Source organism: Dendrobates tinctorius, unplaced genomic scaffold (assembly GCF_039654945.1).
Source record: "Dendrobates tinctorius isolate UK_male_01 unplaced genomic scaffold, ASM3965494v1 ptg000035l, whole genome shotgun sequence".
NCBI classification, from domain to species: Eukaryota; Metazoa; Chordata; class Amphibia; order Anura; family Dendrobatidae; genus Dendrobates; species Dendrobates tinctorius.
This window is the reverse complement of record NW_027361703.1, coordinates 10,058,277-10,130,365: the sequence shown is the minus strand read 5'-3', so window position 1 is coordinate 10,130,365 and position 72,089 is coordinate 10,058,277.

The window sequence follows — 72,089 nt, the reverse complement described above, 5'->3', positions numbered from 1 at the left end:
GGCATACACAACATTACACTATTACACACAATACACTATTATATACACTCAAAAATACACAATACAATATCGCATACATACACAAGACACATGCAATTAATTTCATATACACTCAAACACACAAAACATTGTACATAGACACAAAGACAATACACACACAAAACACTATTATATACACACAGTACACTTACATACCTCATACATGCACACATTATAACAGGGGTTGACAATTTTCTCAAGGGGCCACATGAGCAACTGTTATGGTTGTGGACAGCCAAACCTACTGGCTGAACTTAATTTTGCTCATTACTGGGTTACATTAATTTTACTGCTAATACATGTTGTGATATGACTTATTGTAACAAGTATTCTTATTTGTAACAGCTAATCAAAACCATATAATTTATTGCTTTGTATAAAGTTTATTAAAAATAGTAAATCATACTACCTCGTTATTCAGCAAGTGTACCTTGATCAACATCTCCCAACACAATATGATTCCCCAACAACCCCTTAAACAGTATGATTTCTACTTAAACATTATGCCACCACAGAGCCTCCCCATGCAGTATGATGTCCTCACACAACCCCCTAGCACATGATAACCCCACACAGCTCTCCTACACAGTATGTCAAGACAAAGCTCCGCTATACAGTATAATTATCCCACAAAGCCCATTACAAAACATGATGTCCCCTGACACAGTATGACATCAACAGAGCTGAGATGCATTATATCGTCCCCACACAGCCCCTTTACAATCCACAAAGCCCCCTGCACAGTATAATTTTCCATAAAGCCTTATTACGTAGGATGATCTCCTTGCAAGTTCCCCTACACATTACTATGTCCTTACACAGCCCCCTACACAGTATGATGTTCCAAACAGACCTCCATGCAGTATGATGTCCCTACATAGCCCCCTGACATATTATTAAATCCTAATATAGCCCCTCCACACAGAATGATGTCCCCACACAGCCTTCTTGCACAGTATTATTTGCACACATATCGTGCTTTCACAGTATTACAGTGTTATATAAAAGTTTGGGCACCCCTGGTCAAAATTACTGTTATTGTGAACAGTTAAGGCTGGTTTCATATTTGCGTATGGAGGAGCTGCGGAGGGATGCAGACTTCCTCCTTGAAGCTCCGCCCCTGCCATGCCTCCTCCATGAAGCTCCGCCTCTGTCGGCTTGCGGCCTGTGTAACCTATCTTTAGCATTGGGTACGCAGGCCGTGCCATTGTATGCAGATGCCTCCGCATCCGTTGTTTTGACGGTGCGGCGACCACACCAAAATGCAACATGCTGCGTTTGGCGCAGGTCACTGCACCGTCAAAACTTTGCATGTGGAGGCATCCGCATACATCGGCAGGCCTGCGTACCTAATACTAAAGATAGGGTACACAGGCCGCATGCCAATGGAGGCGGAGCTTCACGGAGGAGGGGCGGCTGGGGGCAGAGCTTCACGGAGGAAGTCCGCAGCCCTCCACAGCTCCTCCATACGCAAATGTGAAATCAGCCTAAGCAAGTTGAAGATGAAATAATCTCTAAAAGGCCTAAAGTTAAAGATGACACATTTCCTCTGTATTTTAGACAAAAAAATAAATATATTATCATTTTTTACATTTTTAGATTTTTGCTGTGTTAAGGATCTATACTTAGGACTGGAGACTATTATAGTAAAAATCAATCCCTGTCACTGTGTACGTATATTTACTTATATGTGAGTTGTAATATATTTATATGGCTGGCCAATATACTAATAATTAGTCATATATGCAAATTGACCAAGCTATTATATTTATGCATGGCCTTTAAATATCTATATGGAACATTTGCCCTAGAGTGCACATTTTTTTTGTTTTTGCATCTTTGATGTTTATTATCTTCTATGTACTGATTTTAATGACAATAGCTGTTCCTATAGTGCTTACGTACTGATTAATTTTTATATGAATACATTTTAATAATTTTTTGACATTGTGGATCGTATTGCTCCTTTTTAGTCTCTGTAGGCTAATAATATTCATATTCATGTCTAAAATTCATGCTAATTAGACAGCTACATAACGGATCAGATTTTTGATCCTTTGACACTGGTTGCTGAATTGTACATCTATTCATTAATCTACATATCAGATAGGAGGAGGGCAAAAATAAGGAGACTGGATTGTGGGGTGAATGGGAACACCAAATGTGGCAGCTTCTGCAGGAAGAGGCTTTAAAGGGAATCTGTTGGCAGGTTTTTGCCACCTCATCTGAGAGCATCCTGATGTAGGCAAAGAGAAGCTGAATTCAAAGATCTATGACTTACGCTATGCTCACACCTTGTATCTTTTGCTGCATTTTTTGTTGCGCTTTTTATTGCTGCGTTTTTGCTGTCTCTTGTGCGTATTCATATACTTAAGTGGCCCATACAAAGCATGATTTAACTTCTTTAGGTTTTTGCACCAAAAACGCAGCAAAAACTGATACCTGCGTTTTTTGCTGCATTTTTACTGCGCTTTTTGCACTTACCTATTGCTTCCTATGGGTGAAAAAGCACTAAATAAACGCTGATAAAAGTGACATGCTGCAGTTTTAAAAAACGCAGCAGTTTTCCAAGTCAGTCAGGGAAATAAAACCAATATGTGTGCATGAGATTTCTGAAATCTCGTAGACTTTGCTGGTACTGTAAAATGCAGCTTAAAATTTGTATAAAAAAACAAAGCAAAAAATGCTGCAAAAATGCAACGTGCGCAAATAGTCTTAGCTTTCTGGGTGCAGCTGTTCTGACACAATCAAAGTTTTTAGATTTAGCAATGCAGCAGAGCTGAGAAACCAGACTCTCTGTGTACATATTCTATAGAGGGTGAGGTGGTTATCACAGAAGGGACAGAGTCGGATTGGCAAGGCTCACCAGCTAGTCACAGCAATGATAATCACAAGGTGATTAAAGCTTCAGTGTAAGTAAACAACACCACACAGCCAGACATGTGACATATCATTGAGATCAGTGTTTTAACCCCTACCTCATGTTGCCCTTAGATTCCCTTTAAAGGGGAAGTTGGCAGCTGGTTTTTGCTATGTAATCTGAAGACGGCAAGAGATAGAAGCCCAAACACAGAATTCAGGGATGTGTCACTTGTCAGAGTACTAAGAGATTAACATAACCAGACTAATCCAGCAACTAAGCATCTCAATGTCTATGGACATTGTACATACAGAGCCTGATGTGGGGGCGGGGTTAGGTTTCTCAGCTCTGCTTCATTCTAAATCTAAACCCTGATTGTTTGAGAACTGCTGCATCCAGTAAGATAAGTGATATGGCATTGGATTCAGCTTCTCTGTACCTACTGCTCTCAGATGAGGGAGCAGAAACTTGCTGACAGATTCCCTTTCAAAATGTCCTATCCTTTATCCTGACTATAACTGTTGGGGTAAAGTCAAGAAGTCTCAGCAAAACGGTAACTAGAACTCTCAGACAATTGGACTGATCCTATATGTTTTACTTTCCTGACTACTCAACTAGTTCCCCACTTATCCCAATTTTGAATCAGAAGATCCAACCCATAAGTAAACAGGAACATTGTGATCAGGCAGACAATCAGGCTTACACAAATCAGGTGTCAAATATGCTCTTTTTGATGTATTAAAAATGAGAAATGTCAGTAACATTAAATCCCAAGTGTATCTGCACAAAACGCTCTTTATTAACCTCTTCTGTTATCGTGCACACAGGTTAATCTGCAGTACGCATAAGTCATTTATTTTGATGGAATGATGAGCGGTGACGCTTGGAAACTAGTAAGTAGCGCACCTGTTTTTCTTTAAGTATCTATGTGAACAGCATTATCAGATGAAATTATTTTTTTTTTCATTAATAATTTTGTTTACTTAATAGCTAACTTGAAAAGATTGGTATTTAGTCATGTTTTGATAACACTAAATTAGGCTTAACTCTTTAATTACACTGAGGGTAAAATCACCTTTTTAAATACATTCAATCACATGGAACCAGCTGTTAAAATATAATTAAAAATTCACGTGGATCATTTAGGATCTTGGAGTGTTTCCATTTAATAACAAATCATTGGCACACATTTTTTTCATATGTGTTGGAAAAAATTAGGCAAGTGTGGATATCGTTCTCCAAACACTTTTCCATTAAGAGCTGCATGACAGAATGGACATTAGAAAAATGGATTAAAGGGCATTTAGTATGTTTCTGTATGTGGTACTACCATTATATTTCAACATCACAGACCTCAGGGCTTAGTCATAATAGGTTCTTTTTTTCACTCACATGAGATAAGATGCCTTCCAACATTATTCTCCACAGATTATTCATCAGAATGTCTAGAGTAGCTTTCTTCTAGATTAATATGCCTTGGTAAGCAGAAATAAATCTCTGAGGTTTAAGCTGGAAAGAGTATCTCAATCATAAAAAGACAGCTATTATGTCATATAGGTTCTTAGACGAACGGTACAGTCAGGTATCTTCAGTGTCATTGATTTAAATTTACTTTCATTTAATTATTAGATTATTTTATTTGGAAGGAAAGCCAACCTTTGTGAATACAAATACTGTATTAACAACAGGTGGTTTATATTGAATTGTACAAAATTAGAAATAAACACATTTGTATGCAAATAAGGCAATTATGTGTTGCATATTTATAATATATGGAAAACTTACATTCCCTCTGTCTTGTTGATAAAAAATATTGGCAGACATACAAATCTAATTGTTAGGAACCCTGAAGGTGAACCCACTGGACCACGGCAACGAGCCTCCCCTGGGTGAACGGACCAGGTGGACCACCCCCTATACAGGGAGTGTTAGGGACAGGCCCAGGGGAAACTATTACCGCAGCAGCTGGTACCTAGGCAGAAGCACAGAAGACTGGACCGGGGTAGAATGGCAGGAACACAAGAGACTGGACCGGGGTAGAACGGCAGGAACACAGGAAACTGGACCAGGGTAGAGCGGCAGGAACACAGGATACTGGACCAGGGTAGAACGGCAGGAACCCAGGAGACTGGACCAGGGTAGAGTGGCAGGAACACAGGAGACTGGACCAGGGTAGAGCAGCAGGAACACAGGAGATTGGACCAGGGTAGAGCGGCAGGAACACAGGAGACTGGACCAGGGTAGAGCAGCAGGAACACAGGAGACTGGACCAGGGTAGAGCGGCAGGAACAAATGTGAGAGAGCAAGCCAGGGGACGAGGTAGCGGCGGCGAACGCCAGCAAGAGGGGCCAGAATCACAAGGGAAGGCAAGTGACGATATGGGAGCATGGGGAGGAGCTCCCGGGTCAGGGTCCTCCTGACCATAGAGAGGACCAGGAAGAATGACGGGCTCAGAGAGGAGGAAGTGCTCGTGCATGGAGAGAGCTGCGAGGGCGTGCGCCCGGGAGGAAGCAAGCGCTGTCGTCAGAGCAGGGGATGCGCCGGGAGGCTGCAATCTGGTGAGTCTGACGGGGCACAGGGAGCGGTGGCACGGCAGAAGGAAGCGGTGATGTGACACTAATTGTGTGCATACTTATTACAAAAGTAGTTTCAACTCGAGACTTGTCAAGGTCAGTAGAGATGAGCTAACCATTTTTAGGCAATATAGCTTGAATTTCAGAAAAAAATTGTGATTCACTGGAATCACACAAAAATATACTCATCTCACCCCTCACCTCTCACCTATCCTGGTGCTGCAGCTCATAGATCAGTCCTCGACTGGCTTACTACTTTTATCTGGCTCTGATCTTCTCTTGTCTTCACACTACATTATCTTTAGCCCAGGCTAGGTCTCAGTTGACATTGCATAGTAACATATGTCATGGCAATGCTTGAAGCCTACTGAGCGCCAGAGGCTCTGAAGACGGAGGGAAAAAAAGTGCGCAATCTCCCAGGGCCTCTATCACCATAAGGACCCCCAGCATTTTAAGCCAAAATTACACTAATTACGGGCATCACAGTGGCTCAATGGTGAGCACTGCAGCCTTGCAGCGCTGCGGTCCTGAGTTCAAATCCCACCAAAGACAACATTTGCAAGGAGTTTGTATGTTCTCCCTGTGTTCGCCTGTTTTTCCAGTTTCCGCCCAACTACAGATGATAGAATCTAGATTGTGAGCTCCAATGGGGACAGTGCAAATAGTGTATGTAAAGTGCTGAGGAATTAATGGTGCTATATAATTGAGTAAATTAAATAAATAAAATAAATAATAAAAGTTCTGTAGCAGGATATTTCTTGACATCATGGTCATATCACCTTGCGGAACTGTAGTGTAGAGGTGGAGACAGGCTTGTCAGTACTCTGTAGCATGTGTGCTTGTGTGTGTATATACACTACCGTTCAAAAGCATAGGGTCACTTAGAAATTTCCTTATTTTTGAAAGAAAAGCACAATTTTTTCCAATTAAGCTAACATTAAATGATTCAGAAATACACTCACAATCCAAGTTTGAGGTGTTTGGATCACACAGAAGAACATTTGTGAGACGCAGAACAACTGAAAAGATGCTGGAAGAGTGCCTGACGCCATCTGTCAAGTATAGTGGAGGTAATGTGATGGTCTGGGGTTGCTTTGGTGCTGGCAAAGTGGGAGATTTGTACAAGGTAAAAGGGATTTTGAATAAGGAAGGCTATCACTCCATTTTGCAATGCCATGCCATACCCTGTGGACAGTGCTTGATTTGAGCCAATTTCACCCTATAACTGGACAATGACCCAAAGCAGACCTCCAAATTATGCCAGAATTATTTAGGGAAGATGCAGGCTGCTGGTATTCTAGCTGTAATGGAGTGGCCAGCGCAGTCACCAGATCTCAACCCCATTGAGCTGTTGTGGGAGCAGCTTGACCGTATGGTACGCAAAAAGTGCACAGCAAACCAATCCAACTTGTGGGAGGGCCTTCTGGAAGCATGGGGTGAAATTTCTCCAGAATACCTCAGCAAATTAACTGCTAGAATGCCAAAGGTCTGCAATGTTGGAATTGCTGCAAAGGGAGCATTCTTTCATGAAAGCAAAGTTTGAAGGAGAAAATTATTATTTCAAATAAAAAAAAAATTTCTAAACGTTGTCAATGTCTGGACTAGATTTTAAATTCATTTGGCATCCCATTTGATTAACAAAAGTATGAGTTTTCATGAAAAACACAAAGTTGTCTGGGTGACCCCAAACTTTTGAACGGTAGTGTACATGTGTATGTGCTGGGTGTACATACAGTATGTATGTGTGTGCTGTGTGTTTATGTACATGTGCTGTATATATATGTATGTTCTTTGTATATATACATGAAGTGGGTAAAATAAGTATTTGATACAGTGTTGATTTTGCAAGTTTTCCCACTTACAAAGAATGGAGGTCTGTAATTTTTATCGTAGGCACACTTCAACCGTGAGAGACAGAATCATAAAAAAATTCAGAAAATCACAATATATGATTTTTACATAATTATTTTACATTTTATTGCATGAAATAAGTATTTGATATAATAGAAAAGCAGAACTTAATGTTTGGTGCAGAAATATTTGTTTGCAATTACAGAGGTTAGATGTTTCCTGTAGTTCTTGACCAAGTTTGCACCCACTGCAGCAGGGATTTTGCTCCACTCCTCCATACAGATCTTCTCCAGATCTTTCAGGTTTCGGCTCTGTCACCGGACACCACTGAATTTCAGCTCCCTCCAAACATTTTTTATTGGGATCAACTCTGGAGACTGACTAGGTCACTCTAGGACCTTGAAATGCTTCTAACTTGCCCTGGCTGTATTTTTCAGGTTGTGGTCATGCTTGAAGACCCAGCCACGACCCATCTTCAATGCTATTACTAAGGGAAGGAGGTTGTTGGGCAAAATCTTGCAATTCATGACCCCATCCATCCTCCCTTCAATATGATGCAGTCACCCTCTCCCTTTTGCAGAAAAGCACCCCAAAGTTTGATATTTCCCCCAACATGCTTCACAGTTGGGATAGTGTTCTTATGGTTTCACTCTTCTTTCTTCGTCCTCCAAATACAGCAAGTGCAGTTGATACCAAAAAGTTCTATTTTGGTCTCATCTAAACACAAGACCTTCTCCCATGCCTCCTCTGGATCATCCATATGGGAACTGGTGAATTTCAAATAGGTCTGAATATGTGCTGGCATGAGCATGGGGATCTTGTGTGAACTGCAAGATTTTAATCCATGATGGCGTATTGCGTTACTAATAGTAATGTTTGAGACTGTGGCCCCAGCTCTCTTCAAGTCCTTGACCAGGTCTTCTTGTGTAGTTCTGGGCTGATTCCTGACATTTCTCAGAATCATCCTTACCTCACGAGGCAAGATCTTGCATCGAGCCCCAAATAGAGGAAGACTGAGAGTCATAAGTTTCTTCTATTTTCTAATAATTGTGCCAACAGTTGTTGCCTTCTCACCAAGCTGCTTAGTCTGTTATCCTGCAACCCATCCCTGCCTTGTGCAGGTCTACAATATTGTCCCTGGTGTCCTTAAACACCTCTTTGGTCTTGGCCATGATGGAGGGGTTGGAGTGTGATTGATTGAGTGTATGAACAGGTTCAGCATTATTTGTAGACCTGTTTAAAGAGGTAGGTACGCAAGCACCACATGACTTTAATGTAGATGCCTCATTCACAGGTCTGAAATAGGCTTGTGTAAATTCACCCCAAGGCTATGAGTAACATTTCTGTACCATTACTGTATTTCTTGGTGTAATGCTAGTTGCAACCCACAGCCAGGCCATGAGTCAGCAAAGTCAGACGTTCTGGGGTTAATAACAAAAGAGCATGTAGTAAACCAAGGGAAAATACGAAGTTGTAACTCTGGTCACATGCCAGAGTCAGAATACCAGAGTAATAGCGGATAAGCAAAGGGGAAATAACAAATAGATTGTCAGAACACGGTCCAAAGGCCATCAGCAGAATATCAGATGCAAAGTTGCAGTAACAAACAGGTAGTCAGAACACGGTCCAAAGGTCACAGCAGAATATCCGATGCAAAGGGGCAATAATGAATGAGTAGTCATAACACGGTCCAAAGGTCAGCAGCAGACGATCAGAACTTACAGCACAGGGAACAGGCAAACACACACCAGAGAGCACAAGCTTAGAACAAGCTTTAGACTGGGAGTGATATGGGCCAGACAGCTCACCTAATTAGAAGGGCAATTACCAAGAACCGGAGAACCTGTGGATATCGCTGCACCTCCCAGTCAGGTATAGTTGTGCTCAAAAATTTACATACCCTGGCAGAATTTTTGCTTTCTTGGCCTTTTTGCAGAGAATATGAATGATAACTCCACTCATGGTTAGTGGTTTGATGAAGCCATTTACTGTCAAACTACTGTTTTCTCTTTTTAAATCATAATGACAACCCAAAACATCCAAATGACTCTGACCAAAAGTTCACGTACCCCAATTCTTAATACCATGTATTTCCCCCTCTAACATTAATGACAGCTTGAAGTCTTTTGTGGTAGTTGTGGGTGAGGTTCTTTGTTTTCTCAGATGGTAAAGCTGCCCACTCTTCTTGGCAAAAAAACTCCAGTTCCTGTAAATTCCTGGGCTGTCTGGCATGGACTGTGCACTTGAGATCTCCCCAGAGTGGCTCAATGATATTAAGGTCAGAAGACTGAGATGGCCATTCCAGAACCTTCAATGTGTTATTGACTGATTTGAGTGAAGTCAATGGTGAAAAATGCAGGGCAAAAATGAACGGAGAATTGACATGATGTAGATTAATTTCTGGACCAAATCTGCAAGTAAAAAATACTCAACGTGTGCATGACACTTCAGGGTTCTCATTCATTTTGCTGGCATTAGGTTTTGCTAACAAATCTGCGCAGAGGAAACGCACCAAAAACTAGGCAAAACACAACGTGTGAACACAACCTAAGTGTTTCCGTGTGATGGTGCAATTTGTTAGCATTTGGGGCCTCAATTTTACAGGTTGAAAATTATTTATCCCCCATACATGGATTACGGCGTGAGACGGAACGACGGAGAGGTGAGGGATATTGCTGTTTTGTAATTTAGTTTTATTACAGGAGAACGAGGGCTTTCATGGTTAGGTTAGTATAACTTTGTTTATTATTTTTAAATAATAATGGAAAACTATGTTTTGTTTTATTTTTATTGAAAGACTTTATTCTTGCTGCGTCTTTATTTACCATGTAACTATAGGATTAGTAATGGATACGTGTCTTGTAGATGCCTCTCCATCATTAAGCCGTGGGCTTGATGTCACCCGATAATACAAAGGTGACATCAACCCCACAAATATGAACCCCACTTGCCACCACTATAGGACAATTTGGAAGAGCCTAGGCAAAGCTCCAGAATTGCTGCATCTAATAGATGTGCCTTTTTTGAGCAGCTGCGGGCTACTATTTTTAGGCTGGGGGGGCCATTTTCAATGGCCCCTTACCAGCCTGAGAATACCAACCCCCGGTGGTGACCCTTCTATTCTTGATAACTAGCCTTGCTGAAGCTGACAGCTGAGGGTTGCAGCCCCCAGCTGTCAGTTTTGCCTAGCTGGTTATAGAAAATAGAGGGAAACCCATGCCAGGTTTTTCTTTCATTTATTTATTCATAGCACAAGTGGTGGCTGATGAATACTTCCATCAGCCACTCCTGCTGTCACTGTTATTGGCAACAGCAGGTGTAGGCTTATAGGAGTAATAGTCCCATCATCCACCATCAGCTGTCATTATTAGCTCTTGAATACAACTCTCATCATTCTCCCCTGGTCAAGCTGATCTCCGGCAGAGCAGGAGAGAATGATGAGAGCATCTTCAGCACCGGGGAACAGAGCTTACTGTAGCTCTTCTTCCCTGGTGCCAATGCATGTCACACGGATGACTTCCATGTGTTCCTTGTGTGAATGTGTGCAGAATGTTTTGCAGCCCGTGCTGAAGGTAAATAAAGGATATGTCAGCGTGTTTTGCCCACGGACACACGGTCCGCAAAAACACACAGACATTTGCACAGACCCATTCACTTGAATGGGTCTCCGTGTGTCAGTGTCTCTAGTATGTGTGAAAACTGTCACCACATGTACCGGAGACACGAACGTGTGAAAGAGCCCTTAGAAGTAGAAGAAGAGCTAGCCATAAAACAATTTAAAGACGTCTCATGTTTCATGAGCTCTCCAAACTCTCTTCTTTCGACTTACCAGGAGGAAAGTGTACTCTTTACTGACTGATAATTTGAATTATAAATCTTAAATTACACTAGACATGACAGAGTACAGCTTTTTTTGTATGTTGCATATGGAGGTGGTTGCTCCTAGTATGCACCTGTTCACATTAGCATTGAAAGTGCCAGTCAGTCTTTTGTTATTTGTATGTTAGCTCTCTGACCGAGCACTCCGCCCTTCAACATGTGGTGGTTTTAATTACAGCAGCATCCTACCTACCCATAAATACAGGCTTTTGAGAGAGGTATCCACTAGAGTTGAGCGACTTTTGGTTTTTTAGGGTCGCGTTTCGTGAAACCCGACTTTTCCAAAAGTCGGGTCGAGCAAGATCGTCCGATTATAGGGAAAAGTCGGGGTCGTCCCGAAACACGAAACCCAATGTAAGTCAATGGGGAATAAAAGTCGGCAGTGAGAGGAGGACAGGAAACACACCTACAGTGCCCATTTGAATGCCAAAAGCATCAATTCTTCTTACTTAAGCTTGTCAACCTTAATTAACTTCATAATACAAGTTACGCACTGAAAAATGGGGGTTATTTGGCTAAAGTTGTGGGGGGGGAGGGCTGGCTGCAGGTTTTCATGTGCCCTGGGCGAAAGAGCGCCCCTTTAACACATACCACAACTCATCATGCTCCGATACGGCAGAGAAATAGCGGTATAGTACAATGAAAAATACCTCACTTTTTACATCTCATGACGAGGCCCATCTATTTCTCCATACAAAATCATTGGTCCCATATAATGTTTGAAACAGTATATGATGAGCTCCACATAATGCTACAGTATATGCTGGTCCCCATGGATGAAGCTCCACTGTCTTATGGGCCCAAATAATGCTCCAAACATAATGGGCCCCATTTCTAATGCTCTAGTGTATAATGGGCCCTGTAAATGCTGCTCCAGTGTCTGATGTCCACCTTTGGAATGTTCCAGTGTATGGTGGGCCCCATCTATCATTCTCCAGAGTATAGTGCTCCCCAAAAATTGCTGTCCCAACATAGAAAACAATCAAATAAGTCTCCTCGCTAGGGAATCCCTGTACTTGTCTGGACAGGTGCTGTAGCTTGCTTAACAGCTCGCCAGCCGTTCTCACGCCCAGTATGGATTGCACGTGATTGCACAAAGGTTAGAAAGGGTACCGTATCCCTGGATAACATGTATGGATAGCGTACACATTCAAAATATATGTCTATACAGCATGAGGCAGGCTCAGACGGTGTTAGGCCCAGTATGGATTGCACGTCATTGCACAAAGGTTAGAAGGGGTACCGTATCCCCGGATAACATGTATAGATAGAGTACACATTCAAAATATATGTCTATACAGCATGAGGCAGGCTCAGACGTGTTAGGCCCAGTATGGATTGCACGTCATTGCACAAAGGTTAGAAAGGGTACCGTATCCCCGGATAACATGTATGGATAGCGTACACATTCAAAATATATGTCTATACAGCATGAGGCAGGCTCAGACAGTGTTAGGCCCAGTATGGATTGCACGTCATTGCACAAAGGTTAGAAGGGGTACCGTATCCCCGGATAACATGTATGGATAGCGTACACATTCAAAATATATGTCTATACAGCATGAGGCAGGCTCAGACGGTGTTAGGCCCAGTATGGATTGCACGTCATTGCACAAAGGTTAGAAGGGGTACCGTATCCCCGGATAACATGTATGGATAGCGTACACATTCAAAATATATGTCTATACAGCATGAGGCAGGCTCAGACGGTGTTAGGCCCAGTATGGATTGCACGTCATTGCACAAAGGTTAGAAAGGGTACCGTATCCCTGGATAACATGTATGGATAGCGTACACATTCAAAATATATGTCTATACAGCATGAGGCAGGCTCAGACGGTGTTAGGCCCAGTATGGATTGCACATCATTGCACAAAGGTTAGAAGGGGTACCGTATCCCTGGATAACATGTATGGATAGCGTACACATTCAAAATATATGTCTATACAGCATGAGGCAGGCTCAGATGGTGTTAGGCCCAGTATGGATTGCACGTCATTGCACAAAGGTTAGAAAGGGTACCGTATCCCCGGATAACATGTGTGGATAGCGTACACATTCAAAATATATGTCTATACAGCATGAGGCAGGCTCAGACGGTGTTAGGCCCAGTATGGATTGCACGTCATTGCACAAAGGTTAGAAGGGGTACCGTATCCCCGGATAACATGTATGGATAGCGTACACATTCAAAATATATGTCTACACAGCATGAGGCAGGCTCAGACGGTGTTAGGCCCAGTATGGATTGCACGTCATTGCACAAAGGTTAGAAGGGGTACCGTATCCCCGGATAACATGTATGGATAGCGTACACATTCAAAATATATGTCTATACAGCATGAGGCAGGCTCAGACGGTGTTAGGCCCAGTATGGATTGCACGTCATTGCACAAAGGTTAGAAGGGGTACCGTATCCCCGGAGAACATGTATGGATAGCGTACACATTCAAAATATATGTCTATACAGCATGAGGCAGGCTCAGACGGTGTTAGGCCCAGTATGGATTGCACGTCATTGCACAAAGGTTAGAAGGGGTACCGTATCCCCGGATAACATGTATGGATAGCGTACACATTCAAAATATATGTCTATACAGCATGAGGCAGGCTCAGACGGTGTTAGGCCCAGTATGGATTGCACGTCATTGCACAAAGGTTAGAAGGGGTACCGTATCCCCGGATAACATGTATGGATAGCGTACACATTCAAAATATATGTCTATACAGCATGAGGCAGGCTCAGACGGTGTTAGGCCCAGTATGGATTGCACGTCATTGCACAAAGGTTAGAAGGGGTACCGTATCCCCGGATAACATGTATGGATAGCGTACACATTCAAAATATATGTCTCAGGAGGCAGGCTTAGACGGTGTCAGGCACAGTATGGATTTGACGGCCCAGATTACACAGCGGAGGAGCAGGGAGAGGTAAAGATTGCAAATGCTGAGGCCCTGGCCAAGCAAGGGGGGCCCACTCGTGGGCGTCGGTACTGGCACTGGGCCCCTCATAGTACAGCGGTGTGTCTGACGGCGGGTGTGCACCACCACCGTCAGAGACACTTGATTGCACTATGAGGGACCCTGTGCCAGTGCCCGCGCCCAAGAGTCGGCCTACCCACCTGTCCAGGGCAACGGCACTCGCACGGTGTCGTGCGGTAGGTGGTGACCCCGGCCATGGGGGGGAGGCAGCACAGTTAGGGAGTTTTAGAAAGTGGCATATGTTGATGTTGGACATTCAGCTGATGCAAAAGGCGAAATAGGTGAAGTACCAGGAAGAGGTGGACCAAAGCAAGCCATTTTTCTGTCACCCTATGTGTCATCAGGGGAAGGTGGGACAAAATCCTTGGAAACCCATGCGTGGTTCATTTTAATGAAGGTTAGATCATCCACATTTTGGGTTGACAGACGGGTCCTTTTTTCTGTCAGGATTGATCCAGCTGCACTGAAGACTCTTTCCGATAGCACACTTGCAGCTGGGCAAGCGAGCTCCTGTAAGGCATATTGTGCCAATTCAGGCCAGGTGTCCAGTTTAGCGGCCCAATAGTCAAAGGGGAATGACCTGTGTGGGAGAACATCGATATGGGAGGAAAAGTAGTTTGTAACCATAGTTGACAACTGCTGTCTCCTGTCACTTTCCATCGATGCAGTATTACCAGTTGTGTGAGCGGTATTTGAAAAATCAGTCCACAACATTGTCATGAAACCCCTGTCTCCAACGCCACTTCTGCTGTGTGCACCACGAACACCTCTGCCAAGCTGCCCCCGGCCCGTACGGCTCGTGTGAGAACCATCACCGCTGCTGTGTGCTGGGAATGCCTCAAGCAACCAATTTACCAGAGTTGCTTGTTTATTAGCCAATATTAGGTCATGGTTCTCCTGTGGCATGATGTTTTGTAATTTGCCTTTATAGCGTGGATCCAGGATGCTGGCCAACCAGTAGTCGTCATCGTTCATCTTTTTGGCAATGCGGGGGTCCCTTTTTAGGATCCGCAAGGCATAATCTGACATGTGGGCCAATGTTCCCGGTGTCATTGATGCACTGCGAGTGCTGGGTGGAGGAGCACTTTCTGGCAAATCCACATCCCTCCAGTCACGCACAAACCCTGTACCAGACCTTGCCACGCCAACATTTTCACTTGCCCCACGAGATGCATCCTCCTCCCCTAAGTAATCATCCCCATCATCCTCCTCCTCCTCCTCCTCCTCCTCCTCTTCTTCCTCCACCTCGTCCAGGAGAGGTCCCTGAGCAGACAATGGCTGAATGTCATCAAGGATTCCCTCCTCCTCTTCCTCCTCATCAACATTGGCTGCAGACGCCTGCTCCTTAAGGTGCGTCAAAGTTTGCATGAGCAGACGCATAAGTGGGATGCTCATGCTTAGGATGGCGTCGTCTGCGCTTACCAGCCGTGTGCATTCCTCAAAACACTGAAGGACTTTACAAAGGTCTTTCAGCTTCGACCACTGCACGCCTGTCAACTCCATGTCTGCTCTCAAAGTGCCTGGCCGTGTATCCTCCCACAAATGCATTATGGCCTGCCTCTGCTCGCACAGCCGCTCCACCATGTGCAGGGTGGAGTTCCACCTTGTTGCAATGTCGATAATGAGGCGGTGGTTGGGAAGGTGGAGCAATCGCTGCAGCTTCTGCATACGAACGGAGTGTACAGGCGACCGGCGGATGTGCGCGCACAATCTTCGCACCTTCTGGAGCAGGGCTGTTAACTCCGGATAATTTTTGAGGAAGCACTGCACCACCAGGTTCAAGGTGTGAGCCAAGCAAGGTATGTGGCTGAGTTTTGAAAGGGCTATGGCTGCCACAAAATTACGGCCGTTATCACTAACTACCTTGCCTGCCTCAAGATGTACACTGCCCAGCCATGACTCAGTTTGTCGCTTCAAGTACTCGGCCAGCACGTCGGCGGTGTGTCTGTCGCCCAAACACATCATCTGCAACACAGCCTGCTGACGCTTTCCACTAGCTGCTCGATAGGGGGACACATCGTGTGCAACAGTGGCAGCTGCAGATGGAGTGCTCGTACGACTGCGCTCTGTGGACGAGCTGTCGCTTCTGGAGGAGGAGGAGGAGGAGGGTCGAACGCCTACAGCCAACTGTTTCCTATACCGTGGGCTAGGCAGCACTGTCCCACCACCGCTGTCCCCTGTGGACCCTGCATCCACCACATTAACCCAGTGCGCAGTGATGGACACGTAACGGCCCTGGCCATGCCAACTGGACCATGCATCAGTTGTGAGGTGCACCTTTCCGCTCACTGACTGCTTGAGTGCATGGACAATGCGGTCTTTCACATGATGGTGGAGGGCTGGGATGGCTTTGCGAGAGAAGAAGTGGCGACTGGGTAGGTCATAGCGTGGTACTGCATAGGCCATGAGTTCGCGGAAAGCTGTGCTTTCCACCAACCGAAAGGGCATCATCTCAAACGAGATTAGTTTGGCAATGTGGGCGTTCAAACCCAGTGTACGCGGATGAGAGACTGAGTACTTTCTTGACCTACTCATAGTGTCTGGGAGGGTGAGCTGGACTTGAGAGCTGCATATGGTGGAAGTAGCGGTGGACAGGGCGGACTGAGAGAGGGTTGATGATGGTGATGGAGTTGGTGTTCTTTCTGATGGCCTAGAATCAGTCTTTCGTTGATATAACAGTGGGATTCCCTGACTGCTGTGGTCTTGCAACGACACCTCAACATTTGCTGCTGTGCTAACCGGTGGGCTTACAGTGGGGGAAACAATGTAGCATTGCTGACTACCTTCGTTGTGATCAGTTGCACATGTGGCACTTGAGGTTTGGTGTTGTGTCCACGCTTGCAAGTGCATGCTGGTTAAATGTCTAAGCATGCAACTGGTATTCAAATTTTTCAGATTTTTCCCTCGGCTAAAGGTCTTTGCGCACTTCTTACAGATAACCTTGGCCTGATCATGAGGATTTTGTTAAAAAAACTGCCACACTGCACTCTTCCTACTTTGGCAGACATTTTGCGGCCTAGCACGCTGTGATCTTTTGACCCTCTGGACAAGCTCTCCAGCAACTCTTTTGATGTTTGGAACCTGTCTTTGGAGTGCTCCGGGCCTGCCAGATAACAGCTGTTGCGATGTCGATGTCTGCTGTGGATGCTCCTCATCTGAGCTATTGGAAGCAGCACCCTCTTCCCCCAATGGATGCCAATCTGGGTCAACAACTGGGTCATCCATCACCTCCTCTTCTATGTCATGTGCACCTTTCTCTGTGTCACCGTGTATGGTGGTATAGTGTGCGGGAAGGGGCACCTGAGTCTCATCAGGGTCAAAATCTGGCTCTGTACACTGCGAGGACAATGTAGTGCTCTGAATGAATGTACCAGCAGAATCATCCATCAGCGGCTGTGCATCAGTGCACTCCATGTCAGATTCATCTTGGCCTGGGTAATTCACCATTTGACTTGATAATCCAGGCATGGTATGTGAAAACAGCTCCATGGAGTAATCAGTAGTATGGCCTGCGTCATCCTTCAATCTTGGTTGGGGTGAAGGACACAAGGAAAGGTGTGGTTCATGAACATGAGCCTCCAATGACGACTCAGTGCTTTTACTTTTTACAACTGAAGAAGAGGAGGCGATAGAGCTGGAGGCTGAGTCAGCAATGTAAGACAAAACTTTTTCCTGATGCTCTGCCTTTAAAAGCGGTTTGCCAACTCCTAGAAAACTAAGCGTTCGAGTCCTTATGTAGCCAGACGATGATGCAGGGTCAGCACCTCCTGCATTCGGTCCTATTTTGCTCTTGCCACTACCATCAGATCCACCACCAACACCATCATTACCAGCTGCCAACCCCCGCCCAATTCCACGGCCTCTTCCACCAGCCTTCCTCATTTTTGGTAGAAATGTAGACAAAATCCAACAAACTATATAGTAATGTAAAACAAGGTACAAGGTGTCTATAGGACAGGGGAGTTTTAGAATTTCTGCACACACTTGTGGACAGTGGACACTTGTGGATTGTGTGCGGCCCACTGATATCTGAGCGCTATGTGACACGCTCGATGGCACAGCTGCCTGTGACCAAAGTGACGAGAGGATAATGGAGATTTTGAATCTCTGCGTACACTTGTGGACAGTGGACACTTGTGGATTGTGTGCGGCCCACTGATATCTGAGCGCTATGTGACACGCTCGATGGCACAGCTGCCTGTGACCAAAGTGACGAGAGGATAATGGAGATTTTGAATCTCTGCGTACACTTTTGGACACTGGACACTTGTGGATTGTGTGCGGCCCACTGATATCTGAGCGCTATGTGACACGCTCGATGGCACAGCTGCCTGTGACCAAAGTGACGAGAGGATAATGGAGATTTTGAATCCCTGCGTACACTTTTGGACACTGGACACTTGTGGATTGTGTGCGGCCCACTGATATCTGAGCGCTATGTGACACGCTCGATGGCACAGCTGCCTGTGACCAAAGTGACGAGAGGATAATGGAGATTTTGAATCTCTGCGTACACTTTTGGACACTGGACACTTGTGGATTGTGTGCGGCCCACTGATATCTGAGCGCTATGTGACACGCTCGATGGCACAGCTGCCTGTGACCAAAGTGACGAGAGGATAATGGAGATTTTGAATCTCTGCGTACACTTGTGGACAGTGGACACTTGTGGATTGTGTGCGGCCCACTGATATCTGAGCGCTATGTGACACGCTCGATGGCACAGCTGCCTGTGACCAAAGTGACGAGAGGATAATGGAGATTTTGAATCTCTGCGTACACTTGTGGACACTGGACACTTGTGGATTGTGTGCGGCCCACTGATATCTGAGCGCTATGTGACACGCTCGATGGCACAGCTGCCTGTGACCAAAGTGACGAGAGGATAATGGAGATTTTGAATCTCTGCGTACACTTGTGGACAGTGGACACTTGTGGATTGTGTGCGGCCCACTGATATCTGAGCGCTATGTGACACGCTCGATGGCACAGCTGCCTGTGACCAAAGTGACGAGAGGATAATGGAGATTTTGAATCTCTGCGTACACTTTTGGACACTGGACACTTGTGGATTGTGTGCGGCCCACTGATATCTGAGCGCTATGTGACACGCTCGATGGCACAGCTGCCTGTGACCAAAGTGACGAGAGGATAATGGAGATTTTGAATCTCTGCGTACACTTTTGGACACTGGACACTTGTGGATTGTGTGCGGCCCACTGATATCTGAGTGCTATGTGACACGCTCGATGGCACAGCTGCCTGTGACCAAAGTGACGAGAGGATAATGGAGATTTTGAATCTCTGCGTACACTTGTGGACAGTGGACACTTGTGGATTGTGTGCGACCCACTGATATCTGAGCGCTATGTGACACGCTCGATGGCACAGCTGCCTGTGACCAAAGTGACGAGAGGATAATGGAGATTTTGAATCTCTGCGTACACTTGTGGACAGTGGACACTTGTGGATTGTGTGCGGCCCACTGATATCTGAGCGCTATGTGACACGCTCGATGGCACAGCTGCCTGTGACCAAAGTGACGAGAGGATAATGGAGATTTTGAATCTCTGCGTACACTTGTGGACAGTGGACACTTGTGGATTGTGTGCGGCCCACTGATATCTGAGCGCTATGTGACACGCTCGATGGCACAGCTGCCTGTGACCAAAGTGACGAGAGGATAATGGAGATTTTGAATCTCTGCGTACACTTGTGGACACTGGACACTTGTGGATTGTGTGCGGCCCACTGATATCTGAGCGCTATGTGACACGCTCGATGGCACAGCTGCCTGTGACCAAAGTGACGAGAGGATAATGGAGATTTTGAATCTCTGCGTACACTTGTGGACAGTGGACACTTGTGGATTGTGTGCGGCCCACTGATATCTGAGCGCTATGTGACACGCTCGATGGCACAGCTGCCTGTGACCAAAGTGACGAGAGGATAATGGAGATTTTGAATCTCTGCGTACACTTTTGGACACTGGACACTTGTGGATTGTGTGCGGCCCACTGATATCTGAGCGCTATGTGACACGCTCGATGGCACAGCTGCCTGTGACCAAAGTGACGAGAGGATAATGGAGATTTTGAATCTCTGCGTACACTTTTGGACACTGGACACTTGTGGATTGTGTGCGGCCCACTGATATCTGAGCGCTATGTGACACGCTCGATGGCACAGCTGCCTGTGACCAAAGTGACGAGAGGATAATGGAGATTTTGAATCTCTGCGTACACTTGTGGACAGTGGACACTTGTGGATTGTGTGCGGCCCACTGATATCTGAGCGCTATGTGACACGCTCGATGGCACAGCTGCCTGTGACCAAAGTGACGAGAGGATAATGGAGATTTTGAATCTCTGCGTACACTTGTGGACACTGGACACTTGTGGATTGTGTGCGGCCCACTGATATCTGAGCGCTATGTGACACGCTCGATGGCACAGCTGCCTGTGACCAAAGTGACGAGAGGATAATGGAGATTTTGAATCTCTGCGTACACTTGTGGACAGTGGACACTTGTGGATTGTGTGCGGCCCACTGATATCTGAGCGCTATGTGACACGCTCGATGGCACAGCTGCCTGTGACCAAAGTGACGAGAGGATAATGGAGATTTTGAATCTCTGCGTACACTTTTGGACACTGGACACTTGTGGATTGTGTGCGGCCCACTGATATCTGAGCGCTATGTGACACGCTCGATGGCACAGCTGCCTGTGACCAAAGTGACGAGAGGATAATGGAGATTTTGAATCTCTGCGTACACTTTTGGACACTGGACACTTGTGGATTGTGTGCGGCCCACTGATATCTGAGCGCTATGTGACACGCTCGATGGCACAGCTGCCTGTGACCAAAGTGACGAGAGGATAATGGAGATTTTGAATCTCTGCGTACACTTGTGGACAGTGGACACTTGTGGATTGTGTGCGGCCCACTGATATCTGAGCGCTATGTGACACGCTCGATGGCACAGCTGCCTGTGACCAAAGTGACGAGAGGATAATGGAGATTTTGAATCTCTGCGTACACTTTTGGACACTGGACACTTGTGGATTGTGTGCGGCCCACTGATATCTGAGCGCTATGTGACACGCTCGATGGCACAGCTGCCTGTGACCAAAGTGACGAGAGGATAATGGAGATTTTGAATCTCTGCGTACACTTGTGGACAGTGGACACTTGTGGATTGTGTGCGGCCCACTGATATCTGAGCGCTATGTGACACGCTCGATGGCACAGCTGCCTGTGACCAAAGTGACGAGAGGATAATGGAGATTTTGAATCTCTGCGTACACTTTTGGACAGTGGACACTTGTGGATTGTGTGCGGCCCACTGATATCTGAGCGCTATGTGACACGCTCGATGGCACAGCTGCCTGTGACCAAAGTGACGAGAGGATAATGGAGATTTTGAATCTCTGCGTACACTTGTGGACAGTGGACACTTGTGGATTGTGTGCGGCCCACTGATATCTGAGCGCTATGTGACACGCTCGATGGCACAGCTGCCTGTGACCAAAGTGACGAGAGGATAATGGAGATTTTGAATCTCTGCGTACCCTTTTGGACACTGGACACTTGTGGATTGTGTGCGGCCCACTGATATCTGAGCGCTATGTGACACGCTCGATGGCACAGCTGCCTGTGACCAAAGTGACGAGAGGATAATGGAGATTTTGAATCTCTGCGTACACTTTTGGACACTGGACACTTGTGGATTGTGTGCGGCCCACTGATATCTGAGCGCTATGTGACACGCTCGATGGCACAGCTGCCTGTGACCAAAGTGACGAGAGGATAATGGAGATTTTGAATCTCTGCGTACACTTTTGGACACTGGACACTTGTGGATTGTGTGCGGCCCACTGATATCTGAGCGCTATGTGACACGCTCGATGGCACAGCTGCCTGTGACCAAAGTGACGAGAGGATAAGGGAGATTGGATTGCTTTTAAAAAAGCAGTTTGCGGAGCAGTGGGTAAACAGCAATGCCAGCGTGTCAGGAAGCCTTAAAAGGCAGCCCAACAACCAACACCACTGATACACCACAATATAGCCTCCCCTTGCACTGCACACACAGTGACTTGTGTGTTGTGCAGGCCAAATCGCTAGCAGCAGAAGCAGTTTTTTTGTCTTCTTCCCTGCCTAACGCTCTCCCTACAGAATCAGCAGCAACCTCTCCCTATACTAAGATCGGCAGAAGTAAGATGGCGGTCGGCGTGCACGCCCTTTTATACCCCCTGTGACGCCCACCAAAGCAAGCCAATCACTTGCATGCCCTTCTGAAAGATGGTGGTGACCCGTGCCTATGTCATCACGTTGCCCACAGTGTCCGTGGATCCTGATTGGCTGAAAAAGAGCGCAAAACAAACTTTTGAAACGCGACTTTGGCGCGTAAGTCGCCGACCTCGTGGCCGACCTCATCCTAGGGTCGGGTTTCGTTTCATGAAACCCGACTTTGCCAAAAGTCGGCGACTTTTGAATTTTTTCGACCCGTTTCGCTCAACTCTAGTATCCACATTTACCCAGGAATTCAGAGTTCAGCCTAAGAGAGGTATTCACACTAGACATGTAGGGTCCCAGCAGCATGAGACCACCTTGTCATTGGCTGCTGGGCATGCATGAATTGGACAAATTATGTGCTAAGCATCTCAAATCTTCTTATTATCTAGTGAATTATTGCGATTCATATTTCATATATTCCATGTCTACATGCTTTAGCATGACAGAATGCATCTTTTTTGTATATATGACAATTTAAATTAGTAATATTGTCGCCCTACAGGACCGAACAGCGCTTTCAAACTCTTTTGGAAAATGCTTGTAAGCATTGTACAGTACTCCTTGCATTGGCAAAATTATATAGCCATCTGTTTTTCAGAACAAAATTGCAAGAACAATGACATTTTACCTACTAAAGACCTTGTCATGATCCAAGGTGGATCTGATAAGTAAATGGACAAAGCAAACTTTTTTCCTTTGGCTTGGTGCCAAAGTGGGTTGATTGCCCCTGGTGGCCACTAGAATTATTACACGTGGTTTCGTTTGTTCTAAGTTGCCCCGGTGGTGGTGAGTGGTATTACACTTTAGTTTTAATGTGCACGTATTACAAATCAGGTGTGAGGCTCTATAAAAGAGTTTCAGGTGTGTTTGATGATCGTTGGTGATATTGATAGTTCGTCATTTCGGAAGCAAGCCTGGTTGATGAAGGAGCTGAATGAGAGTCCTGGGCAGCCCAGCCAGAGGGGTTGAGTCAGCTATGGAGTCTGCAAGGATTGCTGGCATGGATTGGTGGAGTTCAACGTTGGTGTCTGCAAGAAGGGCTGGCATGGCGTGTTGGAGTCGCAGTTTATGTTGTCAGCAGGAAGTGCTTGCATGGCTTGGTGGAGTGGCAACTATAGTGAGAGTTGCACTCAGCATGCTGGACTTGGTTGCTGAAAGCTGGACTCAAGCATGCTTGATTTCTTGGCAGAAAAGTTGGACTCGAGCATGCTGGACTTTTTGGCAGAAGCTGAACTCATCTTTGGGACTCTTTTTTTACTGGGCAGCTGCAACTGGTGGTGGACTCTGCTCCAAGGCTGCACTAGGGTGATGGATCCAGTTATTGTGATGGGTCCGGTTGGAGGAGAAGATGCACGCAGGTGGTGGGCTCTGTTGCTAGGAGCGTACGCAACAGAGCAAAGCTAAGTGGTGTTCTCCCTGTATTGTCATTTTCCCTTATGTGTGTTTAGTGCAGTGGTGTGATTACTTTCCACACCGACCAATTCCCTAGTGATGGTTTAGGTGCAGGGCGAGTCAGGGTTTGAGGTACGCGTGCGTCGCCCGGTACGGAACCGGCATAGGGAACGTTAGGAGTGCAGGGACACTGGCTCAGGGGAGTACAGGAGGTCTCCACGTCCCTATTCCCTATCGCAGGGCCCACCATTGTTATTGTTACCCAGGTTTCCCCTTTATTATTTAAATTCGCCTTACTGGAGATGGGGTTTCCAGACTACTGTATATATAACGTGTATTACCTAAATTCGCCAGTTGGAGGCAGTGTATCCAGCTGCACGTTTTATTATTTAAATGCGCCCTACTGGAGGCGGTGTATCCAGGGTCACGCGTGTCATGGGTTCGCCTTGTGGTACTCGCTGAGCCAGACACACATGACCGTGACATTATCACCAACCCAACTTTTTTTTTCTGGTTAGCCTTGGCCATGTGGAGACCGCTGATTAATTGCTGCCGGGCCTCACTGAGGTGAGTGAGGAGCGGCATGGTGTGTTATAGCAGTTCCAGCAGCAGTATTCAGGGTCTGGGGCCTTTCCTTGGGCTCAACCAGAAAATCAAATGGCGGCTGTGGTCTGGCAAAAAGCCCCTAGAGTCGCTGCTGGGGAGCGGGACTTGCTCATGCATGCGGAGGTACCCAGGCAGGTGGGAAGAGTTGGTGCCCCACGGAGCTGCCTGGTATTCCCCGAGGTGAAGGGGTACATCCCTGTGGTGAGCAGACTGGTGTATAGTCCGCGGGGCTCATGCCAAATCTTCCATACCATTGAAGAAGCCGCCCCCTCCTGGTCATGTGGAGGCAACCAGAGAGTGTATTTTTCCTCCATATTCCTGCAGCTCTGGCAAAGTGCCCCCTAGAGTCACTGCTGGGGAGCGGGACTTGTTCACACAGGCGGACGTACCTAGACAGGTGGGTGGAGTTGGTGATCCCCATGGTGCTGTCTGGGGTTCCCCGAGGTGAAGGGGTACGTCCCTGAAGTGAGCAGACTGGTGTTATAGTCCACGGGGCTGACGCCAAATCTTCTATACCACCGAAGAGGCCGCCCCCTCCTGGTCGTTTGGAGGAAGGCAACCAGCGAGTATATATTTCCTCCATATTCCTGTCCCCTTCTCCTCCAGGTGTGAGCGGCAGGTGGCTGCGGGGGAGTAGGGACAAATCTCACCCCTCGCCATTAACCAACCCTGGGAGGCGCAGACCTCATGGTGAAAGGGTTGGAGGGTGGTATCCCTTGGTGAATAGCAGGTGTGTGAGTGTGGTGACACAGGGGGATGCCTCTGTTGTTGAGTCCAGAATGAGTTCACCAAAATATGACAAACGAATGTGTGGCAATAAACGTTCAGGTCCGGACCTGTGTGTGAATGAGCATGTATGGGTGGCCACCAAAAAACATCTTGTGGAAGTGTGTTGTGGAGTCTGATCAGCTCATAGCAAACATGCACATACAAAAACTCATTCCCCAGGTCGGCGCTGTGGAGATGAGTGGTGCCTCAGAACATGTATTGCCAATACCAGCGATGCGCTTGTCATAAACCTGAAGTTTCAGGTGGTGGTGGGGTGAACCCAGCATCTGGGCGTCCCCACTGTAGGTGTTTCCCTTATGAGGAGTGGTCTTGAGGGTCCAGAGGCCCTTCATTAAGGAGGGGGTACTGTCATGATCCAAGGTGGATCTGACAAGTAAATGGACAAAGTGAACTTTTTTCTTTGGCTTGATGCCAAAGTGGGTTGATTGCCCCCGGTGGCCATTAGAATTATTACACGTGGTGTCGTTTGTTCTAAGTTGCCCCGGTGGTGGTGAGTGGTATTACACTTTAGTTTTAATGTGCACGTATTACAAATCAGGTGTGAGGCTCTATAAAAGAGTTTCAGGTGTGTTTGATGATCGTTGGTGACATTGATAGTTTGTCATTTGGGAAGCAAGCCTGGTTGATGAAGGAGCTGAATGAGAGTCCTGGGCAGCCCAGCCAGAGGGGTTGAGTCAGCTATGGAGTCTGCAAGGAGTGCTGGCATGGATTGGTGGAGTTCAACGTTGGTGTCTGCAAGAAGTGCTGGCATGGCGTGGTGGAGTCGCAGTTTATAGTGTAAGCAGGAAGTGCTTGCATGGCTTTGTGGAGTGGCGACTATAGTGAGAGTTGCACTCAGCATGCTGGACTTGGTTGCTGAAAGCTGGACTCAAGCATGCTTGACTTCTTGGCAGAAAAGTTGGACTCGAGCATGCTGGACTTTTTGGCAGAACCTGGACTCATCTTTGGGATTCTGTTTACTGGGCAGCTGCAACTGGTGGTGGACTCTGCTCCAAGGCTGCACTAGGGTGATGGATCCGGTTATGGTGATGGATCCGGTTGGAGGAGAAGATGCAGGCAGGTGGTGGGCTCTGTTGCTAGGAGCGTACTCAAAAGAGCAAAGCTAAGTGGTGTTCCCCCTGTATTGTAATTTTCCCTTATGTGTGTTTAGTGCAGTGGTGGGATTAGTTTCTGCACCGACCAATTCCCTAGTGAGGGTTTAGGTGCAGGGCGAGTCAGGGTTTGAGGTACGCGTGTGTCGCCCGGTGCGGAACCGGCATAGGGAACGTTAGGAGTGCAGGGACACTGGCTCAGGGGAGTACAGGAGGTCTCCACGTCCCTATTCCCTATTACAGTGCCCACCATTGTTATTGTTACCCAGGTTTCCCCTTTATTATTTAAATTCGCCTTACTGGAGGCAGGGTTTCCATACTACTGTATATATAAAGTGTATTACCTCAATTCGCCAGTTGGAGGCGGTGTATCCCACTGCACGTTTTATTATTTAAATTCGCCCTACTGGAGGCGGTGTATCCAGGGTCACGCGTGTCATGGGTTCGCCTTGCGGTACTCGCTGCGTCCAGACACACGTGACCGAGACAAACCTGGAGAAAAACCTTTTAAAGAAGAAGAGTAAAATAATAAATTTAGAGACGTGTTGTATTGGATTTTCAGGAGAAACTAGAGAAACTCAAGGTGTTTCAGATCATTTCATTGTCACTACATAAATCAGATCTTCTCAAAATTGAAAGTGGACACCAGCGAGGTGGGGATGACCGTTATAGTTGAGGAGGACTTCTGGTTAGGTAGATTAGACAGAAATAATCATATACTGATCCCTCCTGGCATATGTACAGTACCTCTTTCTGATAAGTGCCATCCCTATTTAAGCAATAAAATATACTTCTGTAACTTTTAATTGATATCATATGGTATTCAGAATACAAATGATAAATTGATAAAAATCTATAATTTTTTAATGAATTTCAACTTGTGATTAAGGCCAGACATAAAAATAACGATAAGGCTTCAGAAAAAGAAGTTCTGAGATGGATGAATCTTTAATACATAAACCTGAAAGGTAAACTCAAACCAAACCTACAAATTAATCAGTAATAGAGCAAACTACAGTAAGCCTACAATTCTTTATAGAATTATTTTGTAGAAACCTAGCACAAACATTGACTTATTGCCTTGTACTCAATTCCACTCAAGTTAGTGACCAAGAAAGCTGTGACGCTAAAAGATGCTTTGTATGTCAGGTCTCAAACAGAAAAAGCAGAGGTTCATATTGTAGTAAGCGGTTTTCTTACTAGGGATGCATCTGATTTATGCCCTAGAAAAAGAGGGTAAATTTAATACGTTACTCCTATGACACATAATTATAACAGCGATTACCGGTAGACAACACATTAGGATTATTAAACTCTATTAAGTTTAATCTCTAGTCTTCAGACTTAATAGAAGTTGAGGAGTTGACTATTTAAAGTTTATGATTATCTTTAACCCCTTCTCAACATCCACCGTTTATAAATGACGCATGTCGAATGCGGGTGTACGGAGTGGGCTGTCGTAGCGAGCCTTCCCCAAACCCAGCAGGCGATGGCTATGTATTACAGAAAGGACCTGCTGCTAATAATCGTGGGTGGGAATCTGTGGCAGCGCCAATTGACTTGTGCTGAGGTGTGCATTTGTCAGCTGATGCCCACTATGCTTGTCATTACGGCGCTCTTTTGAAACCCTACCTGTGGCAAAGTTTCAAAGGAGACTGTGATTTATGCTATATGCATATAGCACAAGCGATCGGACGATCACATCATCAAGGCCCATAAGGAGGCTAACAAAAGCAGTAAAAAATTAAGTTTAATAAAATATGAAAAAATAAATATAAAAGTTCAAATCACCCCACTTTCCCCCCATTGAAAGCAAAGATATTAATTAAAAAAAACACATATGTGGTACCACCGCATTGAGAGAAGCCTGATCTTTCAAAATGAAAACCAATAAACCAGATCAGTAAACACCATAAACGGAAAAAATTAAAGAACGCGAAAATTGTTTTTTTTGTCTACACAATTCCACAAAACATGCTGTAACAAGCGATCAAAAAAATCACATCTGTCCCAAAATGGTACTAATAAAAATGTCATCTTGCCAGTCAAAAATAAGCCATCATGCAGCTCCACTGGATGAAAAATAAAAATGTTATGGGTTTCGGAAAATGGCGACAACTCAAAAAAATTTTCTTTTGCAAACTTCAGATTTTTTATCACGACTAAAATAGTAAACAAACTGGACATGTTTGGTATCGACGTAATCGCAATGATGAGGAAAATCATATTGTATGGTAATTTCTGCCTCAAAATGTACAACGTAAAAACAATTCCTAAAAAACAGTGTCAGAATTGTGGGGGTTGTTTCACAATTTCACCAGTATTTTTCCTGTTTTCGAGTACACTATGTGGGAAAATGAATGGAGTCGTTCAAAAGTACAACTCGTCCCACAAAAACACAAGCCCTCATATGTCTATGTGGACAGAAAAATAAAAGAGTTATGGCTCTGGGAAGAAAGCGAGGAAAACAAGGGTTAAACATCGCCTTTGCTGTCAGTGAGACATATCTAACAATTGTGTCAATGCGGGTCCGTAAAACTCTACAAGTTCTTACAGTGAAGAGAAAGGTCTAAAAAGGTGCCAGAGAATTATAGTCATGGTGATATATGTTGAAGTCTCTGAACACATTGATTAGTTGTACACAGATGTATTAAGAGACACGAAGAAGCTGCTCATTGGAAGTTGCTAACTGGCTACTGATTTGTGTTAAGGGGTCTTAAAGGGGTTGTCCCAAACAAGCAAGTTATCATCTATTCTATTCAGACAACCCCTTTATGCTATATATACATCACAGCTGTACTAATACAAGTAATATAAAGCACACAAAGCCTGATGGTGCCTGTATGGCAGTGCAGGGAGGCTCAATAACTCAGTATGTAAGGCTCTGTACACTGCAACACAAGCCTGTTGTGAATTCTCTCTCTGGCTTCCCTCTGGTGATTACTGAAGGTAGTGGAGCTGGTCAGATTGACAGAGGGGTTGCGAGTTCTCTTTCTGGCCTCCCTCTGGTGGTTACTGGAGGTAGTGGAGCTGATCTGATTGACGGAGGCGACAGCTGACTCCCTCTATCCCTGCTGGTGATTTTCTTTCTGTGCCTTCTAGGTCTGATGTCTCCTGCTCTTTCCCTGCATGGTTCAGCTAAGTGGTTCATTTGTTATTCTGTTTGCATTTGATCTGGTTTTGTTTATCTCTGCTTTGTGCGGGTCAGCCAGCTTTGGCTGGGGCTGTGCTGAATCACCGCCCGTATGTTACTGCATGTGCCAGTTTGTTTTGTCCCCTGTTATATTGGTCTCTTTTTGCTTTGCTCTCAGAATATACCAGAGTGCTGATATAGTGGGGGCGAAGTTGTGCAACTTCAGTGTTTTTTGTGCATCAGACGTGTTCGACTTTTTGCAGGGTTTTTTGCGTGATTGCAGACATTGTCTTTCCTTTCCTGTCCTGTCTAGTCAGTGTGGGCTCCATCATTTGCTCAGTCTATTTTTCTGCCTGCGTTTGTGTTTTTCATCTTGTCTCACTGACAATGTATGTTTGGGGGCTATCTATTCCTTTGGGGTCTTCTCCGGGGCAGTTTAGATTTCCCCTTTCTTGCTTTAGGCTTAGTTAGCTCTCCGGCTGTGCCGAGGCGTCTAGGATCATCGTAGGCACGCTCCACGGCTACTGCTAGTTGTGTGGACAGGATCAGGGGTCTGCATCCGCTTAGTTACCAACCTCTTTGGTTTTCTGTGGCTTAGCTTGGCCTGCTATCCTCCTCGGTGCCCATTCATAACACAATCCACATCACAGGGCTCTGTTATTTGTTTTTTTCTTTGCTTTGTCGCTTGTCATTTAAATTATATTTTTCAAAACTGCAATGTTTTCACAGCAATTTTGTTAAAATTGTGGCACAGAAAGTGTTGAAACTGGCATGTGTAAATGCAGAAAAAACATATGACAACCAACCACGTAGTAGAAGTATATTGCTTATAAACTCATCCAGGGCAACTTTTATTTGGCGGGCGCAGGGTAAACATCAAGCCTGATTTTGAATGATTAACAGACAAACACTTCAGCATCCAAAACATTTTTTATTGAAACCACTTTCATAAAGTCATCAAGTTGTGCTTCTGGAAAAAATGAAGAAAATCTCTGATACTTTTTGGATCAAGTACAATTCTTCTTCATAGCTAGCTAGATCTAAGTAGCTTTGCAAGGAAAACATGCTTAGTAAAAGAATGGCACTAAGTAAGCGAAGCATTGGAACAATCTTGTGTGTACTGACCGTGTAAAGCATCAAATAGAGTCTCTAGGCATTTATATTATGGGCACTCTGTGGGCTGCTCCTGGGTCTGGCCCCTCTGTAATTCAGGACATAGAGAGGTACAATATGGGCCCTTAAAGGGAATCTTTCACCCCATTTTTGGCCTATAAGCTGTGGCCACAGCCATCAGGGTTTATGTACAGCATTCTGTAATGCTATAGATAAGCTCCCGATGTAACCAGAAAGATAAGAAAAAAGACTTAGATTATATCCACTGGGGGATCCGGTCCAGTCCGATGGGTGTCACAGTCCGGTTCGGCATCTCCCATCTTCATACGATGATGTCCTCCTCCTTGCTTCTCCCTCGGCTCCTGCGCAGGAGTACTTTTTCTGAAAGTTGAGGGCAGAGTAAATTACTGCACAGCGCAGGCGCGGGATCTCTCTGACCTTTCCCGGTGCCTGTGCACTGCAGTACTTTACTCTGCCCTCAACAGGTCAGATAAAGTATGCCTGCGCAGGAGCTGAGGGAGAAGCAAGGAGGAGGACATCATCGTATGAAGATGATAGGCGCCAAACTGGACCGCGACACCCACCGCCCCCGCCCCCGGTGAGTATAATCTAACGTGTTTTTCTTATCTTTCAGGGTTCATCGGGGGCTTATCTACAGCATTACAGAATGCTGTAGATAAGCACGTGATGGCGGTGGCCGCAGCTTTTAGGGCTAAACTGGGGTGATAGATTCCCTTTAAATTTATAAGATTTATAAATTATTAGATAAGATAAATTGTAATCATGCATGGAGCCCCAGATCAAGGGAGATTATCAGTGGTCTTATAAGTCTTATTATTGCTCCCACAGTAGATTTCATCACACCAAGCGGCTTGCCTATTACAGATTCAGTCTTCCCAGCTCTTTGGTCTTCACCATAGTGGAGTTTGGAGTGTGACTGTTTGAGGTTGTGGACAGGTGTCTTTGATAGTGATAACAAGTTGAAACAGGTGCCATTACTACAGGTAATGAGTGGAGGACAGAGGAGCCTCGTAAAGATGAAGTTGAAGGTCTGTGAGAGACAGAAATCTTGCATATTTTAGGTGACCAAATACTTATTTTCCACCATAATTTTCAAAATAAATCCTGCCAAATCAGACAAGGTGATTTTCTGGATTTGTTTTCTCATTTTGACTCTCATAGTTGTGGTCTACCTATGATGTCACTTACAGGCCTCTCTCATCTTTTTACATGGGAGAACTTGCACAGTTGGTGGCTGACTAAATACTTTTTTCCCCACTGCATAACCTCAACTATAAGTCCAACCATAACACTAACCCTAATGGAAATAAATACTTTTTTTATTTTATTATTTTTATCTAAGGGTGAGATAAGGGGGGTTGATTTGCTAATTTTTTAATTTTGATCACTGTGATAGACCCTATCACAGTGATCAAAATGAACCAATAGAAAATATTTCCTTTTGTTGCCGGTTGCCGGATGGCAGATCTCGGCCGGCACACTGCGCATGCGTCTGCCATTTTCTTCCCGACGGCCAGGCAACATCACCAGGGGATGCAGGCGGGTCCAGGGACACAGGAGGATCCGGGGAACCCCATTTCTCTCTCCTCTGATGTGCTAGATCACATCAGAAGAGAGAGAAATTAAATGGGAAATCTGACTTTTTTGTGGTCACCGTTATTTGGTGAAAAATAGCGATCGTAACACTGGAGACAGTAAATAGCCAACACGAATCATGTTCTCCAGGGGTCTCAGCTACCCCGGTAGCCAAGACCCTGGAGAAATTCTGACACTGGGCGCTATACACTTATTTCTCAGCACCATTAAAAAGCGGTGCTGAGGAATAAGTACCCTTAACTGCCAGCATTAAAAGGTGTATCAGCGGTCGTTAAGGGGTTAAAATTGTGTGTTAAAGCACCACAGAATATGATGGCATTGTATAAACAAAGCATAATAATAATGCATGTTGTGTAGCGTGCGTGTATTAGTATACTCACCTACAACTGCTTTCTCCAGTATCCAGCACTGTTCGACTCAACTTCTCAGTGATGTTACCCCTCGGCAGACTCTCCGGGTCACACTGCGCTCAGTCTGACCTGGAACTCTCTTTTACAATGAAAGCCTATTAAGCATCAAAATGAGACACGGTAATAGTTTTTCATTGTAAAATAGACTTCCGATTCATGTATAGCACATAGAATGAGCCATCTAGTCAGAACTGTGGTGACGTCACAGAGAAGCAGAAAACGATGGACACCGGAGAAAACGGGCAGTTATTGGGCGTGTTTCTTTAATTGAAATGTTGTAAATACATAACTTACATAATAAATTTAACCATTATGAATTGAACTCCTAATTATGAATTGTCTTGGCAAAATACCAACATTTACATTCTGTATGTTTTTTGGTAGTTAATTTGCCAGTTAAATCTGAAAGTCATGAACTCTGGAATAGAACAGTGGGGCTGATTTATTCCTTTGATTGGATATAGAAACAGAGCTACCAAGCAGTTTACCAGTCTGTAAAGGTGAAAGGGGCAACATGTTTCTTCTTGTACTGTAGAAAGGAAATAGATCTGGCACAGCTCTAATGTCAGCATAACTATCACCCCTCTGACACATTATGTAGATTTTAATTGCAGAGAGGAATGAATCTTCTCTTGCCAGTTCCTACATGACATTGAGATAGATGAAGACATTTGTTGGCATTGTTAGAGCCAGCTGTGTGCTTGGCTGCAACTACTGTACATCTCACATCACATGTATAATCTTCTCTTTCAGATGAGATCACAAGTATTTGAGCCATATGGTAAATCATTTTATTATGTCAAAAGCCACTTGAAACAACTTAAATGGAAAAGTCCTTCAGAAGGGTCTTTTAATGTGCTACCATATTTTGAGTATATAAAAGATAGATATTCAGATTGAATATTTCACTCCAGGAGAAAAATGTCACGTAAAACTATATTAATATAATATGGTATCTAGCCAACTGGTGAATTTTATTAGAAATACAGTCAAGAAAAATACAAAATATCCTTACCTGATTAAATTAGATCCATATACAGTCATGGGAAAAAGGAAAGTTCATTAACTTGTAAAATTATAGTTCATTTATTGAGGCATTAACAATAATTGTCTGATCCTCACGATCTTATATATATAGACAAATAACCACTGGTGACAATATAAAACATAATAAACACAACTGTAATATTTCAATATGTACCGTATATACTCTTGTATAAGCCGAGTTTTTCAGCACATTTTTTTGTGCTGAAAACGCCCCCTCGGTTTATACACGAGTCATTGTCCCAGAAAGCTGGTGGGGGAGGGGGAGGCGGAGCAGCGGGTCACAGAGGCAGGTGCCAGCGACTGTGGTTAAAGCCTGTGCCACAGCTGTAATAGCGCACAGTGCCAGCCGCAGCCGCTTGCTTCCAGCACACATACTCACCTTCCTGCGGGCCCTGGGTGCTGGCACTGCACCTCGTTCCGGCCGCTGGCGCCTGCAGCAGCTCTTCCTGCTGAGTGATCATGTGGCCCCGCTCATTAAGGTAATGAATATGCATTGCTCTCCACTGCCATAGGTGTGGAGCGCATATTCAATACCTTAATGAGCGGGGCCACATGAAATGCAGTGCCTACACACAGGGAGTGTAGGTAGGTGAGTAGGATGTTTGTTTTTTCAATAGGAAACATGTGAACAGGAATAGGGAATAAGGAGCCATGCATACAGGGGCTGGACGGGGGAAGTATGCATGCAATGACAGGGATGGGGAGCCATGCATACAATGAGAGGGATGGGGAGCCATGCATACAATGACAGCGATGTGGGAGGCATACATACAGGGACAGGACAGGGGAGGCATGCATACAATGACAGGGACAGGGGAGGCATGCATACCAGGACAGGGAGTCATGCATACAATGACAAGGACGGGAAGGCATGCATACAATGACAGGGACGGGGGAGGCATACATACAATGATAGTGATGGGGGAGCCATGCATACAATTACAGGGACAGGGAGGCATGCATACAATTACAGGGATGGGGGAGCAATGCATACCATGATAGGGATGAGGTGACAATGCATGCCCGGCTTATACTCGAGTCAATAAGCTTACCCAGTTTTTTTGTGGCAAAAGTAGGTGCCTCTGCTTATTCTCGGGTCGACTTATACTCGAGTATATATGGTAATCATATTCTTCATACCCCTTGCTTCCACACACTAAAAAACTGTCTAGAAAAGAAAATAAGTAAATCAGAAATCCCTTACATTCATCTGAACATCTGATTGGGAATATGAAAGTTACATTCCTAAGTCATATTACAAGACTCGTTAAAGGGTTGATTGTGACTTGTAGGATCGCTACTACCAATAGGTGGCGCTGTAGAGTAAAAGTCCTCTTTCTCTCTGAAGAGGCAATTTGCATATAAAAAATAATATAGTTATAGAAATATTTATAGTTAACACAAGATATAGACAGTATGTCACCTATGTTAGGCTCACCTGGTGAATTGGATTCATGAAACAAAAGGCTGGGGTGGACACAAGGTTCCAGAGCATTGACACAGGAAACTTGAGGGTATGTTGAGCAGTAAGGAATTGGACATACCGGAAGCCACAGAAACAGAAAGGCAGATGAACAGAAAAATGTCAAGTCCAAAGCAACTCACAGAGGAAAGCAGGGGAACCACACTAGCTTTGCAAAGATGAATGCACAAAATGAACATAGTCTAATAACAGTTGGTAATATTTTCTGCACCTGATACGTTAACCAGGAGGTGAAAAACAGGATTAATTAGCAGGTCAGAGGGTATGCAGGAATTACAGGAGTTTTGCAAAGATTAGTGCACAATGTCATCAGATGGAGAAATGTGGCAAATTAAAAAAGAATTGTGCTACAATGTGAAGTCACAATCTCTGTCTGAAAGTAGATACGACCACAAGGAATTGCACAGACATTCACAAAGATTAGATTTAGATATATTTACAAATAAACAAAATAGATTTTTACTCTTTTGGACAAAGAGAAGTCTATAAAATGCTCTGCAGCTCTAGAATGAATAAATATTTGTTCCCTGAACACCGAGGAACAGAAGAAAATGTACATAGGCATGGGCAGTTAATCCTTAGTGGAGCATGGAGATAGCCTCAAAGCAAACCCTCCTTCTTCATATAGTGTCTGAAGTTTCCCTGTTTGAACTTACATTCAAAGTGTCAGAGACACCGCACTGCACTTGCTCATAGAGCCAGTGCGCGTGTCCTGAGTACAGAAGCAGTGCTAACAGATACCTGTGGAGCAGGGCAGCAGAGGTGACCATGCGTGCTTCAGGCTAATAGTGTCAGGGTCCAGTCAGCGCTGGAAGGTAAAGAGGCATAGGACCTGCGGACACTGAAACTGAATACTCTGCACGGGACCTATGGTCATGTGACTGCAAGGGGGCGGGGCGTGGCGTCCTGTATTCAGATAGGACAGGGCACCATACAACAACTTAGAGTCAGGCAAAACAGAGGTCACAGCAGTACGGGCAAACGAGGTACAGGAGGGACAAACAGACGGGTAGTCAGACAGAGCCAAAGGTCATACACAAGAGGGCGACGTGGTACCAAGGGGACAAGCAGAGAGAAATCGGGTCACAAGCAGAGAGTCATACACGAGAGGTAGCGCAGTACAAGAGGGTCAGGCAGAACTCGTAACAGGGACAGAACCAGATCACAATCGAACAAGCAAGCAAGATATCAGGCACAAGGCACACGTATACAAGAGGTCACTTAACTCAGCCGAGGGCAGGAGTATAACTGACACCTTACCCAGGTCCAGTGAGCACTAAATAGCCTCCTGCTGCCAGAGAGAGGCAGCACAATTAACCCATAGTCTAACCAGGAAGGGTCAAAGCGAAATCCCATCCTGGATCATGACAAAAGTCCTTTGGCCAGGCTGCAGGATCTTTTGGTTAAAGACAATCTCATCTGAACGAACTCCATGGGTTCCTTTTTTGGCCACTCAGGCAGGAGATTTCAAAGACCCTGAAATGTGGAACATGAGACTCTAGATATTTTTATCTAGTTCATTCTGTAAAATCTAGGTCCACTTGGGTGGCAAGAGATATCAAATCATCAAGGGAGTAAGGCAAGTGTCTACCAAGTTCATTTTTCTTCCAATTGGATAGGTTGGGGTTAAAGGAAGCCAGGAGAGCGTCAATGTTCCTGTAAAACTGAGCGAATAAGGTAAAGAACTGGATAGCATAATGTTCCAAAGTGTTAGCCCCTTGTCTAAGCCACAGTATAAAATCAGTGTATGTGCTGTGGTTAGTCACTCTATAGGAGGCAGACAAGAAGGATTGCAGAGAATGTATCAAAAAAAATTTCTGCTCCCATTATGGTGCAGTCCATGCTATGACATCTCTAGATAACAAATAAAGATGTATGCAACTCTGGACTAGTCAGAAAAGAATTCCTGGGAATAGAATTCAAAGTGTACAGAGCATTGATTCACAATGCCCCAGAAAGCCTATGATATCCATGAAAATATTCAGGAGTAGGCAAATTTGGAGATGTCTCACAAGCTGAATGTTCCAGAAAAATATCAGCCTATTGAAGTGTTGAGGAGTCAGTGGTGAAACTGCAGAAATCTGAGACAATTAATTCATACGAGAAAGATTTTGAAAATCCTGGACAATCCTCTATTGGATCACAGCAAGTTGCAAAACCAATCGACACAAATCATTCGTATCACATGGCAACATTGTTGTAGCCGCCGCATCTTTGGAAACCATGATCTTAATTTTCTATTGGGCTCACCTAGTAAGGTGGATTCATAAAGCTGCAAGTCAACGTGGATACACAAACCCAGGGCATTGATACAGCAGGCTTGAGGGCACATGAAACAATAAGCACACACTGGAAGCCACAGAAGAAGGAGAAAGAAATGGCAAGTGTAGTGTCCCAGTAACTTCTCCTATCTGTTGCAAAATATAGTTGTCGGGTGGTTACCAAACCTATGTCCTGTTATGTGGCTAATTTGATAAATTCTTCTATACTGCAATCTACTGTCCAAAGTGTAAAGGTGCAAGAGTTTTGGTCACATGACACTCAGTCTGGTTTCCTGCGGAAGCCTCTAGAAGCTGCTGAAGGAGGAGTTAGGGAGGATTTCCTGTTCTTCCTGTGAGGAGCGACATGAAGAGATTTCTACTTCCTAGGCTGTTCTGCCTTCAGCCTAGGTCCCACTTCCCTTAATCTTCAATTGGCCAGGAAACTGCCACAACCTACACTCCCTGACAGAAGTTATGTCGCTTACCCATGTTATGTAAATAAAAGCTTATAACCTGACGTTAAATTCATCCATTGGTTGTATAAATCATTCTTTTGAAAGCTGAAACCCTCCAAAATGTGGTTTAGGTTAAGAAAATAAATTTGCATTAATGTAGAAATATTGATCATTTAATGGACACAGAATGGTCAGATTTAGGCAAGACAAAAGTTTTGTCGCCTGGTCATATAATGCACCCAATCCTAGTTTACATCCTCACCTGTGCTCAGTAAATGATCAGTTAATTAGTGGGTATGTATAAAAAGAAACCCAGCACCCCAGACCTTCACTTGAGCTGCAACTTCAGCTCTGACAACATGCCAAAAATACACCCTGCGACCAAAGCCTGGAATATCAAGAGGCTGAAGACCAGATGCACTGTAGAGGTGGCTGGCACATTTAATGTGTCTCAGCATCAAGTTCAAAGAATTAAAAACAGATTCGAAGAGACTGGAGATGTGTTTGACAAGCCCAGGTCCGGAAGACCCCACAAGACAACTGCTCAAGAGGAACGTTTGTTGGTTAGAAAATCCAAAGCAAGCCCCTCTTCCACTGCAGCAGAGCTCCAACAGGCCTGGTCACCTCAAGTCCCTGTGTCAACTAGAACAGTTTGTAGGATTCTGTCTCAAAATGGCCTCCATGGTGTAATCAGTGCCCAGAAGCCAGCACTAAACAAAAGGTAAATAAAAAACCATGTGGCATTTGCAAAGTCCCACAACTTGCTAAACAGATAGATGCTGGAAAAGTGGCAGAAGGTGGATTTCTTTGATGAATCTTCAGTTTCAATTACACCACAGCCCCGCAAATACTGCAGGAGACCTACTGGAGCCTGTATGGATCCAAAATACACCCAGAAAAGAGTTAAATTTGGTGGTGGAAAGATCATGGTCTGGGGTTACATTCAGTATGTGTCATGCCCGTCATGTCTGTTATGCTGCATGACCCCTGGATCAGTGTGCACGTGCACCTCACTGTTATGTCTGTCGGGTCTGTTATGCTGCATGACCCCTGGACTAGTGTGCATGCGTACCTCACCATGGCTGCATGCCTTTGCTGTGCACATGTATGCTTTACCTCATGGCTGCATGCCTGGAGGACCGAATCTAGCAATCCTCTCTATGGTCCTGGAGGACCCGACCATGTGATCCTCTCTATGATCCTGGAGGACTCAACCCGGAAGTCCTCCCCTGGTCCTGACCCATAAGTTCAGGTGCTAATGCCCTATATCAGACTGCCCCTTCCTATGGTTGGGGCCTGAGTATCGTGTTGCTTCCCTGCTAGGCTGTTTGATCCTGCTTGGTCGCTCCCTGTATTCTGTGCCCCTGCACTTTGCCCTATTGTGCTTCTTCGTGTACGCTCTGTGCTTGTACTTCGTCTGGTGTTCTGTGTTTGTCTGTTGTCTTGTACCTTGTCTGGTGTCCTGTATCTTGCCTCGTGTCCTGTATCTTGCCTCGTGTCCTGTGTCTTGCCTTGTGTGCTTTTTCTGTACTCTGTCTTATTGTGCTCCTTTAGCACAACCTCTGCTTTTCTCCTACACTCTGTCCTATCGTGCTCTTTTGCACAAGCCTGTTTCCGTACTGTGCCTTGCGGTCTGTACACGCTTTGGCCATGTACTCTGCTTTAAGCCTTATCTTTGTATTCTGCCTTCCCATGCTCCTTTAGCACAAGCCCTGTCTTGTACTCTGTGCTTTGCCATATACCCGGCTCTGTGCTCTGGCATACGCTCCGCTTTTCCCTTGTACCCAGCTCTGTTCCTCAGCATACATTCCGCTACCTGTCTGTATTTTGCTCTATGTCTCTGACCCGGCTCTGGGCTCTAGCATATGCTCCGCTTCTCTTTCTTGTACCCAGCTCTGTGCTTCAGCCTATGTTCTGCTCCTTGTTCTGTGCTTCACTTTGCCTTGCTTCTCCGCATGCCTTTTGCATGCGCCTGGCCTTGCCTCGTCCGCCTGTTTGTGCCTCAGCTGTGCCCGCCTTAACCGTGCCCGCCTGGTTGTGCCTCAGCCGTGATCGTTGGCCAGTGACTTAGTTGTGTCCACCTGTTGTGCCTCAGCCGTGCTCACCTCAGTCGTGCCCGCCTGTCTGAGCCTCAGACTGACCAGCTAGCCAGTGCATAGGCCCTAGCCTGCTCCTTGGCATACCTCCCCGTGCTTCTCTAATGTACGCGCAGGTCCTGCCATGAATCCTCGTGTGCCTCCTAGCACACACAGGCCCTAGCCTGAACCCTGGCATGCCTCCTAGCATGCACAGACCCTAGCCTCCACCCTGGCGTGCCTCCTAGCATGCACCCTGCCTTGCACCCTGGTGTGTCCCCTAGCACACACCCTGCCTTGCACTCTGCCTTGGACCCTGGTGTGCCCCCTAGCATGTACCCTGCCTTGAACCCTGCCCTGGACCCTGGTGTGTCTCCTAGCATGCATCCTGCCTGGAACCCTGCCTTGGACCTTGGCATGTCTCCTAACACGCACCATGTCTTGAACTTTGGTGTGCTTCCTTGCCTGAACCCTGGCTTGCCTGCCGGATGCCCGGAGCCTGCCGATCACTCCCAGAGGTCCGGAGCCTGATGACTGCGGCCTGATGTCCGGAGCTGATGTCCGCAGCCTGATGTACAGAGCCTGTCGATCGTTGCCAATGTCCAGCGTTCGATGCCATCTAGCCCTTGCCGGAACCCTGGAGTGTCACCTAGCACATATCACCTTGCTCTGTATCACTTTGTCCTTGTAATTATGTCTTGCACCTGATGTTACCCTGAGACCACACTTTCTTGAAGAAACCCTGTGACCATGCTTTGTCTTGTCATCTATCCTGCGTGTTCCCTGTTGCCAGACACTCACACTTGTGTCTTCCTTGAGCCGGCCGTTTGGTTCCAGCAGTCGTGGTGGCTCACCCCCTTGGTCTTGCCCCTGACACTCCCTGTATAGGGGGAGGTTCCTCACAATGTCAGCTCGCCGTAGGTGGGTTGGTGCCATGACCCAGAGGGTCCACTCTAGAAATCGACTCAGCAGAAGCTGAAGTATGAGGGTGTGCGAAACATTTGCAAGGTGGAAGGCAGTATCAATAGCCTAAAATAACAGGAAGTATTCGCTACCTCTTATATTCCAAATCATGAAAGGGTTCAAATTCTGCAGCAGGATGATGCTCCATCTCATACATTCATCTCTACAACAAAGTTCCTCCAGGCAAACAAGATCAAGGTGCTCAAGGACTGGCCAGCCCAGTCACCAGACATGAACATCATTGAGCATGTTTGGGGTAAGATGTAAGAGGAAGCTTGGAAGGCAAAACCAAAGAATCTAGATGAACTCTGGGAGGCATGTAAAACTCCATTCTTTGCTATTCCTGATGACTTCATAAATAAATTGTATGAATCATTGTTGAACTGCATGGATGCAGTCTTTCAAGCTCATGGAAGTCACACAAAATATTAAATATGACTCTAATAGCACTACAACTTCATTCACCAATGTTATGCAACATATATTTGTATTTTAAGTTAATTATTTGTTCGAATATCAGATTACTTTCTTTGGCCGACAAAACTTTTTTCTTGCCAAAATCTGACCATTCTGTGTCCATTAAATGATCAATATTTCTGCATTGATGCCAATTTATTTTCTTAACCTAAACCACATTTCGGAGGGTTTCAGCTTTCAAAAGAATAATTTATACAACCAATGGATGAATTTAATGTCAGGTTATAAGCTTTTATTTACATAACATGGATAAGCGACATAACTTCTGTCAGGGAGTGTACACAGGAGGGCGTCTTAAATTTCAATCTTCATAGAGACAGAAGAGATAGAGCTGTACAAGGGCTCTTCTGCTGCACTCCACGCTAGAGATGAGTGACTTTGCCTTTTTAGGGTCGAGTTGGGTTTCATGAAACTCGACTTTCGCAAAAGTCAGATCAAACGAAATTGGCCAACTATAGGGAAAAGTCTGGGTCCGACTAAAACCCGAAAACCAATGCAAGTCAATGGGGAAGCAAAGGCGGCAGGGAGTGGACAGTAAACACACCTACAGTGCCCATTTCAATGCCAAATACATCAATTCTTATTACTGAAGCTGGTCAACCTTAATTTACTTCATAATAATAGTTACGCATTGAAAACTGGGGGTTATTTGGCTAAAGTTGTGGGGGGTAGGGCTGGCTCCAGGTTTTCATGTGCCCTGGGCCAAAGAGTGTCAGTGCACCCCTTTAACACATACCACAACTCATGATGCTCCGATACTACACAGAAATATAGGTATAGTACAATGACAAATACTTCACTGCTTACATGACATGACTGATCTATTTTAAGTTGCACAATAGCTCAAAAACAGGACAGTATATTACTCCATACAGTATTATGGCCACCACATTGTGCGCCATACAGAATAATGAGCCCCATATATTTCTCCATACAGAATAATTGGTCACATATAATGTTCCATACAGTACAGTACATACAGTATGATGAGCTCCACATAATGCTACAGTATATCATGGTCCCCATGGACGATGCTCCAGTGTGTTATGGGCCCAAATAATGCTCCATATATAATGGCCCCATTTCTAATTCTCCAGTGTATAATGATCCCCGTAAATGCTGCTCCAGTGTCTGATGTCCCCCATTTGGAATGCTCCAGTATATGATGGGCCTCATGGATGATGCTCCAGTGTATGATGGGCCCAAATAATGCTCCATATATAACGGGCCCCATTTCTAATGCTCCAGTGTATAATGGACCCCATAGATGCTGCTCCAGTGTCTGATCTGCCCCATTTATAATGCTCCAGTATATGATGGGCCTCATGGATGATGCTCCAGTGTATGATGGGCCCTAATAATGCTCCACATATAATGGGCCCCATTTCTAATGCTCCAGTGTATAAAGGGCCCTGTAAATGCTGCTCCAGTGGCTGATGTCCCCCATTTGGAATGCCCCAGTATATGATGGGCCTCATGGATGATGCTCCAGTGTATTATGGGACCAAATAATGCTCCATACATAATGGGCCCCATTTCTAATGCTCCAGTGCATAATGGGCCCCATAAATGCTGCTCCAGTGTCTGATGTCCCCCATTTGGAATGCTCCAGTATATGATGGGCCTCATGGATGATGCTCCAGTGTATGATGGGCCCAAATAATGCTCCATATATAATGGGCCCATCAATGCGGGGGTCCCTTTTTAGGATCTGCAAGGCATAATCGCACATGTGGGCCAATGTTCCTGGTGTCAATAATGCACTCCCACTGCTGGGTGGAGGAGCACTTTCTGGCAAATCCACATCCCTACAGTCACTCACAAACACTGTACCTGACCTTGGAATGCCAACATTTTCTCTTGCCCCCTGAGAAGCATCCTCCTGCCCAAAATAATCACCCCCCTCATCCTCCTAATCCTCCTCTTCCTCCACCTTGTCCAGGACAGTTCCCTGACCAGACAATGGCTGACTGTCAGCAAGGCTTCCCTCCTCCTCCTCCTGTTCCTCCTCCGCTGCAGATGCCAGATCCTTAATGTGCGTCAAACTTTGCATGAGCAGACGCATAAGTGGAATGCTCATGCTTATGATGGCGTCGTCTGCACTTACCAGCCGTGTGCATTCCTCAAAACACTGAAGGACTTTACAGAGGTCTTTCAGCTTTGACCACTGCACACCCGACAATTCCATGTCTTCCCTCAAACTGCCTGCCCATGTATCCTCCCACAAATATATTACAGCCTGCCTCTGTTCGCACAGCCTCTCAACCATGTGCAGGGTGGAGTTCCACCTTGTTGCAACGTCTATGATTAGGCGGTGCTTGGGGAGATGGAGCAATCGCTGCAGCTTCTGCATACGAGTGGAGTGGACGTTTGAGCGATGGATGTGCAAGCACAGTGGAGCAGGGATGTTAACTCTGGATAATTATTAAGGAAGCACTGCACCACCAGGTTCAAAGTGTGAGCCAGGCAAGGTATGTGTGTGTTTTGCATGGGCTATGGCTGCCACAAAATTACGGCCGTTATCACTGACTACACCTTGCCTGGCTCAAGATGTAGAGTGCCCAGCCATGACTTACTTTGTCGCTGCAAGTAGTCGGCCTGTACCTCCGCGGTGTGTCTGTTGTCGCCCAAAGACATCATCTTTAACACAGCCTGCTGACGCTTACCACTAGCTGTTCGATAGTGGGACACCTCGTGTGCAACACTGCCAGCTGCGGATGGAGTGCTCGTGCGACTGCGCTCTGTGGACGAGCTTTCGCTTATGGAGGAGGAGGGTCGAATGCCTACAGCCAACTGTTTCCTATACCGTGGGCTAGGCAGCACTGTCCCACCGCCGCTGTCCCCTGTGGACCCTGCATCCACCACATTAACCCAGTGCACAGTGATGGACACGTAACGGCCCTGGCCATGCCTACTGGACCATGCATCTATTGTGAGGTGCACCTTAACACTCACTGATTGCTTGAGTGCATGGACAATGCGGTCTTTCACATGCAGGTGGAGGGCTGGGATGGCTTCTCGAGAAAAGAAGTGCTTACTGGGTAGGTCATAGTGTGGGACTGCGTAGGCCATGAGCTCGAGGAAAGCTTTGCTTTCAACCAAACAGTAGGGCATCATCTCTAATGAGATTAGTTTGGCAATGTAGGCATTCAAACACAGTGTACACGGATGAGAGGATGAGTACTTTCTTGTCCTACTCAGAGTGTCTGGTAGGGTGAGCTGGACTGGAGAGCTGCATATGGGGGAAGTAGCGGTGGACCGGACGGAGTGAGAGGGGGTTGGTGATGGTATTGGTGGTGATGGCCTAGATTCAGTGTTGTGTTGCAAAACCATTGTGATTCCCTGAGTGCTTTGGCCTTGCAACGACACCTCAATATTTAGTGTTGGTGGTGTGCTTAACGGTGGCGGTGGTCTTACAGTGGGGGAAGTGATGGAGCGTTGCTGGCTACCTTCAATCGGAGCAGGTGCACATGTGCTACCTGAGGTTTTGTAGTCCGTCCATGCTTGCAAGTGCATGTTGATTAAATGTCTAAGCATTCAACTGGTATTCAAATTTCTGAGTTGTTTACCTCGGCTACAGGTCCTTCCGCACTTCTTACAGGAAACCTTTGCCTCATCAGTAGGATTTTGGACAAAGAAGTGCCACACTGCACTCTTCCTACTATGGTATACATTTTCTGGCCTTGCACGCTATGCTAAGTTGACCGTCTGGCCCAGCTGTCCTGCAACTCTTTTAGTTTCTGGTCCACGTTTTTGGACAGCTATGGGCCTGCCAGATAACTGCTGCTGCGATGTCAATGCCTGCTGTGGATCCTTCTCCTTATCTGAACTATTGCCAGCGCCACCCTCCTCCCCCAATGGATGCTAATCCGGGTCAAGAACTGGGTCATCCATCACCTCCTCTTCAAAGTCATCTGCAACTTTCTCTTTACCTTCCTCTGTGTCACCGTGTAATGTGGTATAGTATGCGGGAAAGGGCACCTGTGTTTCATCAGGGTCAGATTCTGGCTCAGTAGACTGCGAGGGCAATGTAGTGCTCTGGGTCAATGCACCAGCAAAATCATCTAGCAGTGGTTGTGCATCAGTGCACTCCATGTCAGATTCATCTTGGACTGGGGAATTCAGGATTTGACAGGATAACCCAGGCATGGTATGTGAAAAGAGCTCCATAGAGTAATCTGAAGTGTGGGCTGCCACATCCTTAACTTTTGGTGGGGGTGAAGGACACAAGGAAAGGTGTTTTTCCTGACCAGAACCCTGCACTGATGACTCCGTGCTTGCAGGTTTTGAACATTCAGAAGAGGAGGCAATAGAGCTGGTCGCTGTGTCGGCAATGTACTCCAAAACCTGTTCCTGATGCTCCGACTTTAAAAGAAGTTTTCGTACTCCAAGAAAAGGGAACCTTTCAGGTCTGCTTGGGCCAGATGATGACGCAGGCTCATCACCTCCTGCCTTAGCTGCTATTGTGCTTTTGCCAGAACCAGCCGATGCACCACCACCATCATTACCAGCTGCGCCCCCCTGCCCACGTCCGCGGCCAATTCCACCATACTTCCTCATGTTTGGTAAAATGTACCAAAAATACCAGCAGGGAGATGGTACTGTATGAGGAGCATCCAGCTGTGTAAGGTGTATTAAAAAAATTAAATCTACGTATATATTTTAGTCACAGACACTGTATTTGACCGTAATCCAACAAGCAGATATACAGAACTGTATCAGAAGTGTACAGCTGTATAAGTTTTTTGGGTAACTAACAATCTCCGTATATGTATTTACAGAGTGTCACACACATGCTGACTCTGTATAGATGTGACTGTAATGCGAACGGCAGATATACAATACTGTTTGAGAATTGGACAGCTCTATACGGTGTCTGTATGGAAAATTGTCAGTCTCCGTCTATTTTTATACGGAGTGACACACGCTGTCTCTGTATAGTTTTGACCCTAATCAAACAGCAGATATACAAAACTGTCTGAAAAGCGGACAGTTCTATAAGGTGTAGGTCTGGAAAAATGGAAAATCTCCTCGGCTTGTTTTTCCAGAGTCACACACAGATAGCTTGTATTTGTCCGTGATACCAGCCAGTACACGGTAGTGTGTGAGGAGCGTACACCGCTATACGGTGTCTGTATGGAAAATTGTCAATCTCTGTCTATTTTTATACGGAGTGACACACGCTGTCTCTGTATAGTTTTGACCGTCATTAAACAGCAGATATACGAAACTGTTTGAAAAGCGGACAGCTCTATAAGGTGAAAAGCGGACAGCTCTATAAGGTGTAGGTCTGGAAAAAAGGAAAATCTCCTCGGCTTGTTTTTCCAGATAGCTTGTATTTGTCCGTGATACCAGCCAGTACACGGTAGTGTGTGAGGAGCGTACACCGCTATATGGTGTGTGAAAAAATGAACGCTTGGTAACTCATCAGAGCAAAATAATAAAAGTTGGAGTGCTTTGAAAAAAGCAGTTTGAACAGCAGTGTGCACACAGCAATTCAGCTATCAGGTAGCCTTAAAAGGCAGCCTAATCATCACCAGCGCTGCTGCACACAACAAAAATCCTCCCCTTTCACTGCACACTAACTGTACAGTGAAAAGCGCTATCAGCAGAAGCATTTTTTTGTTCTTCTTCCCTGCCTAACGCTCTCCCTTATTCAGAATCAGCAGCAGCACCTCTCCCTATTCTAAGATCGGCAGAAGTAAGATGGCGGTCGGCGGTCACGGCATTTTATACCCACTGTGATGTCACATAAAACCAGCCAATCACTTCAATGCCCTTCTCTAAGATTGTGGTGGCCGCTGCCCATGTCATCGCATTGCCCACAGTGTGTGTCCTCCATCATTGGCTGAGGAAAGGCACTGGAAGCATTATTTGAAACGCGCCTTTGGCGCTCTGCTCGACGACCTCATGGCCGACCTCACGCTATGGTCAGGTTTCAATCGTCGAAACCCGACTTTAGCTAAAGTCGGCGATTTTTTAGTTTGACCGACCCGTTTTGCTCAACTCTACTCCACGCCTTTAATGGCTCCGTCAGTGTGAGTGCCTCATGTTCTGCTGCATCTTCTAATGTGTGCCCTGCGACAGGCAACCGTATCAGGACTCAATTGTGAGTAAGCAGTGAACACTATTTCCACAGTGAACCAGACTATATAGGCCCATCCTTGGTAGTAATATAGCTGAAGGACTGTATGAACTAAGATAGTAACCCCATATATAACTAGCAGTCAACCGATAACTGTATTTAAGCCATTAACTGAGAATATTCGATCTTAAACGTCACGGGGACCATCTGTCTTGTATGAAAGACTGTGATACCTTCGCTATAGTCTATGTGTTGTGAAGTGAATACAGTAAAGACTCCCTTTTGATTATGTTAATACCCTTGTCAGCATTCATCCTTGAAACTGCACACACACTAAAGGGGGTTTTACACATAGCGATATCGCTAGCGATATCGCTATAACGTCACCGATTTTGTGACGTTATAGCGATATCGCTAGCGATATCGCTATGTGTGATACTTACCTCTGACCGGCTCCCTCGCTGTCCATCGCTGATCGCGCGAGAATGTCCGGCTCCATTTCTCATCGTCAGCTTCCTGTTGGGCTTCCTGCTGTGACGACGAGCGACGCGTGAAGGCGGGCGAGAGGACGTCAGGATCGCTGTGTGTGAAAGGTGAGTATCGTGCGCTGCGTCGCTGCTGCATCGCTGTGAGGTCTGCCTGTGTGACAGCTCACTAGCGATCATTTAGCGATGCACCAGCGATCCTGACCGAGTCGGATCGCTGGTCGGATCGCTGGTGCATCGCAAAATGTAAAAGGGCCTTAAGAGGCTGTAAGGGCTCAGTGTGAAGGACACAGGGTTAGCAGGCCACAATGCTTCCTGTGACATTCCTTATTTCTTTATTATTGACCAGCCCTGGCACCTATAACATCTAGTTCCCCAATGGGCACTGCACAAGTTCAAAGCAACACATAGCACAGGAATTTTTCAGAGATGAATGAACAATATGAACAGAATTTGTATGAGGGTATGAAGGCTAGTTCATGCCTCACACTCCTTGAGTGAAACATATAGGGAAAGTGTAGAAATTAGATTTAGCCCACTAGGTGGGCGCAATAGAGTAAGATATGAGTAGGTTAGACCAATAGGATTTAGTGAGTTAGGAGGGGCCAACTGGAAGTAGTTGAGGAGCTTCCTGGGGTTAGTCAGTAGGGGCTGGGAGTCAGGACAGGACAGTTGTGTCCCGTAACATTTTAGCTGAGGAGCCCAGCCATTCAGGGCCTGGGGCTAACAGTCACATGGTGGTGGAGGAATACAGGGCAGCATCAAGATGATAGCACCTAACTTCGTAGGAACAACCCTAAACGTCCGGAATCTACAACCTAGCAAGGAATGTGCAACGCTTGCGCCCTGACTGGTTGGCGCAAGCGTGGGGGGATGTGGCCCCACTGGACCACAAACCAGACTACCCTGGAAGGGGCGTAACTAAGCAGCTACCTTGGTGTTCACTGGAGCCTCTGATGTGAGGTCAGGTTTGTGCGGCAGGTAGCTGCCAGGTGCCACACCAGGTTGGTGTCTGGCCGTGGCTGCTGATCCCACTGAAGGACTGGATACAGTGAGCAGGTGTGGGCTAGTACAAACTGACATGACAAATACTCTAGAGGGCACGGCTTGAGACAATGACAGGAAGGTGGGCACAGCTGAGATATTGGCAGGCAGGTGGGCACGGATGAGACAGTGGTAGGTAGGCACAGCTGAGACACTGGCAGGCAGGTGGGCACGGCTGAGACATTGGCAGACAGGCGGGCACAGCTGAGGCACTGGCAGGCAGGCAGGACAGGAACTGACTAGTGTCATGATCTCAGTGCGGGTTTGACTCACACACGTGGGGTTAATGTTTGGAACCAGTGCTGATGACTGGCATTTCTGGGGTTAAAGGTTGTGATCCCGATGCAGGCTTACCTGCACACCTGGGGCTATGATTGTGGCCTCTCCCTGGTTCTGGGGGAGGCTTCTTATAGCCTCAGGACGCTCCCATCCCTGTCAGTTATACTCTTGCCCTTGGCATTGTGTGGTGACCCCTGAGTGTGTTAGTGCTGTGTTCTGGTTGCTTGATTCTCTGTGTATGACTCGGTCTGTTCCCTGGATATCGCTTTGGATTCTGCCTGGTACCTCCTATGTCTGTTTGGTTTTGATCTCTGCTTGGCCCTGATTATCCGCTCTGTCTCCTCCCTGGTACTGTACTGATATCTTGTGTATGACCTTTTGCTTTGTCTGACCTCCCATCTGTTTATCCCTCCTGTACCTCGCTGGTCTGTACCGTGCATGACTTCTGCTTTGCCATAATCTGAGTTCTCTGGCTTCTCTGACACTATTAGTTGAAGCACGCTTTGTCACCTCTGCTGCCCTGCTCCCCAGGTAACTCTTAGCACTGCTTCTGTGCTCAGGACACGTGCACTGGCTCTATGAGCAAGTGTAGTGCGGTGTCTCTGACAACTAGGAACCAATACTGATGGGTAGAACAAGGATCCGCAAGATACGGAACGGAAGTAAAGCAGAACCGCAGGGTTGCGGAGCAGAGAAGAACCACAAAGAGTGGAGCAAGGTAGAACTGCAAGGCTGCAGAGAGGCGCTGCAGTTTGCAGCAAGAGGTTCTGCTGCAGCAGGAGCTACAAAAGGGAAATAGCGCGGTACCGCAAGGTATGCGGAGAGGAGCTGCAGCAAGAAGTTCTGTAACAACCAAAGCGGAGTACAGGCAGAATAGCAAGTGTGTGGAGCACAGGCAGAACCACAAGTGTGAGGAGCACAGGAAGAGCCACAAGAGTGCTGAGCACAGGCAAGCTGCAAGAGTGCAGAGCACAGGCAGACAGAGAGGAGACAAGGTTAGACACGGCAGGGAAAGGAGCCACAGACAAGGAGGCCAACAGACAGAGGTTAGAACAGAGTTCAGACTAGACAACGTATAGGGCAAGGCACAGAGACAGGGATAAGACGGACACAGTATAGGACAGAGTTCAGAGTATAAACCTACCTCAAAAAAAGAATAATCTGGGGTTCAAGGGTCAAAAAGTATACCAGAAAGCACAAAAAGAAACCCCCTAAAAATAACTTTTAATTCACTGATTAAAAAGACACACAGATGTGAAATCACTAGATACCATGGGGTCAGGAATCAAAAGAACAACACAGTTACAAAATCCGTATTGAGATTATAGATATATATATATATGTATCAGAAGGGCAGAAAGGCTATCATACCCTAATACAGCCCTTCCTGACTCCTTCTTGCCTCTGCATCATTATATATATATATATATATATATTTTTTTTTTTTTTATTATTATTATAATTTTTTATATTCAATATTTTTTATTTTTTATTTTGTATTTGTCATATAATCTTTCTATCTATATATTAATTTTCTATATATATTATTTTTCATTTTTTACCTATTTTTCTTTTTTATTCTTTTTTCTTTTTTTCTTTTTTCCAATTGTCATTTTCATTTTTTATTTTTATATTTATTTTTATATTTTTACATTTTCATTTTTTATTTTTATTTTTTATTAATTCATTTATTATCTCTTCCATGTTTTTTGACCCTAGTCTTGGTGGTATTTTTAGGTTAACTCCCAGGGGTGGAGGAGATCCTGATGCACGAGGACTGTAGTGTGCTATCAGGGCAGGAAGAGAAGAAGGGGGATTCTCAGGGTGAGGAATAGGAGAACAGAGAAAATGATGATAAGGTTGTAGATTCCACTTGGTGTCAACCCAGAGCCATGCAGCTGAGTAGCTCAGCAAAGGAGGTGGAGGAAGACGAGGAGGTTGCATTGCGGCTTCCCGCATAGACACGGAGTAGAGCAAACACGACAAGCACAGCCCCAACTCTGGCTGTGGCCAGCAGCAGTCACAGGTCTGCAGGGGCATCAAAGGTTGCCTAGCCTGGTCTTTTATTGAGACTGCAAAGGATGATCCAACTCACGTTATCTGCCAACTTGGTTGAAAACAACTCAGTAGAGGGAAAGGAAAATATTCCAATAATTTGACTACTGCATGCAGGAACTGGCACATGCTCGATCAACAACCATTAGCCTGGGAATCTCACTGTCCTAAAATGCGGCCTAGCGGGCATCGCCAACCACCAGCCGCTGAATCAATCGCATCTGCTGCTTCTTCTCCCTCTGTCACTGTGGTAAGTGTTCTCACACTAGTCTCCAGCCACAGAACCTCCACTTGTTTACCCACTACAGATGGGGTGAGTGAGAGCCCATCAGCTGTTACAGAAGTGGACATGCCACCTGTTTTTGAATGATCTCAGACACCGAGCACACCACATCTTTCTCAATCCACCATGGCATCTCTACCTGCACATCACTCACAGTCCAGCAGTTTGTCGTGTATACCCTACACCATGCTCTCTCAGCACAGCAGCCAGCCATCGGTCCCGCAGTTGTGGTAGGGTAAAAGATTTTTTCCTCCTACACATGCCAAAACCAAAGAGCTTGAGCTTCAAAATCTCCAATCTGTTGGCCACAGAAATGCTGCTTTTCTGCTTGGTGCATAGATATGGTTTCCAAAAGCTGATGGCTGTTGCAATCCCCCAGGATCAATATGTAAGCTAGAAATGGCGTGCCAGGCCCTGTACCATCCATCCATGCTGCACCATTATAAACTTTCTACTGTGGGTCAATTGATGCCACTTTTCCTGGTATCTGACCCAAAGTTTTGGAAATTTTTGGACACCAAGTTGGGTCTCCTTCATGTGTGTTGCCTGCAGCAGTAGGGCTCCAGACTGGCAGGCCTGCACTTACTTTCAGTCAACTACCTATGTTACTATTATTTAGGCTGTGTGCACACGTAGCGTTTTTTTGCGTTTTCGCTGCGATTTTCCGCTGCGGAATCGCCACGAAAACGCCAAAAAACGCATCCCATGCAATCCTATGGGATTCCGCAATGCTGTGCTAATGCTGTGGATTTTACCGCTGCTGAATCGCATCGCAGTAAAAATCCACAGCATGCTCATTTTTTGTGCGGAATCGCGGTGATTCCGCACCCATAGGATTGCATTGAAATGCTCATTTTATGCATGTGGCTATGCTGGGAGCGCCATGGAGGAGATCAGGCTGTGGAAAGGTGAGAATAATCTTTTTTTAACTTTTTTTATTATTTTTTACATTCTATCTTTTACTATTGATGCTGCATAGGCAGCATCAATAATAAAAAGTTGTTCACACTTGTCAAACACTATATTTGATGAGTGTGACCAACCTGTCAATCACATCCCAAGCGATGCTTCAAATTGCTTGGAATGCGCTTGAATTCCGCATGTGAAAATCGCATGAAAAACGCTTGTTTTCAGCGGGAAAACGCATGCGAATTTGCATGCGTTTTTCCTGCGGCGGGAGTTGCAGAAATGCTGCCGATATTTCCGCAACATTTCTGCAACGTGGGCACATAGCCTCAATGTTTCTATCAATAGTATTCTACAAAGCTGACATTTGTGCCACCTGAGTGTGGCTGGGCAGAAAAACAGTTTGAGCTGTGGCATGAAGTATCAGGGCTCTCAGCACAGCAGGCATACACTGGACCCTCACCCACCTCTTAATTTTAATTTAAATTCAAAGCTGTAAATGCTGGCCCAGACCCTGTTTCATGCATGGCCAATGCCTGACTGCAGAGCCATGATACAATTTTTACTGTAGGTCAATTGATGCCACATTTCCTGTTTCTGACCCTAATTTTTGGAACTGTTTAGACTCCAAGTTGGGTCTCCTTTATGTGTGTTGCCTACTAACATTAGTAGTGTACAAAGCTTATATTTGTGCCAGCTAAGTGTGGCTGAGCAGAAAAGCAGTTTGAGCTGTTACATAAGGTATCAGGGCTCTTATAGCACCATGCCAACACCTGTCACTCATCCACCTGTTTCTGATCAATATTTAATCTAGAAATGCTGGTCCAAGCCCAGTACCTGGCCCTGTCCTATGCATCCATGCTGCACAATTATACTATTTGTACTCTGGGTCAATTGATGCCACTTTTCCTCATGTCTGCCCCTAATTTTATCTATGTTGAAGCTTTTGGGTCCCATTAAAAGTCTTGCCTATGCGTTAAGCTTTGCTTCATTTTTAATTCAATGGGGTTCAGATAAGTTTGACGAACTGTTTGGCAAACATCGCGGTGTTCGCTGATCCTAACTGAACTGATCCTTAAAAGGTTAACCCCTTTAAACCCAAGAGTGGTTTGCACGTTAATGGATGGACCAATTTTTACAATTCTGACCACTATCTCTTTATGAGGTGATAATGCTTCAACAGATCTTGGCGATTCTGAGATAATTTTTTGTAACATATTGTACTTCATGTTAGTGGTAAAATTTACTCCATATTACTTCCATTTATTTGTGAAAAAAATGGAAATATGGCGAAAATTTAGAACATTTTGCAATTTTCAAACTTTGAATTTTTGAATATGCACACGTCTCCACTCCCATAGGCATGGAGCGCATATTAATTACTTTAATGAGCAGTACCATGTGACCGCTGAACACAGGAAGAAGCTGCCTCGCCGTGACAATGGAGACAAGACAGCTGGGAAGTGCCGAGAGGAGGGGGTGAGTATGATGGGGAGGACAGGGGGAGCCGAGCCACGTCTATACAGGGGAGGACGGAGGGAGGACAGGGACCATGCTGAGCCATGTAACAAGGAGGAGGACAGGGAGGATGCTGAGCCATGTGACAAGTGGGAGGACGGGGTGGACAGGGAGGATGCTGAACCATGTAACAAGGGGGAGGATGCTGAGCAATATAACAAGGGGTAGGACAGGGAGGATGCTGAGCCATGTAACAAGGGGGAGGACAGGGAGGATGCTGAGCCATGTAACAAGGGGGAACACAGGGAGGATGCTGAGCCAATTAACAAGGGGGAGGACAGGGAGGGCGCTGAGCCATGTAACAAAGGGGAGGACAGGGAGGATGCTGAGCCATGTAACAAGGGGAGGACAAGGAGGATGCTGAGCCATGTAACAAGGGGGAGGATGCTGAGCCATATAACAAGGGGGAGGACAGGGAGGACGCTGAGCCATGTAACAAGGGGGAGGACGCTGAGCCATGTAACAAGGGGGAGGACAGGGAGGACACTGAGCCATTTAACAAGGGGGAGGACAGGGGAGCCATGCATACAACAGGGGGAGCCACACATAACAGGACAGGGATGAGGGGACAATGCATATTTGGCTTATGCTCAAATCAATAAGCTTACCCAGTTTTCCGTGGCAAAATTAGGTGCCTTGACTTATACTCGGGTCGGCTTATACTCAAGTATATACGGATTTTGAATGGGGGTGATTTAAACTTTTATATTTTTTCATTTTTTAAAACTTGTTTTTAACTTTTTACTAGCTTCAATATTCTCCATGGAAGACTAGAAGCTGCAATCTTCCGAACACTTGTGCTACACACAGCAAGACTTTAACCCTGCTCTGTGTAGCAGATATGCTCATCTGCTATGAGCGCCCGCCACTGGGCGGCACTTATAGCTATCTGGAAATGACAACTACTGAAGTCTCCTGCAGACCCCGGGTTGTTATGCCAACCCATCGTTGACCCACGGTCATGTGACACAGGCACATATGGGCGGGGTTTGTTATGCGCTTCCTGCGCGATAATGTTAAATGCTGTGGTCAGAGATTGACAGCAGCATTCAACATGCTAACAGACGTGGTTGGATCGCAATTCCACCTGCGCCTGTGAGGGGTACATGTCAGCTGATGAAATCAGCTGACATGTGCTGCAAAAGTTGCAGGCTCATTGCCAGAGCCCGCAGCAAACATGGGGAGTCAACCTTAGACATACCTATACTCTAATGTCATAAAGGGGTTAAAGGTTTAAAATGTTTTGAAAAAATTCTTGATATTATATTTTTTGCAGGACAAAAATCTGGCATTTCAATAGTGGTGTGTAGACTTCTTATAGCCATTGTCAGCATTTTCTTAATTTTTACTTATTGTTTTAATTAGGCTCTGGGCTCTAGAGAAACTCTGTACCATAATAAGTGATATTACAGTTGCAAATAATAAGTTCTCTGAAAATCAAATTTCCCAGGAAAATCTTACAAGAACAGTCACTTTTAAATTTTGCCTGATCTGCTAAAGTCTACTCAGCACAAATTCAACACATTCAAAATTGTGCTGAAGCAAAGTAGATGTGGGAATGTTATTTATTAACTATTTTGTGTGACATACAAGTGCATCTCACAAAATTAGATTATCAAAAAGTTAATTTTTTTCAGTTCTTCAGTACAAAAAGTGAAACTCATATTCTATACAGTCATTACAAACAGAGTGATCTATTTCAGGTGTTTATTTCTGTTAATGCTGATGATTATGGCTTACAGCCAATGAAAGCCTAAAAGTCATTATATCAGTAAATTAGAATGCTTTACAACACCAGGTTGAAAAAATTATTTTAAAAGCCGAAATGTTGGCCTACTGAAATGTATACTGCTCAAAAAATAAAGGGAACACATCCTAGAACATTGTGTTGGTTAAGTGTTCCCTTTATTTTTTTGAGCAGTATATATTCAGTAATTGCACTCAGTACTTGGTTGGGGTTACTTTGGCATCAGTTACTGCTTCAATGCGGCGTGGCATGGAGGCGATCAGCCTTTAGCACTGCTGAGGTGTTATGGAAGCCCAGGTTGCTTTGATAGCAGCCTTCAGCTCATCTGCATTGTTGGGTCTGGTGTCTCTCATCTACCTCTTTACAATACCCTATAGATTCTCTATGGGGTTAAGGTCAGGTGAGTTTGCTGGCCAATCACACACGATGATACTGTTCTTTTAAACAAAGTATTGGTACTTTTGGCAGTGTGAACAGGTGCCAAGTCCTGATAGAGAATGAAATTTCCAACTCCAAAAAGCTTGTTGGCAGAGGGAAGCATGAAGTACTCTAAAATTTCCTGGTAGATGATCAGGTTGACTTTGGTCTTTATAAAACACAGTGGACCTACAGTTGTGGCCAAAAGTATTGACACCCCTGCAATTCTGTCAGATAATACTCAATTTCTTCCTGAAAATGATTGCAAACACAAATTCTTTGGTATTATTATCTTCATTTAATTTGTCTTAAATGAAAAAACACAAAAAGAATAGTCCTAAAGCCAAATTGGATATAATTCCACACCAAACATAAAATAGAGGGTGGACAAAAGTATTAGCACTGTTCGAAAAATCCTGTGATGCTTCTCTAATTTGTGTAATTAACAGCACCTGTAACTTACCTGTGGCACCTAACAGGTGTTGGCAATAACTAAATCACACTTGCAGCCAGTTGACATGGATTAAAGTTGACTCAACCTCTGTCCTGTGTCCTTGTGTGTACCACATTGAGCATGGAGAAAAGAAAGAAGACCAAAGAACTGTCTGAGGACTTGAGAAACCAAATTGTGAGGAAGCATGAGCAATCTCAAGGCTACAAGTCCATCTCCAAAGACCAGAATGTTCCTGTGTCTACCGTGCGCAGTGTCATCAAGAAGTTTAAAGCCCATGGCACTGTGGCTAACCTCCCTAGATGTGGATGGAAAAGAAAAATTGACAAGAGATTTCAACGCAAGATTGTGTGGATGTTGGATAAAGAACCTCGACTAACATCCAAACAAGTTCAAGCTGTCCTGCAGTCCGAGGATGCAACAGTGTTAACCTGTACTATCCGTCTGCGTCTGAATGAAAGAGGACTGTATGGTAGGAAACCCAGGAAGACCCCACTTCTTACCCCGAGACATAAAAAAGCCAGGCTGGAGTTTGACAAAACTTACCTGAAAAAGCCTAAAATGTTTTGGAAGAATGTTCTCTGGTCAGATGAGACAAAAGTAGAGCTTTTTGGGCAAAGGCATCAAAATAGAGTTTACAGGAGAAAAAAAGAGGCATTCAAAGAAAAGAACACGGTCCCTACAGTCAAACATGGCGGAGGTTCCCTGATGTTTTGGGGTTGCTTTGCTGCCTCTGGCACTGGACTGCTTGACCATGTGCATGGCATTATGAAGTCTGAAGACTACCAACAAATTTTGCAGCATAATGTAGGGCCCAGTGTGAGAAAGCTGGGTTTCCCTCAGAGGTCATGGGTCTTCCAGCAGGACAATGACCCAAAACACACTTCAAAAAGCATTAGAAAATGGTTTGAGAGAAAGCACTGGAGACTTCTAAGGTGGCCAGCAATGAGTCCAGACCTGAATCCCATAGAACACATGTGGAGAGATCTAAAAATGGCAGTTTGGAGAAGGCACCCTTCAAATATCAGGGACCTGGAGCTGTTTGCCAAAGAAGAATGGTCTAAAATTCCATCAGAGCATTGTAAGAAACTCATTGATGGTTACCGGAAGTGGTTGGTCGCAGTTATTTTGGCTAAAGGTTGTGCAACCAAGTATTAGGCTGAGGGTGCCAATACTTTTGTCTGGCCCATTTTTGGAGTTTTGTGTGAAATGATCAATGTTTTGCTTTTTGCTTCATTCTCTTTTGTGTTTTTTCATTTAAGACAAATTAAATGAAGATAATAATACCAAAGAATTTGTGTTTGCAATCATTTTCAGGAAGAAACTGAGTATTATCTGACAGAATTGCAGGGGTGTCAATACTTTTGGCCACAACTGTACACCAGTAGATGACATAGCTCCCCAAACCATCAGTGATTGTGGAAACTTCACACTAGACCTTGGATTGTCTGTCTTTCCACTCTTCCTCCAGACTCTGTGACCTTGATTTCCAAGGTCTTGTGTGAAGTATCCACAATCAATGATGGTTTCAGGAGCCATGCCATCTGCTGGTGTAGGTCCACTGTGTTTTATCAAGGCCAAAGTCAGCACAGCCATCTACCAGCAAATTTTTGAGCATTTCATGTTTCCCTCTGCCTACAAGCTTATTGGAGATGGAAATTTTATTCTACAGCAGGAATTTGTTGTGAGCTCATTTTCCGCTTCACTACTGAGGCCCGAGGAACTCCCTCTTCTGGTGAAGAAAGGTAGTGAGCCTGATTGTCAAACACCTGGGGCTGATGATGATGACTGGCTGAGTGGAGTTAATGACTGGATATAAGGCTGCCGACGCCCTTCTGGCCTGCGGGTGATTTCTCTGTGGACTTCTAGGAAACCAGTCTGATACCTGCTCATCTAAAGCTAAGATTTCTGCTTTGCCTTTTTGCATTAGTGTTTTGTTTTCCTTGCTTTTCTGGTTTCTGCTATTCCCTTCTGGGGTTAGCTGAATCTCCTTTTGCCTTTTGCTCTGTCTTCAGAATATTCCTGAGTACTGACATAGCTTTTTTGAAGCCTAACGTCTTCAGGGCCTTTTTTACTGTCAGTTTGTTGGCTCTTATTTTCATAGGGTTTTTCACAGATTGCAGACAGCAGCCTTCCTGTCCTTTCCTATCTAAGCTAGCGTGGGCCCCATCTTTGCTCAGTCTATCTTTCTGTCTATGTTTTGTTCTTTCTTCTTGCTTCACCATCATTATATGTGGGGGGCTGCCTTTTACTTTGGGGTCTGCTCTGGGGCAGTTTAGATTTCCCTTTCTGTCTTTAGGCTATGTAGTCCTCCGGCTGTGATCGAGGGGCCTAGGGCATCGTAGGAGCCCCCCACGGCTACTGCTAGTTGTGTTGATAGGTTCAGGGGTCTGCAATCCGATAGCTGCCTACTTCTCTGGTTTTCTGGACTTAGCTAGCATTACTATTTTTGCCTCCTACGGTGACTCAATCATAACAGAATCACCCGCCATACCGCAGATTCTAGGGTACTCAATAGCAGGAAAGAATTGTATAAAAAAAAAAAAAAGTGTGTATATTTTTTCCTCTATATCTCTGAGGCCGTAGGGGAATTTCTTTTTTTCCTCTCAATGGAGATAAAGCAATTGTCTGATCGTGTGAAGCAGCTCGCTGCGGAAGTGCGGGGAATTTCCGCCTACCTTGCTCATTCACATGCTGCTGAACCAAAGATTCCTACACCTGATGTATTTTTTGGGGATCGGTCTAAATATTTGAATTTCAAAAATAATTGTAAATTATTTTTTGCCTTGAAGCCTAACTCGTCAGGGAGCTCCGCGCAGCAGGTTAAAATTGTCATCTCTTTGCTGCGTGGCGATCCCCAGGATTGGGCGTTTTCTTTTAAACCAGATGATCCTATTCTGACTAATGTGAACGCATTTTTTCAGGCCTTGGGGTTGTTGTATGACGAACCTAATGCCATTGATCAGGCTGAAAAGACCCTGCTGGCATTGAACCAGGGTCGTGATTCTGCAGAGTTGTACTGTCAAAATTTCCGAAAGTGGGCAGTACTTACTACCTGGAATGATAGTGCCTTGGCTGCTCTCTTTCGGAAGGGGTTGTCAGAAGCCGTAAAAGATACTATGGTGGGATTTCCTGTTCCCTCTTGTCTTGACGACTCTATGTCTTTAGCCATTCAGGTTGATCTGCGTTTACGCGAACGCAGAGCTGCACGAGAGGTGTTGCCACCTGTTGAACAGATGTCTGAACCTATGCAATGTGATACAGTTTTTTCCAGAGAGCAGCATCAGGAGTTCAGAAGGCGTAATAAGTTGTGTTTTTTCTGTGGAGATGCCTCGCATATTATTTCTGTCTGTCCTAAACGCGAGAAACGCTTTGCACACACGTTTTCTGTTGGTGGTGTTCAACCTAAGTTTCTTCTGGCTATTACTCTGATCTGCTCCCTGTCCACATTTTCCGCCAAGGCTTTTGTGGATTCGGGAGCAGCTCTAAACCTAATGGACTTGAATTTTGCTAAACGTTGTGGATTTCCGATGACACCTCTGCAGACGCCTATCCCTTTGAGGGGGATTGATGCTACTCCTTTGGCTAAAAATAAACCTCAGTTTTGGACCCAGGTGGTAATGCGGGTCGCCCCAGACCATCAAGAAAGTTGCAGTTTTTTGGTGTTACATAATCTGCATGATACTATTGTTCTGGGGTTTCCCTGGTTACAAATTCATAATCCAGTTTTGGATTGGAAATCTGTGTCTGTGGTGAGTTGGGGTTGTCGGTGTGCCTTTAGTGAGGCTCCGGTGTTTTCCACCTCTCCTCAGTCGCATGATGTTCCTGATTATTTGGCGGACTTTTATGATGTATTTAGTGAGAATGAGTCTGCGTCTCTGCCTCCTCATAGGAGTTATGACTGTGCTATTGAACTGAGCCCGGTGTGTAAATTTCCCAAGGGTCGGCTCTTCAATTTATCTGTACCCGAGCACGAGGCTATGCGATCCTATATTAAGGAGGCGTTGGAGAAGGATCATATTAGACCATCCTCGTCCCCCATAGGTGCCAGGTTTTTTTTTGTAGCCAAAAAGGATGGTTCATTAAGACCTTGTATTGATTATCGTGCTCTCAACAAAATTACTGTTAAATATCATTATCCGTTACCCCTGATTTCTGATCTATTCTCCAGAGTTAAAGGTGCTTGCTGGTTTACCAAGCTTGACCTCAGGGGGGCCTATAATCTTATTCGCATTAAGCATGGGGATGAATGGAAGACGGCGTTTAATACTCCGGAGGGACATTTTGAGTACCTGGTGATGCCTTTTGGGCTCACTAATGCCCCTTCTGTCTTCCAGTGCTTCATGAACGATATTTTCCAAGATTTTGTCTATAAATTTTTGATTATCTATCTGGATGATATTTTGATCTTCTCCAAGGATTGGGATTCTCATGTGGAACATATTCGGACTGTGTTCCGGATCTTGAGGGAGAATTCCCTGTATGTCAAAGGATCTAAATGCCTTTTTGGAGTACAGAGGATTTCTTTTTTGGGATTTATTTTGTCCCCGTCAACTATTGAAATAGACCCGGCCAAGGTACAGGCCATTTACGATTGGGTTCAGCCCACTTCTTTGAAGGCCCTCCAGAAGTTTTTGGGTTTTGCTAATTTTTATCGGAAATTTATAGCAAAATTTTCTAGTATTGCCAAGCCATTGACTGATTTGACTAAGAAGGGTGCTGATGTGTTAAATTGATCTCCGGAGGCTGTTTCTTCCTTTCAGGAGCTGAAGCGAAGATTCACCTCCGCCCCAGTTTTGCGGCAACCTGATGTCTCACTTCCGTTCCAGGTAGAGGTGGATGCTTCTGAGATTGGTGCAGGAGCTGTTTTGTCCCAAAAGGATCCTGTAACATCTAAAATGAATCCCTGTGCTTTCTTTTCCCGAAAGTTCTCTCCATCTGAACGTAACTATGATGTGGGGAATCGGGAACTGTTAGCCATGAAATGGGCATTTGAGGAGTGGAGACATTGGTTGGAGGGAGCTAAGCATCATAGAATCATAGAATCATAGAATCGTAGAGTTGGAAGGGACCTCCTGGGCCATCGGGTCCAACCCCCTGCTCAAAGCAGGATTCGCTAAATCATCCCAGTCAGATGTCTGTCCAGCCTCTGTTTGAAGACTTCCATTGAAGGAGAACTCACCACTTCTCGTGGCAGCCTGTTCCACTCATTGATCACTCTAACTGTCAAAAAGTATTTTCTAATATCTAATCTGTGTCTCTTCCCATTCAGTTTCATCCCATTGCTTCTAGTCTTTCCTTGTGCAAATGAGAATAAAGTTGATCCTTCTACAATGTGACAGCCCTTTAGATATTTGTAGACAGCTATTAAGTCTCCTCTCAGTCTTCTCTTTTGCAAACTAAACATTCCCAAATCTTGCAACCTTTCCTCATAAGACAGGGTTTGCAGACCGGTCACCATTCTGGTCGCTCTTTTCTGAACTTGCTCCAGTTTGTTGATGTCTTTTTTAAAATGTGGTGCCCAAAACTGGACACAATATTCCAGATGAGGTCTGACTAAAGAGGAGTAGAGGGAAATAATGACTTCACGTGATCTAGACTGTATGCTTCTGTTAATACATCCTAGAATTGCATTTGCCTTTTTTGCTGCTGCATCACACTGTTGACTCATATTCAGTCTGTGATCTATTAGTATACCCAAGTCTTTTTCACATGTGCTGTCACTTAGCCCTATTCCTCCCATTCTATATATGCTTTTTTCATTTTTATTGCCCAGATGTAGTACTTTGCATTTCTCCCTGTTAAAAACCATTCTGTTAGTTGCTGCCCACTTCTCCAGTTTATTTAAATCTTTTTGAATCCTCTCTCTCTCTTCTCTAGTATTAGCTATCCCTCCTAGCTTTGTGTCATCAGCAAATTTAATCAGTTTACCCTCAATTCCTTCATCTAAATCGTTGATAAAGATGTTGAACAATACAGGGCCCAGGACAGAGCCCTGTGGTACCCCACTTGAGACATTCTTCCAACTGGATGTGCAGCCATTTACGACCACTCTTTGGGTCCGATCACTAAGCCAGTTATGAATCCACCTAACAGTTGCCTTGTCCATTCCATACTTAGTCATTTTTTCAATAAGGATTGTATGAGAGACTTTGTCAAATGCTTTGCTGAAGTCAAGATATACTATATCTACAGCATTTCCTTGATCCACCCAATCAGTGATACCGTCATAGAAGGAAATTCTCACTGACCACAAGAATTTGATTTACCTAGAGTCGGCTAAGCGCTTGAACCCTAGACAGGCTAGGTGGGCCTTGTTTTTTACACGTTTTGATTTTGTGGTTTCTTTTCTTCCTGGAACTAAGAATGTCAAGGCTGACGCCCTCTCTAGGAGCTTCTTTGCTGATTCTCCTGTGGTGACCAAGCCTGCTACCATCTTAGGCGAAGGGGTAGTTCTTTCTGCCATCTCGCCCGATTTGAGACGTGCTCTGGAAGAGTTCCAGGAGGACAAACCTGAGCGTTGTCCCAGTGGAAAGTTGTATGTTCCTGACCAGTGGAAGAAGAGAGTGATGTCTGAAGTTCATTGCTCTGCTTTGGCTGGTCATCCAGGTATTTTTGGTACTAGAGATCTGGTGAGTCGGTCTTTTTGGTGGCCCGCCTTGTCTCGTGATGTCAGGAATTTTGTGCAGTCCTGTTGGACGTGCTCCCGGTCTAAATCGAGTTCTCGCTCTAGTGGGTTGTTGATGCCTTTGCCTGTCCCCAAGAGGCCATGGACCCATATTTCAATGGATTTCATCTCTGATATGCCTGTCTCTCAAAGGATGACTGTTATTTGGGTGATTTGTGATAGGTTCTCTAAGATGGTTCATCTTGTACCACTCCCTAAGTTGCCGTCTTCCTCTGAATTGGTGCCCCTGTTTTTACAACAGGTGGTTCGCTTGCACGGGATTCCTGAGAACATTGTATCTGACAGAGGAGTCCAGTTTGTGTCTAGATTTTGGAGAACTTTCTGTTCCAAGGTGGGAATTCAGTTGTCCTTCTCCTCTGCTTTTCACCCTCAGACCAATGGGCAGACAGAGAGAACAAACCAGACCTTGGAGTCATATTTGAGATGTTTTATTTCTGCTGATCAGGATGATTGGGTTTCATTTTTGCCCTTGGCCGAATTTGCTTTAAATAATAGAGCTAGTTCTGCCACTTTGATGTCTCCTTTTTTTTGTAACTTTGGGTTTCATCCTCGATTTTCTTCAGGGCAGGTGGAGCCCTCTGCCTGCCCAGGGGTTGACACTGTGGTGGAGAGAATGCACCAGATCTGGGACCAAATGGTGGATAAGTTATCTCTCTCCCAGGAAAAGGCCCAGCGGTTTTCCAACCGACATAGGACCATTGGTCCCCAATTTAAGGTTGGTGATATGGTGTGGTTATCATCAAAAAATATTGCTATGAAGGTGGCTTCTCCTAAGTTTAAGCCTAGATTTATTGGACCTTACAAGATTTTGGAGATTATTAATCCGGTCTCTTTTCGTTTGGCTCTTCCTGTCACATTTAAAATCCATAATGTGTTCCATAAATCTTTGTTGAAGAGGTTTGTTGAACCTGTTGTTCCGGGGGTTGCACCTCCAGACCCTGTATTGTTTGAAGGTAACATGGAATATGAGGTAGAGAAAGTACTGGATTCCCGTCTGGCTAGACGGAGACTCCAGTATTTGGATAAGTGGAAGGGTTGTGGTCAGGAGGATAATTCCTGGGTCTCTGCCTCTGATATTCATGCCAAAAGTTTGGTGCGTGCCTTTCATCGGGCTCACCCTGATCGCCCTGGTGGCGTGCTTGAGGGTTCGGTGAACCCTCCTCAAGGGGGAGGTACTGTTGTGAGTTCATTTTCCCCTTCACTACTGAGGCCCGAGGAACGCCCTCTTCTGGTGAAGAAAGGTAGTGAGCCTGATTGTCAAACACCTGGGGCTGATGATGATGACTGGCTGAGTGGAGTTAATGACTGGATATAAGGCTGCCGATGCCCTTCTGGCCTGCGGGTGATTTCTCTGTGGACTTCTAGGAAACCAGTCTGATTCCTGCTCATCTAAAGCTAAGATTTCTGCTTTGCCTTTTTGCATTAGTGTTTTGTTTTCCTTGCTTTTCTGGTTTCTGCTATTCCCTTCTGGGGTTAGCTGAATCTCCTTTTGCCTTTTGCTCTGTCTTCAGAATATTCCTGAGTACTGACATAGCTTTTTTGAAGCCTAGCGTCTTCAGTGCCTTTTTTACTGTCAGTTTGTTGGCTCTTATTTTCATAGGGTTTTTCACGGATTGCAGACAGCAGCCTTCCTGTCCTTTCCTATCTAAGCTAGCGTGGGCCCCATCTTTGCTCAGTCTATCTTTCTGTCTGTGTTTTGTTCTTTCTTCTTGCTTCACCGTCATTATATGTGGGGGGCTGCCTTTTACTTTGGGGTCTGCTCTGGGGCAGTTTAGATTTCCCTTTCTGTCTTTAGGCTATGTAGTCCTCCGGCTGTGATCGAGGGGCCTAGGGCATCGTAGGAGCCCCCCACAGCTACTGCTAGTTGTGTTGATAGGTTCAGGGGTCTGCAATCCGATAGCTGCCTACTTCTCTGGTTTTCTGGACTTAGCTAGCATTACTATTTTTGCCTCCTATGGTGACTCAATCATAACAGGAATTGGCACCTGTCCACACTGCCAAAAGTACCAATACAAGGTGTGAATGGCCAGCAAACTCACATGACATTAACCCCATAGAGAATCTATGGGGTATTGTCAAGAGGAAGATGAGAAACACCAGACCCAACAAAGCAGATGAGCTGAAGGCTGCTATCAAAGCAAACTGGGCTTCCATAACACCTCAGCAGTGCTACAGGGTGATCGCCTCCATGCCATGCCGCACTGATGCAGTAATTGATGCCAAAGGAGCCCCAACCAAGTATTGAGTGCATTTACTGAACATACATTTCAGTAGGCCAACATTTCGGATTTTAAAATAACTTTTCAAGCTGATGTTATAAAGTATTCTAATTTACTGAGATAGTGACTTTTGGGTTTTCTTTGGCTATAAGCCATAATCATCAACATTAACAGAAATAAACACTTGAAATAGATCACTCTGTAATGACTCTATATAATATATGAGTTCACTTTTTGTATTGAAGAACTTAAAAAAATTAACTTTTTGATGATATTCTAATTTTGTGAGATGCACCTGTATCTCTGTGATTTATGAGACCACCAGTATTTAAAATTTTCTTATGTTCTATTTATTTTTCTCATGTATTAATTTTCCTTATTATTTACCGGTAAAATGTATGTAATATAGCAGTAAAACAATGAATGCAGGATTCTTGGAGTTGTTTCTGATGACCCATAGTTAACTTTTTGCAGCTGTTTACTATAACATATATTTTGTATTATTGTATTACTCTGCTTTTCTTGCATCAGAGGCTGCAGCTGAAGTTTTGGTCTTGTTTGCTGTCAATATTGTCTGTCATTAATAAAGATAAGTGCAACTAAACAAATTGGCTATACAATTCAATCTGATTTTCTTGCGTATTCCTAGAATTTAATTAATAATTACAGTAGTACCTAATGCTGAGAATATTTAATGAGATATATGACATTGGAGGATAAACAACTTTGAGGGATTATTTGTGAAATAATTTTATGGTGTAGAGAAATTACAGAATATGGTAATGGTATAATCAAGTTCATTCATATTTAAAAGAATTAAAAGAAAATATTTTCTACATTTATGAAATCCATATAGATATTGGCTGATGACCAAGTTACAGAAGTGTTGGTACCTAAATATTTGTGCAATTAAAAATACAAAACTCGATAAAGGTTGTTTAGAGAAATCAAACTAGTATCTCAATTACTGGTAAGGGAAATATAGTATAAAACAATGAACCAAAGTCAATATACAGTTGTGGCCAAAAGTATTGACACCTCTGCAATTCTGTCAGATAATACTCAGTTTCTTCCTGAAAATGATTGCAAACACAAATTCTATGGTATTATTATCTTCATTTAATTTGTCTTAAATGAAAAAACACAAAAGAGAATGAAGCAAAAAGCAAAACATTGATCATTTCACACAAAACTCCAAAAATGGGCCAGACAAAAGTATTGGCACCCTCAGCCTAATGGTTGCACAACCTTCAGCCAAAATAACTGCGACCAACCGCTTCCAGTAACCATCAATGAGTTTCTTACAATGCTCTGCTGGAATTTTAGACCATTCTTCTTTGGCAAACTGCTCCAGGTCCCTGATATTTGAAGGGTGCCTTCTCCAAACTGCCATTTTTAGATCTCTCCACAGGTGTTCTATGGGATTCAGGTCTGGACTCATTGCTGGCCACCTTAGAAGTCTCCAGTGCTTTCTCTCAAACCATTGTCTAGTGCTTTTTGAAGTGTGTTTTGGGTCATTGTCCTGCTGGAAGACCCATGACCTCTGAGGGAGACCCAGCTTTCTCACACTGGGCCCTACATTATGCTGCAAAATTTGCTGGTAGCCTTCAGACTTCATAATGCCATGCACACGGTCAAGCAGTCCAGTGCCAGAGGCAGCAAAGCAACCCCAAAACATCAGGGAACCTCCGCCACGTTTGACAGTAGGGACCGTGTTCTTTTCTTTGAATGCCTCTTTTTTTCTTCAGTAAACTCTATGTTGATGCTTTTGCCCAAAAAGCTCTACTTTTGTCTCATCTGACCAGATAACATTCTTCCAAAACGTTTTAGGCTTTTTCAGGTAAGTTATTGGCAAACTCCAGCCTGGCTTTTTTATGTCTCGGGGTAAGAAGTGGGGTCTTCCTGGGTCTCCTACCATACAGTCCTTTTTCATTCAGATGTCGATGGATAGTATGGGTTGACACGGTTGTACCCTTGGACTGCAGGGCAGCTTGAACTTATTTGGATGTTAGTCGAGGTTCTTTATCCAACATCTGCACAATCTTGCATTGAAATCTCTTGTCAATTTTTCTTTTCCATCCACATCTAGGGAGGTTAGCCACAGTGCCATGGGCTTTAAACTTCTTGATGACACTGCGCACGGTAGACACAGGAACATTCTGGTCTTTGGAAATGGACTTGTAGCCTTGAGATTGCTCATGCTTTCTCACAATTTGGTTTCTCAAGTCCTCAGACAGTTCTTTGGTCTTCTTTCTTTTCTCCATGCTCAATGTGGTACACACAAGGACACAGGACATAGGTTGAGTTGACTTTAATCCATGTCAACTGGCTGCAAGTGTGATTTAGTTATTGCCAAAACCTGTTAGGTGCCACAAGTAAGCTACAGGTGCTGTTGCTTACACAAATTAGAGAAGCATCACATGATTTTTCGAACAGTGCCAATACTTTTGCCCACCCTCTTTTTTATGTTTGGTGTGGAATTATATCCAATTTGGCTTTAGGACAATTCTTTTTGTGTTTTTTCATTTAAGACAAATTAAATGAAGATAATACCAAAGAATTTGTGTTTGCAATCATTTTCAGGAAGAAACTGAGTATTATCTGATAGAATTGCAGGGGTGTCAATGCTTTCAGCCACAACTGTATCTCTTTGACAGCCAAATGTTGTTGTTATCAGAGGAATAACCAAACAGCTGATCATACACATTGGCAGTTAATTATTTAAAGGGAATCTGTCAGCAGGTTTTTGCTACCACATCTAAGATCAGCCTGATGTAGGCAAAGAGACCCTGAATTCATTGATGTATCACTTAAATTACTGGGTGCAGCCTTTCTGACACAATCAGTGTTAGATTTAGCAATTAAGCAGAGCTTAGAAAGCTAACCCGCCCACACCAGGCTCTCTGTGTACAGTTTCCATAGACATTGAGCTTCCTATCACTGGACGGGGGTGTCGGATCAGGACTCAGGGGACCAGCTAGTCACAGCAATTGTATTAAAACATTTCATTGTAAGCAAACAAAACCTCTGAGCTTGATAACATAGGTATTGCTGAAATCTGTGTTTTAACCCCTACAGCATGTTGTCTTCAGATTACATAGAAAAAACCTGCTGACAGATTCCATTTAATGTGTATTGGGGCCACTCAAGCATCAACATGTGTATTCTTTTTTTCCCAGAATAGATAAATGTCCTCTGAAATAAAGCAAATTTATGGTTGAGTAGTGTAAAATAGGTGCCGTTGCCGTAAAATAGGTGCCAGTCAAACAAGTGTTTAGCTGGCAGCTATAGTTACATTGATACTTTAGTTGAAGAAATCCATTTTGTAGTTCTTCTTTAATCACCCTTTGAAGTTACATGCTAATTACATTTCAGTGCACAGGGGTTGGACTGTACACTGGGTTTTCTCCTCCTGGTCTGTGAGTCCTCGGCCTCTCTCCGCCTGCCTCCAGTCTATGAATGGCAGGTCACTGCTTTTTAAGTTACCTGCTTCCTCATTCAGTAACCTGTGTTTAATATCTCATGCCAACAACATACAGTAATTTCAGTGGTCAGCATGTGCACAGATTGAGTTCCCGGGTGGTGTTCAATAAAATGGAGCTGTCGTTGCCTTGGGTGACGCATATATAGTAGTCACTAAAAGACATCATTGATCAAAGAACTCAATTTGCGCATGAGCCACCCAAGGTAATGACAGCCCCATCTTATTGAAAAAAAAGCTGGGACCTCAATCTGCAAATGTGCCGCGTGTGGCAATGATGGCATCAGTACAAAATAATGCAGGTAACTAAAAAAGAAGTGACCTGTAAGTCAAAGATTGGTAGTAGGCAGAGGAGAAGGGAATCACAGACAGTGAGGAGAAGACTCAGTGTACAGTCCGGCCCCCGTGCACCAAAATTTAATTGTCAGAAAACATCAAATGGGGATTAAAGAAAAAACACAAAGCGGATTTATTCACCAAAGATATCAATGTAATTAGTATTACAGTGCTATTATGGCCATGTCTTTAATAACATTACAAAATTGTGCTGACAGGTTCTTTTTAAGAGTGAGAATGGAAGGTGGAAGAAGAAATACCTTAATTTTGTTTTTGCTTAGATGTCCTGTCTTATGTATCCTCTGCTTTGCCAGTCTAGTTAATTTAGCATGGGTATGAGCAGCAGAGCCATTTTCATTAAAAATATGTATACTGGACTACCCTCTTAAATGATTGTCCTTTAAATTAGTAAAAACACTGAAACACAAGACTTTTTAGAAAGGCTAAAACATTTTTTTATTAAAATACGTTTAAAAATATATTAATAAGAAGAAAGGTATATAAATATAAAAATAAAATTTGACACCTGGATGAAGCTTTCCATAGCGAAACATGCGTCGGGTGTGGTGGGCCCCTGGTCCTTTCCACTGCTTGTAATGTTATTTTTAATATTATTTTTTAGTGATGTTTGCACATTTTTGCTAATCTATATGCATACTCTCTTCTGGTCTCCTATTTGGATGCTTTATACCATTAAATGAGTCAACCAGGGCTTTTCTTATATTGATATTGATTAAATTTAGTTCTTACTCACACCTGATATTATACAGGTTTACAATAGACTTATGAGTGTCACAACAGTCCCAACATGTTGCGAAATCAATACTCTGGGTATCATATGTGAGTCCACTTTTACTATTATTTGAGTGTTGAATAATCATGATTGACCAATAATATAGTATTACAGTGCTCTATACGTTATTTACTTCCAGTTATGCCCACTTTTCTTTCCTGTATTTGTATTCCCCATTTTTTATATTTATATACCTCTCTTCTTATTAATAAAAGTCTTATAATAAAAAAAAAACTATTTTTTTCTTTCTAAAAAGCCTTGTGTTTCAGTGTTTTTTTCATGTTTTATTTTTTTGGGCTTAAATATTTAAGATTGAGGATATCAGTGTTGCTATAAATTAGTCTGCAAGTTGTTTTATATTGTGTGGTTTCACTAGGACTTGGGATGCTGCTTTAGTTTATTTACACAAAATATTAAATATTTGCTATTATTTTATATGTTGATTTATGATATCCATGCCTTGTCAGTTCATCAGGAATTGTCTGTTATATTTTTTGCTCTTTCTTAGTCAGACATGTTAACGTCAGAATATATCACCTGTGGAAATGTCAAAGAATAAAATGTCTTTCAGTGCATGCCTTATTTTCTAAAATTCTCTTCCATTGGCATAGACGGAAGTATATATAATGGATGACAGAGACTGCTAAGGTCTGAGAACTTGGGACTTGACAGATTATCTTGTGATATATTACAATTAGACATGCTTCAATGTCTTTTCATTTATTCATCTAGAGAACACAACTTCTAAACTAGACGGCATGATTTATTAATGCCCCTGGCCACCCTTAAACTCGGAGATTGAGTATACAAATTCAAATCTTCTAAACATCTTAGAGACATTTGAGGCAAAGTCTGCTTATGTCTGTTAATATTAAGCATTGCTACTAAAAATACAATGTAAACTGTTGCAAAAGGTGATCAGATATAAAACTTGAAAGATTTTCAGCTCGTTTTGAGGCAGCTTTGCACCACAATAGTCTAGAAAAGCAAGGTGAAAAATACTGTAAGGGCTCCTTTAAATGAGGGTAAAACATGGCCGAGAGCTATCTGGTGTTTTATCGGATAGCACTCAGACCCATGTTATACTATGGGATAGTGCAGGCTAGCGTTTTTGTTCTTGTGCCAGTTTGGCATGATAAAAAAAAATCACAACATGCTGCGAGTACATCTGATAATCGGATCACGTGCACCCATAAACGTCTATGGGTGCATGTGAAACATCAGATTGCACTCAGGTGTCATCTGAGAGCAGTCAGACATCCGCGGACAGAGACAATGGACAAGATGGAAAAATTACGTTTTCCATCTTCTCTTCAGCTGTGCTTTGATTTTCTCCTGCAAGAGAAAAGCAGTAAGATGACTTTCGACTCCGATAGTTTGAGCCAAGTGTCATTAGCATGATCAGCCTGATTCTCTCACATTATAGAATCAATAGCCATGTGACTCCAGCCTAATAAGAGTCATTATTGTGGTCATATTACTTGTTAGCAAGTTATGAGTGTATTGTAAACTTGTCGTGAGCTTTCACTCAAGAGGGTCATCAATAAACTTTGTGGTGTGTTGACATTTTTTTTCATTTGATTTTAGTGAAAATTGCTAGAAATAAAAAAACATGTTAAACTAATGGAAAAAAATTTCACTACAGCCCCTCCAGGATCTTTCACACAGTCATGTCATAGCTTTGCCATTCTTTGCTTCTATGTTATGCAGTTAAAAACACACTGTGAATAATGATTAAAGGGATGGGACACTCACTAGCAAGAAAAAGTATAAGGCAGTTTTCTGACCCAAAAAATATGGCATGTGTCTTCAGTATGATAAAATGCTACCTGTTCATATTTTATTATGCAGAACAAGTTTACATGACAAATGGCTGAGGATTGAGCTGAAAGACTTCACACAAGAATTG